The following is a 72,089-nucleotide window of genomic DNA, read 5'->3' as shown; positions in this document are numbered from 1 at the left end:
CTTAAAATAAATGCACTAACTAATTCTAAGTTGCTCTGGATAAGCGTGTCTGCTAAACCGGTGTTTCCCAACGCTCTTCCTAGAGTACCCCCAAGAGCACACATTTTTATTGTAACCCTGGATAATCAGACCTGATTCAACTTGTCAGCTAATCATCAAGCCCTTAATGAGTTGAATGAGGAGTGTTTATCAAGGACTACAAAGAAGCTGTGTAATGTTGGGGGTACTCGAGGACCAGGGTTGGGAAACACTGTGCTAAATTACTGAAATGTAAAAATTTGGGAGATAATTCTGAAAAGATTGTATGTCACGGAATGAAGGGTACCATACAAGTTTATCTTGGGTTGGGTTTATTTCAACCCTGCCCACAGCTGGCAGCACCCAAGTAGACATCAATTTGGAACGCAGCTGCACGCCACTCAATCATAATCCCCACTATACAATTTGGTTTTACAATCGATATCCCTATGGGACCATCAGTAAATTACAACATGTACATGGGACAATATTTTAAAATCTCTGTTTCTATTTCTTAACCTCAAACCAACTATAAATTGTAGAAATATTGAAAGCATTTAATGAGACAACTAAAATGTGTGCAACATGAACATATTGTTCCATTTACATTGTGTAATTTATTGACGTTCCATAACAAGCCCCAGACATAACTGTTTGTTCTGAATACAGTCTTAATTGCTTTGTCACATTTTTTGTTGCATCGTTTAGTCATATTTGCAAACAAGATGCACGTTTTGGAATATTTATATTGTGTACAGGGTTCCTTCTTTTAACTCAGTCAATTAAGTTAGCTTTGTGCAGTAACTACAATGTTGTTGATCCATCTGCAGTTTTCTCCTATCACAGCCACTAAACTGTTGTAAAGTCACCACTGGCCTCATGGTAAAATCCCTGAGTGGTTTCCTTCCTCTACGGCAACTGAGTTAGGAGGGCGCCTGTATCTTTGTAGTGACAGGGTGTGTTGATACACCAACCAAAGTGTAATTAATAACTTCACCATGCTCAAAGGGATATTCAATGTCTGTTTTTTTTACTTCCACCCATCTACCAATAGGTGCCCTTCTTTGCAAGGCAATGGAAAACCTACCTGGTCTTTGTGGTCGAATCTGTGTTTGAAATTCACTGCTTGACTGAGGAACTTTACAATTATCTGTATTTGTGGGGTACAGAGATGAGGTAGTCATTAAAAAATCTTGTTAAACACTTATTGCCACAGAGTGAGTCCATGCAACTTATGGCACTTGTTAAGCATATTTTTACTCCTGAACTTATTTAGGCTTGCTATAACAAAGGGGGTGAAACTTATTAATGTGAGACATGATCACATTTCTAAATAAATAATTCTGCTTTCACATTATGTGGTGCATTGTGTGCAGCTCATTGACAAAAACCCCTATTTAATCAATTTCAAATTCTGGCTGTAAAGCAACAAAATGTATAAAAAGTAAAGGGGTGTGTGTACCCTCTCAAGGTCAGATAATTACCTTGGTAATTCATATTTGAACACTAATCAATATAAAATTGGTGTATTGGCTTTGTAGTTTTGCTGTTGGCAGGTTCAAATTTGGAATTTGGCGATTAAGCAAGTTGAGGAGACTAAACTGCTTGGTGTAACCCTAGCTAACCGATCGCTGCAGCTGTACATAGTACATCTGTAGATAGCCCACCCAATCTATCTACCTCATCCCCATACTGTTTTTATTTTATTTACTTTTCTGCTCTTTTGCACACCAGTATCTCTACCTGCACATGTTCATCTGATCATTTATCACTTCAGTGTTAATCTGCTAAATTGTAACTATTCGCTCCTATGGCCTATTTATTGCCAACCTCCTCATGCCTTTTGCACACACTTTATATAGACTTTCTTTTTTTCTACTGTATCATTGATTTGTTTATTGTGTTATTGGTTTGTTTATTGTTTACTCCATGTGTAACTCTGTGTTGTTGTCTGTGTCACACTGCTTTGTTTTATCTTGGCCAGGTTGCAGTTGCAAATGAGAACTTGTTCTCAACTAGCCTACCTGGTTAAATAAAGGTGAAAAAACAAAAACAAAAAAAGATGGCAAGCTTGGTTTACGGTACGTGGAGGTGGGGGGTACAATATGAACAGAAAATCACTTCATTCACAACAGCTCTGCTCTGCGAAGTGCAAGAAGTATAAATGCCCTGACTTCTGCAGAGGCCAAATCACAGTAAATTCTGTACAGCCACTGCATACAAAGGCTTGACCGTGGAGCGCATTTAACATTAAAAGTGTGTATGTTAATCCTGTGTTACCATGTAGTTAGCTAGTAAATAAATAATTAAACCAATTTCTGTAGTACTGAATCATTATTAAGGCTCAGGTTTTTGCAGATGGAAGGAGAATACGACTGTTCAGAATGATGATATGATATGAGGTTATGATTTAATAAGTTGACTGTTTTATGGATGTAATTGTAACGTCTCTCGTTGGTGGTAAGAAGAGTGGACCAAAGCGCAGCGTGGAAAGTGTTCATGATTCTTTTATTTCAGAAAACACTCAAACAAAATAATAAATGTGAAAACGAAAGTGCACAGTTCTGTCAGGCAGAAACACTAAACAGAAAACAAGACCCCTCAAAACCCAAAAGGAAAATTACAACTTATATATGATCCCCAATCAGAGACAACGATAGACAGCTGCCTCTGATTGGGGAACACACAAAGAAATAGAAAACAGACTTTTCCACCCGAGTCACACCCTGACCTAACCAAACATAGAAAATAATAAAGAACTATAAGGTCAGGGTGTGACAATAATAGGCAAAGACCTTTTTAAAGAGTTTAATTCGGGAGATGGTAACTCTTTAAAGAACCGTGGTGCCCCAAATCGTAATGAGTTAATTGTTACATGATTCATTTATTCGGGTAACAATTTAGCTTAGTTAGTTGATTAGATAAATAACAGTCATCAGATTAATGAAAGTAAAGACAAAACAAAAGGTTTTCCTTTGCTTCAACTTCTCTATCCAGCGAGCTGTACTCCCCAGATTTGTCACGCCCTGACCGTAGAGATCTTTTTATTCTAAATGTATTCTATATTTGGTTGTTCAGGGTGTGACTCGGGTGGGAAACTTTATGTTCTTTGTTTTTATGTTTTGGCCGGTTATGGTTCTCAATCAGGGACAGCTGTCTATCGTTGTCTCTGATTGGGAATCATACTTAGGCAGCCTTTTTCCTTTTGTATTTGTGGGTAGTTGTCTTTGTTAGTGGCATTATAGCCTAAGTAAGCTTCACGGTCGTTTCCTTGTTCTTTGTTTTGTTGGCAACATTTATCAAATAAAAGAAATGTACGCTCACCATGCTGCACCTTGGTCCGGTCATTTCCACTACGACAGTGATCGTGAGAAGATTAGGCAAGGCCACAGGTTAATGTGTTAATCTCAATGGTTCACGGGCAGAGAGGAACTGAATAAGGGATGAGAATGCAGAATAATTAGATTAACTGTCCAGTGTTTCCAGATTTCTATTAAATAAGACCTATAATTACTTACAATATGAGTGAAATAGTTTTCCTTCAAAATATGTTTTATTAAGTATTTTGAAAAGCTGATTTTCTGTGTTGAAATTGTGTGGGCATACCCCAGCAACAGAATGGTGTGGGCGTATACCGGTCATTAAAAATGTTCATCCGAGTAGACCTGTCACGTTCTGACCTTGATTTTTCGTTGTTTTGTATTTATTTAGTATGGTCAGGGCGTGAGTTGGGTGGGCAGTCTATGTTTGTTTTTCTATGTTTTGGGGCATTTCTATGTTTTCGGCCTAGTATGGTTCTCAATCAGAGGCAGGTGTCATTAGTTGTCTCTGATTGAGAATCATACTTAGGTAGCCTGGGTTTCACTGTGTGTTTGTGGGTGATTGTTCCTGTCACTGTGTTTGTTGTCACAGGATAGGACTGTTTTGCGTTTTCACATTTCTTGTTTTTGTTAGTTTGTTCATGTGAAGTTATTTATTAAAAACATGAATCAAAACAACCACGCTGCGCTTTGGTCCGCCTCTCGTACAGACGAACGTCATTACAAGACCTCTGATTGGAATATTCTATGAGGAAATACAAAGTCTGTTTGAGGTGTGGTTTTTGCAGTGAGTATAGGATGAGTCAACAACATTTTTTGGGAATATATATCTGACCAGTTTCAAGAAACTAGGCATATATCACACATCACTATTTCACAGGAGTGGTATTTGAACGTTTAACTTTTTTTTTTAATCAAAATTAGTTTTTTTGGCAGAAATGCCTTCTGGAACATGTGAACTTTCATGTGCCTTAATAACAAACTTGTATGCTATCTTAAATACAAATAAAATGGGTAAATTGGTTTAGCCATGGAAAAATACAGGAACCTTCCCACTAGCCATCATTGGCTGAGATAATGAGGGGCTGGATATGCCGGGAGAGGATTTTCATTGAACCAGGCATTGTAGACTCTACAGGTAACAATGGTGGGGAAGAAATGGTGTCGTTGTTATGGAAGAAGTTGACCAAGTTTTGAAATCAGTGGAATGCCCGGTGGAAGCAGATAAATGGTAGCCAAATGTGGAGAGTACAAAAAGAGAACACAGAAAGAAGGCTGTTGTATAAAACACCTGTTTCCGGATTACATCTTCAAATTTAGGGCATACATGACAGAGAGGGAGAAGCGTTCAACCATGTATACGGGTAAGAGTCTAGCTACATTTTCAGATATAATATACATTCCAAATGTTGTCAAGTTATTTTCATTGAAAGCTAAAGCATACTGTTAGATAGCTAGCTGGCTGTCTCACTAGCTAATGTTACATGTATGATCTGTGTAGTAATGTTATTTGTATCTCAGAATGCCATTTGTGATGCTAGTTATAGCCTAATGTTAGATAGCTGTTATAGCTAGCTTAACAGCTATCTAACATTGCACCTAGTTGGTTAGCTTCAGCTACCAGCAGATTCATTCATGGTAGTATTGCCGCATTCAAAACAACTGAGAACTCTGAAAAATATGAGGTCAAATTATGACGTCAGTGATCTTCAGGTCAGATAGTCGGAGCTCTAGAAAGAGGACAGAGATTCCGAGTTGGATGACCGTTAAAATTTTAAAAAATCCAGTTGAAGCTTGTTTTTTCCCCCAGAGTTCCTAGTTCTTTTGAACGCTCGGAAGTCAGAGATTTCCGAGTTCCAAGTTCTTTTGAACGTGGCATTAGAGTTGGGATTATGGTTCATTGTTTAGCTAGATAGCTGGCTACATGTCTAAATAAAAGACTCCGCTATGCAAGTAACCATTTCACTGTACCGTTTACACCTTCTGTTTCCTGTGCATGTGACAAATACCAGTATATATTTTTTATATAGTGTGTGTTTACCAGAGATGTTAATGTGAAGAACAACATGACCTGCACCAAAGTCGGATTATGATATAGGCTGAGGTAAAGATAAAGTGTGTTTTTACTACCATTTTTTGCTACAACTTTCACCACTTTTATTCTTGAAATCTTGGGTTGTTTATTGCACTGTGAATCCTTAACGAGATGGGTGGGGCTAAGGCTTAAGAGGGTGTGAACGATGCTGAATGGGTGTAGACAAAGAAGAGCTCTCCAGTAGATGTACTAAAATATTCACGGGCCATTTTCTTAAAAGTGGGGTTACAAGTTTATCAACTTTCAAAGCAGAATTTTCCCATTGTTCCTCAACTGCAGAGTCTCTACTTGTATCCAATGTAAAAAAAAAAAAAATGTAAATGTTGCTACATAGGACTGAATCCAGGTGGTGGATCACATTAACTTTTAAAAGTGAGATTTTCACTGGACATTTACCTTAAAGAGAGAGGGAGAGAGAGAGCGCAAGATCAGACAATAAAATTAATGACTAGGTAAGTGTAAACCGAGATAGGAGAAGAGAGGTATTAGAGGGATCAGAGAACTATGGGAGCCTTGAATTCACAAAGGCATCCTTCAGGCTTGTCTTTCACAGGACTTTATCGCAAATTACGGGGCTTATCAAAGCCTCGGGGAACACTCCAAGGGAAGATTTAAATATTCCTCTAAAGGCAACCAGCATAATATGCTTTTCTCATTTTGCCAATAAACTACAATAATAAAAACATGGAGAGTCTTCAAGCAAGCAAACTCTCTCACTCACGCAGTCAGACATTGATGTAAAACCCAGTCAGAACTACACAGACAGGATAGAGTTGAGTGGATGTATTTTACATCTTCAAATGGAGTGGTAGTCTTTGGAGGTGTCAGTCATGGCTCTTCCAGTTGATGGCTTGGCATAAAGAGAACTACCTCACATCCCTCTCAAGACAGCTGTGACAGGCTTTTTAAGCCTTCTCTTCTCCTCTCTTTCCTCCTCAGAAATGGAAAGAGGGTAGTAGAAGGGCTTGACCCTCTCACGTGGGGATTCAGGCGCCCAGCTAACAGCTCCAGTAGCCTTATTTGAAGGGCTATCCGTTCAGCGCTTCATAGCTGCTGATGAGTGAGTGATCCCCTCCCAGCGAGGAGGGAATAAATCCCACCAGGCACCTGACCTCCTGAACCCAGGAACTCAGTCTGCATCTTTCAAGCACTTGAAAGCACATACCCACTGGGCAAAAACTGGTTAAATCAATCTTGTTTTAACGCAGTGTGTCAACGTATTGTGATGTGGATACGTATATACTGTACTCTATATCATCGACGGTATCCTTATGTAATACATGTATCACTAGCCACTTTATACTATGCCACTTTGTTTACATACTCATCTCATTTGTACATACTGTACTCGATACCATCTACTGTATCTTGCCTATGCTGCTCTGTACCATCACTCATTCATATATCCTTATGTACATATTCTTTATCCCCTTACACTGTGTACAAGACAGTAGTTTTGGAATTGTTAGTTAGATTACTTGTTATTACTGCATTGTTGGAACTAGAAGCACAAGCATTTCGCTACACTCGCATTAACATCTGCTAACCATGTGTATGTGACAAATAAAATTTGATTTGATTTGATTTGAATCTATGTGGAAAATACATTGGATTTGAAAAAACTTATTCGTGTCAACTGTTGTTTTAAGGGTAAAATGTCAACCACAGGATTATGTCATGATAACCAAATGTCAACATAGGCAAACCTTATATAAAATATGTTGAATTTGTACCTTTTTAAAACAATGTCAGATCTTCAACCTTAAATCCAGTATAAGAAAATGAAACAATAGGCTGGGCAGCGCCTCCTACTGGAGAATTGTTTTATATACAGCTGTCCTTTTAGGCTCACATCCAGGGTTTTATCCAAAACTTGGCCTGCTTAGCGATTACCAATGAGCTATCATGAGGATGATTGTTGAGCGATCTCCACTTGCAAATGAAATAGTTTCAGTGTTGCTATCGAAGTCATTCCAAAGGGTAGATTTAACAGAGATAATGAAATGTGACCATACTTTATCACTCATATCATTTAGGCCTATATATTCACTGAACAAAAATAGAAACGCAACATTGCAATAATTTCAAAGATTTTACTGAGTTACAGTTGATATGAGGAAATCTGTAAATGTAATACCTTCATTAGGCTTTAATCTATGGCCTTAATCTATGGATTTCACATGACTGGGAATACAGATATGCATTTGTTGGTCACAGATACCGTAAAATAAATAGGCTTCACACTGGGCCTCAGGATATCAAGTTGCCATCGATTTAATGCAATTGTGTTTGTTGTCCGTAGCCATGAGGCACACTGTTCACAACGTTGATATAAGCAAATCGCTCGACCACATGACGACATACACGTGCTCTGTGTTTGTGAGGCCGGTTGGACGTACCAAATTCTCTCAAACAATGTTGGAGGCGGCTTATGGTTGAGAAATGAACAAATGTGTGCACAAAATTTGAGCGATAAGCTTTTTGTGCATATGGAACATTTCTGGGATATTTTATTTCAGTTCATGAAACATGAGACCAACACTTTACACGATGCTTTTATATTTATGTTCAGCGTAGCATTTGCAAAGTCATCAACAGATATTGTTTCAATTCAACCCAGGATTTAACAAAAAATAGACAATACATAGAGGCCTAGGGATTCAAGCTCTGGTTGATTTCAAATGTAATGATATGGAGGGATATTGAATTGTGTTTGGTTGTCGACGCAACCATTTGAAGGAGATGTATATTCTGCTTGGATAGTTCCATCTGAGCAGACGGCTTGAGGGCCATCCACACAAAGGATGATAACTACAATGATAAACTATACATAACTATAGAAATTGGCGAGCATTCACACTAGAGGACAGTAGGCTACACCTGTCAATCAACTGATCAACTCATTCTACTGCACACTGTATACAATGTTTACAGACTATTCAGAGCTATCAGGGTATAATTAATGTGACCATCAATATACTCACACATGTCCAGTTATTCAAGCAAGCTAACCGTGCGCTCTGCCTGCTCTCTTCTCAGAGAAGCCTCGCACATCTAGACTCTAAAACGCGTTTTTGATTGGTTGTGAAAGTTTTTTTTGTCGGAGGGACAATAGAAAAAATATCTGACAGTGATCCAAAAGATTGCTCTCTTATTGTTCTCCACTCTTTTTGTAGTGTGAATGCTCCTGTTCACTTACATTTTTATTGTAATAGTTATCGTGCTTGATGTAGACGGTGCTTAAGTCTGGCTTTAATTTGTTTGTCAACAAATATATGCTGGATTCACGTCTCCGTCTCAACCACAAATCTAAGTTAAAGAATAGGACTAAATCAAATCACATTTTATTTCAATTGCATTCAAAGTCTGATTTGACTTGATTTATCCCTATTCTTTAACATATCAATTATTAATTCAAATTGGAATTAAAGCCATAATAAATCAGTGACTCAGATGGAACTCTCCAAGCAGAATATACATCTCCTTAAAATGTTGGTATTTGGTTGTGTTGACAACCAAACAATTCAATATCACTTTTAAAATGCAATAAATAACCTATTAACTTCTCAACAAGTTAACAAATTATATGTGATTAGGCCAGCTGCTCAGATGGAACTATCCAAGCAGTAGATACATCTCGTTTACATTGTGATATTTGGTTCCATTGTCAACAAACACAATATTACTTGTAATACAGTAAACAGCCTAAAGTTAAGGATATCTTACAAATGCATGCAACATTCAACCTTAAAATAAGTATGACATCAATGGTCACATTTTAAGGTTACTGTAACTATAAATGTATTTTTCTGTAATCATAGAAATGCATGTTCAAGATAGCATGCATAGGTCATCGCAGGTCTGTGGAGATCCTCACAATTGCTGTTGTAATCTGTCCAGAATCTCTAACGGCATTGATCACTTCAACATGTAGGCCTAATCTCAACTGCAATCGAGGTTATTTGGTTCTAGCATCAGATGAAGCACAGTGATAACACATTTATTTTCATATTCAAGTGTCGTGACTTTACTTTCATTCATCTGATGACTGTTATTTATTGAATCAACTAACTATGTTTAATTGTCACCCAATTTAAATTAATCATGTAACTATTAACTCATTAGGAATTTGAGCAACACGAGAGCGGTTGTTTAAAGAGTTACCATCTCCCGAATTAAACTCTAAAGGTCCTTACCTAATCACATCCATAAAACAGTCAACATATTAATCATAACCTCTTATCATATCATCACTATGAGCAGTCGTAACCTCCTTGGATCTGCAAAAACCCAAGCCTTATTTATGATTCAGTACTACACAAATTGGTTTAATTATTTACTAAATGATGACATAAAATAAATATACACACTTAATACATTAGGAGAAGGTCCCTAGCGGACTGACACAATATGGTGGCTTTTTACACAACGACATGGAATGGGAGAGAGAGAAACAGAGAAAGAGACACTTATCGTTGATACATTTGAGCAACTATTCTCACAGTAATCATATACGTGTACTTTGCACACAAACCACTGCCGTTTATCTATGTCGGAAGCAGGCTTTCTTAGGAAGGTTGTTGGGCCTTTCAGCAGCACGCTTGTAAGGCTCTGATTGTCCGAAAGGGTCCGGACCCGTCTCTTCTACTGTTATTCACTCTGGACGATGCTCCTTTTGAAGATAGGCTAGCCAGCTGTGTCGATGGTTCCCATTGGGTGATGAGAGTAGAGTACTACAGTGATTTGAGAAGAGTAGTACAGTGGTCCACTTGAATTCACTTTTCTAGATACTTTTCCTATGACAGCTAATCAGCTGTACCAGTGATTGTCTTAGAGGTGAGCTTCTCACCTCTTCTTCGTGTTGATATTCAGAGGTCAAAACACTTTAGACATGGGCTGCAGCTCCCCGTCTTTCCTGGTCTGGGAGGTGAGTTCCTTTTCTTCACCTCGTGTTGAGGTTCAAAGTTCCAAAGTTCCAACATTTCAAATGTGTAGCTACCGCTTCACACTTTTCTGGTCTAATGTTAATTTCTTTATCAAACCTTTTATGCACTCTGGTTTGAGAGGGACTGTTCCGTTAGGCTGACACGCTCTCTGACCTCACTCGGGCGTGGCTACTTACTATGCAGAATTTATAGGAGACAAATGCTCTCGTATGGCTCCTGAAATCACTCATATCTTAACAAAAATACTTTCATATTTCATATACAACCTAAAGGATGGCGACTGTGTACATGTGGTGTATATACTTTTCAAGTTACAGTATTTCCTTTATAACACTTAAAGACATCACAAAATAAAAACCAATATGACATTCATTTTCTATAGATCATCTCTGACCAATCCCCACAGACTTATGTGAGAAATATTGTTCCAGAATTCGCTTTAGAAACAGTTAGATTTTCAGCAGGAAGACTGCCTGTGTAGACAAAGGAACATTCCTGTGTGGATTTTGGAGAGGGATGCTCTCTGTCCTTTAATTTACGACAGCGTGTGAGCCGTCAACTCCCCAGCAGCTCCCTCCTCCCCTCTGTGGGTGAGAGAGGGTCTGGTTACTGTTATCCATTGCCAAGCTGATCTGACCCATTCGGATCCTCACAGGACAGTTTGTCATGGTGTAAAACATTGGCAGCTAAGAGCTGGATTTTAGTGTACAATCCATACCTAGATAAACAAATAACTAAATAAGCAAATCAAGTGATAAATACCCTTGTGAGGAGGGAGGAGGAAGGAAGCATCGCGGTCATACTCAGGGAAAAGCCTCGGGAGCTTTGTCAGGCTCAGACAAAATATATTTACAGGAGCAATTATGCGATGCTGCATTTACAGTGCCGTTGTAACCCACAGTATTGGTGGTTCCAAACAAGAATGACATAGACTGGAAATGTAGCATATGTCAAAACATGTTTAATTGCAGATTAGCCATATGCCTACATCGAGACTACTCTTCTGTGTAAATAACGTTTTTAAAGACCAACTTTTACACTGAACAAACTTGTAAAGTGTTGGTCCCATGTTTCATGAGCTGAAAGAAAATATCCCAGAAATGTTCCATAAACACAAAAAGCTTATTTCTCCAAAAATGTGTGTACAAATTTGTTTACATCCCTGTTAGTGAGCATTTCTCATTTGCCAAGATAATCCACCAACGTGACAGATGTGGCATATCAAGAAGCTGATTAAACAACATGATCATTACACAGGTGCAACTTGTGCAGTGGACAATAAAAGGCCACTCTAAAATGTGCAGTTTTGTCACACAACACAATGCCACAGATGTCTCAAGTTTTGAGGGAGTATGCAATTGGCATGCTGACTGCAGGAATGTCCACCAGTGCTGTTGGCTGAGAATCGGCCACGTGACACACACACACCATGTACCTGTGTTGTCTTTGACCTGAATATTGTCAGTTCGCAGTAAAGTCTGTAAATAATTAAATGTATGGTTATCTGTAGATGCAAAGGTCTTTCTCATTGAGGCATATTCTTAACCATCAGACTGTGCTATGGGGAGGGGGGAAATCGACACAGTAGAGTATCGCAATAAAATTTTATTAATTCTAAGACTAAGTCTTGGCCTCAAACTTATTTTTAAATGGTGAGCCAACATGTTTTCAGGACTTTTATTTCCATGACTGATCAAAACAAATGTTTATTATGGCTCTCTCTTGTTCCTTTGGAGCAGACATAGGGCCAATTGCAACCATCCCATTCTTCTCTGCAGATCCTCTAAAGCTCGGTCAGGTTGGATGGGAGCTTCGCTGCACAGCTATTTTCAGGTCTCTCGAGATGTTTGATCGGGTTCAAGTCCGGGCTCTGGCTGGGCCACTCAAGGACATTTGGAAACTTGTCCCAAAGCCACTCCTGCGTTGTCTTGGCTGTGTGATTAGGGTCGTTGTGCTGTTTTCTGAGTGTAGTTCAAAGCACGTGAATGCATCCAACTGATATTTATCAGTTCACAACTGGTAAATTCCCACCTCTGACTTGGTTACAAACGCAGCATTAGTGCTGTTTGTGAAGTTGAGCAATCACTGAAGGCACAACACCTGTTGTGTTCACTCAGTTGTGTGGGGGGAAGAAAACATGCTCTGGCCGCAGTGATGAGTCAATCTTGCCACGCCAGCTCCATTTCTTACTCTATCAAGCATCCACCTGACAAACAACTCAGCCTCACACCTCTTCAATTGCTTCATCCCTAAAAACACCCGTATAAACATTCCTTTCTCCCTCTATTTTTCCCTCTTTCTCCACAACTCCCACCACATCAATAATACTGTGGGGTACAACCGGGTTACCAGGTAGTGCTGTGTGAACATGTCCAACAGCAACACAAAGCGCAATGAACCCAGGAAAAAACATGTTGATTGACAAGAAGTCATGTGGGTACAGGCTACCACAAGAAGGGCCAGTGGTCATGAATATATGGTACAAAGAGGAGCTACTTTTACTCTGATAGTGATGAGCCTGTATCTGTGTGGGGTGTAGGACAAATTGACTTGACCAAGTTCTTGACTCACATATTTGTCATTGTTATTCTTCACCATTCTGCTGGCAAGGTCGATCCATTTATTGCATTTATTTTGTAAAGATAGGACATATTGCGCTCTCATTCTGTGTGTGTGTCTGCGTGAACTCACTTACTCACACACACACACACACACACACACACACACACACACACACACACACACACACACACACACAGTGAGAGACCAATATGTCTCACAATCCGCTGTGACAGGAGATGGCTTCTGCTCCTTCCCTGCTTACCCTTCCCTTTCAATAACGCTGCCATTCTGCCTTCACACAGCTGGAGAAACAGGAAATTAATGGAGCTGTATCGCAGAGTAATACTAATACCACACCGATGATGAGGATCAGCCCACTCACTGCACATCATGCAGGGAAAATGGACACATGCTGAGTAATATCCCCTTTCACACTGTGACGTATTTCATTACACCGTACGTCATTTTCAAGCAGCAGAACGCAAGACAAGCATTTCGTCAGAGATCGCATTTATTTTGAGAGAATGCAAAAGCGACTTTTTCATTCAAGACAGGAGAAACATATTGTTTCACGTGATAATAAAACATGTTGCGTTTAGTTACTTTTTCCTTCATTTGTTTCTCCAGCTTTTTTGCAAGTTAAGCTAGCTTACTTCAGACAAGCTAGCTAAAACCTAGGCTGAAGATGCTCTTGCTAGCGACCTCCACCTCATAATTATCATCAGAAAGTCGCATAAAACCACATATTTTCATCTTGTTCTGTGGTTTGTTAACTTTCCGTTCTATTGACGGATTCTGGTTGCACTAAAGACGACACAAAGTTTGATTTTTTTTTTATTATGTGGCATCCGTTTCTCAATGGGGACCGTCCACAACAGAGTGTAAAACATCATCGAGTTTACACAGGTATAGTTTACCTGTTTTTGGAATTAAGTACTGTTGTCGTAAAACAAGGAAAACATATTTGTCCGCTTTTTTAATTGTTTATTTAATCTTTATTTAACTAGGCAAGTCAGTTAAGAACAAATTCTTATTTACAATGACGGCCTACCCCGGCCAAACACTGGACGACGCTGGGCCAATTGTGCGCCGCCCTATGGAACTCCCAATCACAGCCAGATGTGATACAGCCTGGATTCGAACCAGGGACTGTAGTCACACCTCTTGCAGTGCCCTAGACTGCTTATCTTAGATGGAAGGGAAGTAGCTCCCCCTTTCTCTTCATTTCTGTGACCTTTACCTGCCTATCACAATTTTTATTTTATTTTTATTTATTCATTTATTTTTCTTCTTGGGCCTCTATAACTATATCTATTGTTTTTATTTTTGTTGTTGTTGTGTGATTTGGATTCATCCCCTCTACCACAAGGAAACCCACTAATCTACTGACGGAACGCAAGAGTTGGCTAATAACAAACCTCCATCTTATGCTAGCTTGCTCCTATGCTAGCTTGCTAACGATTTAGCTGTCTAAATCGCCGTGACCCCCAACCAACCTCTCCACTCACTGGACCCTTTTGATCACTCGACTGAGCATGCCTCTCCTTCATGTCAATATGCCTTGTCCATTGCTGTTCTGGTTAGTGTTTATTGGCTTATTTCACTGTAGAGCCTCTAGTCCTGCTCATTATACCTTATCCAACCTATTAGATCCACCACCCACACATGCAATGACATCTCCTGGTTTCAATGATGTTTCTAGAGACAATATCTCTCTCTTCATCACTCAATACCTAGGTTTACCTCCACTGTATTCACATCCTACCTTACCTTTGTCTGTACATTATACCTTGATGCTATTTTATCGCCCCCAGAAACCTCCTTTTACTCTCTGTTCCAGACGTTCTAAACGACCAATTCTTATTGCTTTTAGCCGCAACCTTATTCTACTCCTACTCTGTTCATCTGGCGATGTAGAGGTGAATCCAGGCCCTGCAGTGCCTAGCTCCACTCCTATTCCCCAGGCGCTCTCTTTTGACGACTTCTGTAACCGTAATAGCCTTGGTTTCATGCATGTTAACATTAGAAGCCTCCTCCCTAAGTTTGTTCTATTCACTGCTTTAGCACACTCTGCCAACCCGGATGTTCTAGCTGTGTCTGAATCCTGGCTTAGGAAGACCACCAAAAATTCAGACATTTTAATTCCAAACTACAACATTTTCAGACAAGATAGAACTGCCAAAGGGGGCGGTGTTGCAATCTGCTGCAAAGATAGCCTGCAGAGTTCTGTCCTACTATCCAGGTCTGTACCCAAACAATTTTAACTTCTACTTTTAAAAATCCACCTCTCTAAAAACAAGTCTCTCACCGTTGCCGCCTGCTATAGACCACCCTCTGCCCCCAGCTGTGCTCTGGACACCATATGTGAACTGATTGCCCCCCATCTATCTTCAGAGCTTGTGCTGCTAGGCGACCTAAATTGGAACATGCTTAACACCCCAGCCATCCTACAATCTAAACTTGATGCCCTCAACCTCACACAAATTATCAATGAACCTACCAGGTACCTCCCCAAAGCCTTAAACACGGGCACCCTCATAGATATCATCCTAACCAACTTGCCCTCTAAATACACCTCTGCTGTTTTCAACCAAGATCTCAGCGATCACTGCCTCATTGCCTGCATCCGTAATGGGTCAGCGGTCAAACGACCTCCACTCATCACTGTAAAACGCTCCCTGAAACACTTCAGCGAGCAGGCCTTTCTAATCGACCTGGCCGGTGTATCCTGGAAGGATATTGATCTCATCCCGTCAGTAGAGGATGCCTGGATATTTTTTTTAAATGCCTTCCTAACCATCTTAAATAAACATGCCCCATTCAAGAAATTTAGAACCAGGAATAGATATAGCCCTTGGTTCTCCCCAGACCTGACTGCCCTTAACCAACAAAAAAACATCCTATGGCGTTCTGCATTAGCATCGAACAGCCCCCGTGATATGCAGCTGTTCAGGGAAGCTGGAAACCATTATACACAGGCAGTTAGAAAAGCCAAGGCTAGCTTTTTCAAGCAGAAATTTGCTTCCTGCAACACTAATTCAAAAAAGTTCTGGGACACTGTAAAGTCCATGGAGAATAAGAACCCCTCCTCCCAGCTGCCCACTGCACTGAAGATAGGAAACACTGTCACCACTGATAAATCCACCATAATTGAGAATTTCAATAAGCATTTTTCTACGGCTGGCCATGCTTTCCACCTGGCTACTCCTACCCCGGTCAACAACACTGCACCCCCCACAACAACTCGCCCAAGCCTTCCCCATTTCTCCTTCTCCCAAATCTGCTCAGCTGATGTTCTGAATGAGCTGCAAAATCTGGACCCCTACAAATCAGCCGGGCTAGACAATCTGGACCCTTTCTTTCTAAAATTATCTGCCAAAATTGTTGCCACCCCTATTACTAGCCTGTTCAACCTCTCTTTCATGTCGTCTGAGATTCACAAAGATTGGAAAGCAGCTGCGGTCATCCCCCTCTTCAAAGGGGGTGACACTCTTGACCCAAACTGCTACAGACCTATATCTATCCTACCATGCCTTTCTAAGGTCTTCGAAAGCCAAGTCAACAAACAGATTACCGACCATTTCGAATCTCACCATACCTTCTCTGCTATGCAATCTGGTTTCAGAGCTGGTCATGGGTGCACCTCAAGGTCCTAAATTATATCTTATCCGCCATCGATAAGAAACATTACTGTGCAGCCGTATTCATTGATCTGGCCAAGGCTTTCGACTCTGTCAATCACCACATCCTCATCGGCAGACTCGACAGCCTTGGTTTCTCAAATGATTGCCTCGCCTGGTTCACCAACTACTTCTCTGATAGAGTTCAGTGTGTCAAATTGGAGGGTCTGCTGTCCGGACCTTTTGGCAGTCTCTATGGGGGTGCCACAGGGTTCAATTCTTGGACCGACTCTCTTCTCTGTATACATCAATGAGGTCGCTCTTGCTGCTGGTGAGTCTCTGATCCACCTCTACGCAGACGACACCATTCTGTATACTTCTGGCCCTTCTTTGGACACTGTGTTAATCAACCCTCCAGGCAAGCTTCAATGCCATACAACTCTCCTTCCGTGGCCTCCAATTGCTCTTAAATACAAGTAAAACTAAATGCATGCTCTTCAACCGATCGCTACCTGTACCTACCCGCCTGTCCAACATTACTACTCTGGACGGCTACGAATTAGAATACGTGGACAACTACAAATACTTAGGTGTCTGGTTAGACTGTAAACTCTCCTTCCAGACCCATATCAAACATCTCCAATCCAAAGTTAAATATAGAATTGGCTTCCTATTTCGCAACAAAGCATCCTTCACTCATGCTGCCAAACATACCCTTGTAAAACTGACCATCCTACCAATCCTCGACTTTGGCGATGTCATTTACAAAATAGCCTCCAATACCCTACTCAACAAATTGGATGCAGTCTATCACAGTGCAATCCGTTTTGTCACCAAAGCCCCATATACTACCCACCATTGTGACCTGTACGCTCTCGTTGGCTGGCCCTCGCTTCATACTCGTCGCCAAACCCACTGGCTCCATGTCATCTACAAGACCCTGCTAGGTAAAGTCCCCCCTTATCTCAGCTCGCTGGTCACCATAGCACGCGCTCCAGCAGGTATATCTCTCTGGTCACCCCCAAAACCAGTTCTTTCTTTGGCCGCCTCTCCTTCCAGTTCTCTGCTGCCAATGACTGGAACGAACTACAAAAATCTCTGAAACTGGAAACACTTATCTCCCTCACTAGCTTTAAGCACCAACTGTCAGAGCAGCTCACAGATTACTGCACCTGTACATAGCCCACCTATAATTTAGCCCAAATAACTACCTCTTTCCCTACTGTATTTAATTAATGTATTTATTTTGCTCCTTTGCACCCCCATTATTTTTATTTCTACTTTGCACATTCTCCCATTGCAAATCTACCATTCCAGTGTTTTAATTGCTATATTGTATCTACTTTGCCACCATGGCCTTTTTGCCTTTACCTCCCTTATCTCACCTCATTTGCTCACATCGTATATAGACTTGTTTATACTGTATTATTGACTGTATGTTTGTTTTACTCCATGTGTAACTCTGTGTCGTTGTATGTGTTGAACTGCTTTGCTTTATCTTGGCCAGGTCGCAATTGTAAATGAGAACTTGTTCTCAACTTGCCTACCTGGTTAAATAAAGGTGAAATAAAAATAAAAATAAATCACCAACCATATTTTCTGTGCATAGTGTTGCCACGGGTGAACTCAGTTTGACAGAATGGTGTGCAAAGTTGAAATCAAAGGAAACAGTACGCCTATTGTACTGAATGACCAGTTGAAGACTGGACCGGTGTGATCATGGTGACTAAGAGAGCAATTGTGTGTGTATGGTTTCAAATGGTCGCAACCATATTGATCACAGCCTCAGTTTTCCACATTCTTTATGCTGTCAAAAAGTCTACCAAGGACTTCATGTTTGTGTTTCCGCTCCAAACAGTATGTGCACTCGATGAAGCAGAGTTGCCTCTTTAGGGACTTATCTGATCGTTTTCCACGCAGACTCCAAACTTCCTTCTTGCAAGTCTGCCACTCCCTCTCGATATTCTGAGTGTGCAAAACCTATACTCTACATAATTCTGACTTTCATTGACCTTCACATGTCTCCACTCATCACTGACTACCATACTCTGACGCTCCACATGCTTCTTGATGATAGGAACCAGGGTCTCCTTGTTAGGTTGGGCTGTCAGCTGGGGACTCTCTCCATGGGGTAAGTCACAAGATGATATATTAGAAATGCATTTAAATTATATTAAACATTTCAGCAGTATTTTCCATGTCACCAGCACTCTGCTACAATTTTTCACTATGTGCTACTGCTCCTCACATTTAAAAGCGAAGCGGACAACTCATCGGCATGACTTGATGAAGATTGTTGTCTTCTTGGTAAACTATGTACTGACTAGGGCTGTCTCTGACAAAAAACATATTGGTCGACCAAAAGTCGTCTTCTGACCAATAGATTGGTTGAAATCTTAAAAAGTGTATTTTTCCCTATATAGGCTCACCCCATGTGTTAATAAAATCAACTATATGTAGGCTACTGAGCCTGTTTGATGTTTTAAGCACACTGTGATTAAACAATTAAGACACACAAATGACTTGAGGGAGCCACAGATCAAGATAGAAAAAAACCCTGTTCCCAACCCTCCTCATCCAGCTGCTGCTGCCCTTTGCCGATTCTACCATTAAATATTTTGTCTTGCCCATTCACCCTCTGAATGGTACACATGCACAATCCATGTCTCGATAATGACTCAAGGCTGTCAAGCAACTGTCTCCTCCCCTTCATTTACACCGATTGAAGTGGATTTGGGGCTCCCGAGTGGCACGGCAGTCTAAGGCACTGCATCTCAGTGATTGAAGTGTCACTACAGATACCCTGGTTCGAATCCAGGCTGTATCACAACCGGCCGTGATTGGGAGTCCCATAGGACAGTGCACAATTGGCCCAGCATTGTCTGGGTTTGGCCGGTGTAGGTTTTCAATGTAAATAAGAAATTTTCTTAACTGACTTGCCTAGTTAAATTGAGGTTAAATTAAAATGAAATAAAAACATTTAACTGGTGACATCAATAAGGCATCATAGTTTTCACCTGGATTCACCTGGTCAGTCTATGTTATGGAAAGAGCAGGTGTTCCTAATAGTACACTGAGTGTATGTCACTTAATTTGGAAATCATACTCTCTCACATCTTTGGGAAACACAGCCAAACTCAAACATTTCCTGTAAACCTCAGTATCATTAGGCCTATTTGATGTGAGTTATACATCTTTATTTACCTTATTTCCCATTTCTAAGGTTTTATATCAAGCGTTTCTCCTTGGTTTAGAAGCACAGTCTATGACCTCAAATAAAAGCTCAGCAATTGATGCAATTTCACACATTTTATTTTGAAACGCTTTTAAAATGCCTTTTCTTTTACCAAATGCACTAACGTGTCCATAAAATAGTGTCCATAGAACAGAAATCAAAAATCAGTAACCATTAAAGTGTCCATAAACCAGGTCTTCAGGTGTTGAGGTCAATCGGATATTAGTCGGAGCCATTGGAGAAGCCCAGGGCATCTGTGTTCTTGTCAGCAGCCTCCTGCGTGCCGTTGCCTCTGGAACTCCTCCTCCACATGGACCTGAGGAAACCTTCTAGGGCAGCAATGCGCTGTTCCATGCTGTCCATCTTGAGAAGGACCTGCTCCTGCAGCTCAAATCCGTGGCACAGCTTCTGCATGTCTTTGCACTGCAGAAATCCTTCTTTGCCCTGATAGAAATAGTGACAAACATACATGTTGAGTGTGTCCACCAAAACAATCAAACTTAAAAATACATAAAGCAGTAGGATTTTAGAACTATTCACCAACCTGCCCAGAGCTCTGCCAGCAATGTAAGCAATAAAGGATATGTAGATAATATGTCAAACTAGGGCAGAGATTTTATTACCACCAAAAATAATCTGATTCACAAATTGACTAACAGTAACTAGTATTCACCAACCTGACCAGGGCTCCTCTTCCTGCTGATCCACAGGCAAATCATGGAGATGACCAGAAAGGCCACGCTGAGGGCCATGATCATGCAGATGACATTGGGCAGGGACATGCCCAAGAAGGAGGTGTCAAACTCCTTGCTCTCAACCACCTTTCTCAATTCATCGGGTGTGATTTCCATCCCAATCCTTGACCAGGTTGGGTGTTTGCAGTGCTCCACACCAATATCAACGCAGACCATTTTCAGATAATGAAGTTCCTATGAGAAACAGCTCTGGGTCCTTCTCTTTGGCGGCCAGAGATGTGTATCCAATCGTAACTGAGTAACGAATGAGGGCCTGAGCCAGTGCAGCCTCAGACCAACTCAGAAGCCCCATTATTACATCATCTGTACCATGATTGCATCATGACTGCCAAATGACAGCTATACCAACTCTGAAATGTATCATTTGTGAAAATAGCACCCTTGTGTGGTGCATATTAAAACAAATGTAACAAGCAAACAAGTATCTTAAATAATGTTTTATTTTATTATTATTCTATTAATGAATTCAATAATTTTCTAATTCCCTTCTTAAAACAAGCACAGTACAGAGTAGCATCAAAAGACACAAGAAGGCTAAATGTAGTTTGGAACTAAGTCATATTTTACTGATTTTTGAAGCATTTATTTAAGGTTCAAGAATAGAACAGGCTCCAATTCCTGACTCAGATTTGTCTGTCAGCACTCCTGAGTGGTTGCCCTTATCTTCACTCTATGGATGAGTAGCAACACGAGGAAGACTCCACAGCTTCACAGTGGGTTAGTTCCTGGCCCCTGTGTTTTTCGAGTTACTTTTCCCACTCCCATCCGCTCCTCGTCGATCGCCTGAAGCTTCTTCTCCAGGGCCAGCAGCCTATCCTCCATACTCTTCAGATGTATGAACTGCTCTGACAGCATGGCGGATGCATTCAGCATGTCAGACTTCTTCTGCAGGAAAAACACATTTCAGAGATGGCCCTCTTACATTTTTTACCAACATTTTGACAACTGATAAATCCTATTAGTATTATTAACAATTTTCCTCAAAGTTTTTATGCCAGATATTCCTCTAAACCTGGATGTGAAAGCAGGTGCATAATGTTACTTACCAGTGATGCCTTGATCAGCTTCCTCTTGAATATTTTGTGGACATTAAAGGCAAAAAATGCCAAGAAGATCAATGGCAGGTATGGGAGTACAGGTTCTATTGCACTGAAAACTAGGCTAATCAGGCTGGCAGGTTCAGGTCTGAAAAATACAACAAGTTCCTCTGGAGTTATATCTATTCCCACCGTTGCCCATGTGGGTAGGCTGGGGAAAATTTGATTTTTGGGGGGTGGGGGCTTGGAAAAGGGCCATATAGAAAAGGCCATTTTACAAGATTAAACCATACCCAGTGAAGCTGAGACAGGTAATAGAAATTGAGCACAATTTAGAATGTCAATCTGAGCATAGAATCTTTGGCAACATTCCACTCAGAGCTGTAATTGTGACAGTATCATGGAACTGTGAGATCCTTCTCTTACAATCACTTATAATGCAAACTCATAATTCCATACCAACTCAAAGAGATGGCAGAGAGCATCGGTTAAATTCCTCAAGTTGTGGATTTATTTCAGAAAGAACTACTTACATTTTGAAAATTCACAATCAATGATAATTTTAAAATGCCATTAATAGAAACATACTGCAATAAATACAACATTATCAAAAATATTTTTTAAAAGTAATGCTTCATAGTCTATACAGCCCTGAGACATACACTGAGTGTACAAAACGTTAAGGACACCTCTTTCCATGACAGATTGACCAGGTGAATCCAGGTAAAACCTATAATTCCTTACCGATGTCGCTTGTTAAATCCATTTCAAAATCAGTGTAGATGAAGGGGAGGAGACGGGTTAAAGAATATTTTTTAAGCCTTGACACAATTGAGACGTAGCTTGTGTATGTGTGCCATTCAGAGTGTTAATGGACAAGATAAAATATTTAAGTTCTTTTGAACAGGGTATGGTACTAGGTGCTGGGCGCACCGGTTTGCGTTAAAAAAAAACGCTGCTGGGTTTTTCATGCTCAACATTTTCCCGTGTGCATCAAGAATGGTCCACTACCCAAAAGACATTGAGCCAACTTGACACAACTGTGGCAAGCATTGGAGTCAACATGGGACAGCATCCCTGTGAAAGGCTTTCGATACCTTGTAGTGTCCATGCCCCGACAAATTGAGGCTGTTATATCGAATAGCAATACAATTCTATGGCTTGCATGTCGTCTCAAAAAAAGCATGATCACTCCCATCCTCGAGTCTGAACAGATTACATTGTAATGGCCCATGATAAAAGTAATTGTTACCAATGTGATTTAACAAAATAACTTACTTTGAATGGCTTTTTCATGCAACTATGCAATAACTTACACCAGACATCTGCCAAATGTAGCATTTCCCAGAGTAACAGATTAGAATCAAATGGATAAATTACACAGCTTTTAAATGTCCAGCTTGACCTAAATCACCTCTTAAGAGTACCGTTTCTGACCTAACATTTTAGAGATCAGTCATTAGTTGGGTGAATTCATCACTTATACGACTTAATTATACTGCTGTGTCAGTCCAATAAAAAAATGAAATTACTGGGAAGAGTTTATAGAGGGCTCTTTGAATAGAGTTCATTAAGGATTTTGGGACCTTTGCTGTAGTTAAAACTTGTTAGGTCTAGGGTCCTTTTTTCTACATTTCCATCTGACTGACGTGCCCATAGTAAACTGCCTGTTGCTCAGGCCCTAAAGCCAGGATATGCATATAATTGGTTTTTAGGGCGGTGCTAAAATGATCTTCAGAAGTAAACAGCGGCTTTTGAGAGTCATGATAGCTTGCAGTGATGACGCAAGAAATGAAAGCTGAAAAAAGAAAGCTGGGACCCTTTGGATGACAAATAAGAGGAAGATTTTCAAAAAGTAAGTGAATATTTCATCGCTATTTGTGAATTTATGAAACCTGTGCCGGTGGAAAAATATTTTGATGTGTGGCGCCATCCTCAAACAATCGCATGGCATGCTTTCGCTGTAATAGTTCAAAGGGCTTTATTGGGATGGGAAACATATGTTTACATTGCCAAAGGAAGTGATTTTGACAAGAAACAAAAGGGAAATACAAATGTACTGTTAGCATTGCACTCAAGAAAGTTTTTAAATAATATAGATATTTTAAATGTTATTATTGGCTGTGCTGGGAAATCATAGTCACAAACCACAGTTGGATCACCTGCTACTGTCCTCCCTTCGACTTGTGACGACCCTCCCACTTTGTCTGACAGATTCTTTCTCTTTGCTTTTGTTTTCCTTTATAGGATGTCGGTGGGTGGAGCTGGGAGGGTCGTCAGTGAAATGGGACACACCTGGGCTCGGGTGTGTCCTGGGGATAAATACACTGAGGAGCCTCTCCATGCAGACTCACTGTTGGTGTTTGGGTGTGCCATTTTGTGGCTTGTTTGTTTTTGCACCTCGCAACAACCCTGATTATTACCATCTATGCACGCAACCACTCACTCACATTACTGATCACACACACACACCATTGTTAATTGTATATAGTTTACTTTAGTTAATAAATATATTTGTGTTATTCCTTGATCTCTGCATTGTCTCCCTTTTTGTTATGGGCTACTAGCTGATTTGTAACAAGTGGGGACCCCGACCGGGATAATAAAGTTGGTTCCTAGACATTTTGGTGTATAGTATTTTGTTGCATTATGATGGCATAATGCTAATTGGGATGTGCTTTGACGGGTATTCATTGCATAGTCTTATACGGGTTCGTATAGTGCCTTAGAGACGTATCAGTGATTTTGGTTGTCTGGTGATGTCATCAAACGATGCGTTGCCTGGAGAAGTATGCCAGTAGGCCTAATACTAGTGTCGTTGAACTAGTTGCGCTGTTTGGTAGGCCCGGTGTTGGTTGCCTTTTTGTTGTTGTAAACTTGCCACTGTGGTGGTTGGTTGTGTGCTGTGTAACATTGGTTAGTTTCCAGGCCCCTGCCCAACTCTTGCTCTACTCGCTGTTGGGACATCGGTCCTAGGAGGTGAGTACAATCTGATGTGTACCTCAGTGGGAGATAGGCTTGGCGACATGTTCCACATTGGAATACGTTGGCCATGGTTTTTTGTTATTTTTGTATGGTGTCTGTGGACTGAGCGGTTGTCTTGGGGGCACATCTGTGGCTTGGGGGGAATCCGCCAGCGTGCTGGGAGGTTTTTCCATGCTAGCGGGCTACAGTGCTTAATTACCCACTGCGAATCTGCACGGAGATTAGGGTTGGGTTATTGTAGGATTTGGGAAAGCTCTTTAATGTATCTCATCTCTCTCCTGTGGTGCCCAGTGTGATTGGTGTTTCTCTTGTTGTGTGTCTGGTGTGCTCAGCAGAGGGGAGTAGTTACTTGTGATGATGGAGTCTAACGTAGACGAGTTCATTCGCATTCCATCAGAGGAACGGTTAGAATTATGTACCAAAGCACGGCTGTTAAAGATCGCTGAACACCACAAGGTTGAAATTAGTGATAAACATCTAAAAAAATGATAGGTTGAAATTGAAGGCCAATCTGACGGAGTGGTATACTAGAAGTTACCCCTGGGGCAGCCTCACCTCCCCAGCTGTCTTCCCGTTTCGCTGCAATGGCCACTCAGTCTGTTGGCCCTACTAGTCTTCCATTCGAACAGCAGAAAGAACTGCTTCTGTTACAGCCAGAGCATGAACAAGCAAAACTTGAGCATGATCGTGTTAAGTATGAATGGGAATTGGAATTTAAACAGGATTTGGAGCGTGCGAACATCAAGCTGCGACAAAAGCGGCTAGAATTGGTTAGGGAAGGAAAGCTCTCGGGAGAGTTGCTTTGGGAAGGTGACCCTGATTTACCTAGGGGTCGCTACCTCACGCTCTTGACCCGGACACGTTTGATATTGTTGGAAACTTACGGCTGTTGGCAAAATATTATGAGAATGACCATGAGACGTTATTTTCGTTGTTTGAGCGTGTTGCTGATGCTAGGACTTGACCTGATTCTGATCGCACTATGATGTTGCAGTGTGTGTTGACTGGTAAAGCGCAGGAAGCATATTCAGCTCTTGGCGTAGCTGACAGTGTCAGCTATGATAAGGTTAAAATGGCTGTTACAGATTTACGAATAGGTTCCTGAGGCTTACTGCCAGCAATTTAGAATTTAAAAAAGGCTGATAGACTCATGTTGAGTTTGCGCAAGAGTTGTTTATCTTCACAGTTTATTCACTGGCTTTCCGCCTCTGCGGTCATGACTTTCCAGAGGCTGTGTGATCTGATTATGCTAGAGCAATTTAAGGACACAATCCTTGATTGTGTGGCCACGTACATTAACGAACGGTTTTGGCGGATGGGTATGTTTTGACTCTGGGTATGTTTTGATCCCCGTATTCAGAGTGAGTAGGGGGTGTTCAGTGAGATTTGGGCGTCGCCCACTGAGACACTCTGGTTTAGGGGCAGAGCTTCATTGTTCTAGGGTTGAGCCTGGCTCCCGTGGTAAAGCTTAGTTCAGTCAAGAGTGTCACTACTGTCATGGTTCAGGTAATTGGAAAAACAAATGTCCTGTTCTCAGGGCTAGGGGTAAATTCAGTACTCACGCTAACATTAACAGTGCCGGTTCTACATCCGTTCGATCCTGTCACTCCGTTTCATGCCCAGGGGCGTGTGAAAGTCCCAATTCACCCAGATTGTTTACCTTTCGTTACGGAGGGTTTTGTGTCTCTTAAGAAATAACGACCCAGTGCCAGTGAAGATCCTGAGGGACACAGGTGCCTCTGAGTCGTTTGTGTTAGTCTGTGTTACCCTTCTCTGCTGAGACTGAGTCTGGGAATAACTTGGTTGGTGAGTGTGTATGGCCTGTCGTGCTTCGTTCCCGATGAGAGCGTGCAGAGTTTCCCAGAGGTGTCCTCTGCGTGCGCAGTGATGCGTTCCATGAACCGTGGCGACCTGGCCACTGCGCCTGCTAATGATAATTTTAAAGAAATCTGTCAATACTTTCCCTGTTATCCCGTTACCTGTGCCCGGCTCTGATCTAATCAAGGAGCAGAGGACTGACAACAATTTAGAGTCACATGACTGGTCACTGTATATTTTGTGTTCTGTGTTGTCCTGTAGCTTCTGTTTTCTGTTCCCTGCTGTTCTCGTTTTTTACCCCTCTCTTAAAGGTTGCTCCTTGTGTGCAAAGGTTGCTGAGGTCTGGGGAGGACTAGGTTGGCTGGGGCAGTGGTATAGTGCTAACCAGTACAGTATGTTGTACTGAACTCTACCCTGTGTATTGTCTGCAACTGTGCTCTGCTGTGATGTCCAAAAACGTGAAACATGAGAATGACATTCATATCCATAGTTTTGCATCTGTGTAGTACAGATCAGGAACCCATGATTTTAATGCGGTTGCTGGGTGTAAATCCAATATACTGTAGTTCAATAACTCACGGTGCCATGTCATAGCTGACACCCCATTCTTTCTGCAGACATCTCTGAATCTTAATTCAGAGCAGATGTTTAACAGAGTTTTTGGAAACGTGGCATAAAAACCTTAGGGAGATTTTACAGTAATTCCACTGCGAAAGTTTGCATCTGCACATTTGTTCCACTAAATTCATTTTGGTACATTTTCTTGTGGAAATAGGTCAAATTAGTCCTTGTGCGTAGAGTTGTATGACTTGTTAAACTTTGAAATCAATGGGGTTTGTTTGGCATACATTTTAACATTTAAGAAATGTAGTCAAAGCGTAATTATGTTACCGGGGAATTGCCCAGCAGCTAAAGATGCATACATTATATCAGGCATAGTCATTGCGCGTCTCTAGGCAACTTGATTGGCAGCTCGCAGCAAAAATAAACAATTTGTTGCGTTTTTCTTAATTAGTTGAATGCACCGCTTAGTACATAGAACCGTGGTTATTTGTGAATAACCTTATTAGCTGTTGGGACAAATGGAGCGCGGAAAATGCATATCTTGAAATGTTTTTCTGCCTCCGAATTTGTCTCTAGACTGAACGTTGAGCTATTACCGACTACGACCCCATCCCTGAAAGCTAAGACTCCCAGGAACATGTACGCTTAATCTGTGTACACCTGCAACACGAACTATGCAGGACTCTGTAGATGGGAGAGTAATACATCTGCATAGAATAACTGAGGGAACTTAGTTGATTTTCCACAAACGATCATACATCAAATACGTTGTAGTTGTCACACGCGCCGAATACGTAGACCTTACAGTAAAATGCTTACTTACAAGCGCTTAACCAACAACGCGATCATGGCCCTGTATAGTACTGTGCATTGCCGTGAATTCGTTCTACTTGGACTGTGAAGAGACCCCTGGTGGCATGTATTGTGGGGTATGGATGGGCGTGAGCTGTAAGTCATTTGACATACAGACAATTTGGAATTTCACAACTATAAGAGAAGCAATCCTCAACCAGGCAAATCTGGCATGCATGTGATGTTAGCTCTGTATGTGCAGTCAAGGGTGAAGGCATTCTGCTCTGTTGAGCAAGCTGTAGCTTTGCTAGGTCTTAACTCTTGATCAAGACTAAGTTCCATTACACTTAGTGCAGTCAGAAAGTATTCAGACCCTTTGACTTTCCACATTAGCCTTATTCTAAAATGTATTAACCCCCCCCATAATGACAAAGCAAAATCAGGTTTAGAAATGTTCGCTAATTTATTGAAAAATCACATTTACATAAGTATTCAGACCCGTCACTCAGTACTTTGTTGAAGCACCTTTGGTAGCGATTACAACCTTGAGTATGACGCTACAAGCTTGGCACACCTGTATTTGTGGAGTTCCTCAAGTTCTGGCAGGTTGGATGGGGAGCTTTGCTGCATAGCGATTTTCAGGTCTCTCCAGAGATGTTTGATCGGGTTCAAGTCCAGGCTCTTGCTGTGTCAGTCAAGGACATTCAGAGACTTGTCGCAAAGCCACTCCTGTGTTGTCTTGGCTGTGTGCTTAGGGTCGTTGTCCTGTTTGAAGGCGTACGTTTTCACTAGTCAGGTTCTGAGCGCTCTTGAGCAGGTTTGTCAAGGAGCTCTGTACTTTGCTCCATTCATCATTCACGCAATCCTGACTTGTCTCCCAGTCCCTGCCACTGAAAAACATCCCCACAGCATGATGCTGCCAGCACCATGCTTCACCGTAGGGATGTTGCCAGGTTTCCTCCAGATGTGACACTTGGCATTCAGGCCAAAGAGTTTCATCTTGGTTTCATCAGACCAGAGTATCTTGTTTCTCATGGTCTGCGAGTCTTCAGCTGCCTTTTGGCAAACTCCAAGCAGGCTGTCATTTGCCTTTTGAGGACATTCAGAGGCTTGTCCGGAAGTCACTCCTGCGTTGTCTTGGCTGTGTGCATCAGGTCATTGTCCTGTTGGAAGGCGTAACCTTAAATTAAGAAAATAGTGGCTTCTGTCTGGCCACTCTACCACAAAGGCCTAATTGGTAGAGTGCTGCAGAGATGGTTGTACTTCTGGAAGGTTCTTCCATCCACACAGAAGAACCCTGAAGCTCCTTAAGAGTGACCATTGGGTTCTTGGTCCCCTCCCTGACCCTTCTCCCCTGATTGCGCAGTTTGGCTGGGCGGCCAGCTCTAGGAAGAGTCTTGGTGGTTCCAAACAGCTTCCATTTAAGAAAAATGGAAGCCACTGTGTTTTTGGGGACCTTCAATGTTGCAGAAATATTTTTGTACCCTTCCCCAAATCTGTGTCTACGGACAACTCCTTCAACCTCATGGCTTGGTTTATGCTCTGAGATGCACTGTCAACTGTGGGACTTTTATATAGACAGGTGTTTACCTTTCCAAATCATGTCCAATCAATTGAATTTACCACAGGTGGACTCCAAGTTGAAGAAACATTTCAAGGATGATCAATGGGAACAGGATGCACCTGAGATCAATTTTGAGTCTCATAGAAAAAGGTCTGAATACTTATGCAAATAAGGTATTCCTGTTTTTTGTTTCTCAAAACCAGTTTTCACTTTACCCAAAAGCGGTTCAACAGAAATCTGCACAGCTCGGCATCACTGTCAACAAAGCAGCATGATGAGTTGTTCAGAAACATACAACACCTTTTCCATAAAATATATTCGAATTTTAAAACTAGTTTTCATTGAGAAGGCAGTTAGTGTTTTTATCTAAATCAATAACTTTGGAATGTGAAAATACATAATACTATTATACGTGTTTAACCCCACGTCACTTTGGTTTTAGCCGAATTTGGCTCACGCCCGGGAGGCAGCCCGTTTCGAAAACTAATGCAATCAACGCTAACCAATCAAATGTAGAGCCGGGGCATTAATCGAATCCCCTCTTTGATGATTGACAATATCCATAACCAATCCTTGCGTTCACGAGCTGACAGATGTCCCAATAGCTGAATAGCATGACGGTGAGGGGCGGATCATATTATTCAACGAGAGGAAGGGATGGGATTTGTCTTTGTGTTGACATATTGATTGCGGCGATCTAGAGGTACAGTAATACTTGTATGCATGTTGTTATGTTTTACTCTTCAACTCACGGCCCCAATATTGGCTGTATAGTGAAATGCGATGTCATAGCGTAGCTACTAACGTGAGTGGAGTGCAATGTTTTCACTGGTAGTTGCTAGCCAACACACAGACACTTAGTTGCTGCTGAGTGAGACTCATTGTTAGCCTGCTAGCTAGTGTTAGCTACCGTAGTTAAATTGATGAGCTCGTGAACCCTATGTATGCAGTACAACAGGAATAATATACTAGTCAGACAACGCCCACGACGCCGATCGTTGACCTTGTTAAGTCATAGAAGCAATGTTGGCTAACTAGGTTTTAACGACGTCAGAGGGTTTTATAGTATAGATAGGTAGTTGGCAGTATGGTTTAGCCAGGCAGATGGCTAGCTTGTTTGCTCCAAGAACTGGCTGACTGTCCGACATGTTTTCTTACGAAACCATCGAAAAGGCTGTTAATACGAACCAAGTAGTTGGCCTATATACTAATGGTTATTCTCCACATATTTGAAATACAATAGCAAAAAATGAAGTAACTAGTTAGACGTCGCTAACTGATAGCTGTGTAGCTAGCTCATTATTCATTACTAACTCCTAGTCACCTACTCCTAGTTAGCCAATAAACCAGGCGTGTATTCGTTACGCCGATTATTTTGCAAAACTTGTCTCGAACGAAACGGGGAGCGACCTACCTGAATTTGTCCAATATAAACTCTCGTTTTAGTAGCAAAACATTTAGGTGTTCAATTGTTTCGACTGATTAACGTTACACCCCAGGACTGATTGTCTAGCTGCCTGGCTTGGTGGACTTTACTGTTGTTCATGACCGTATTTCTGATTCTGTCTTTTATTTCTTAGTGTTTGAATGGATAATACCAGGTCCACGGAGAAATGGGTAAAGCAAGACAAGGTTATTGTGGAGCCCTCTTACATTTGTCATCTGTCAACGCATCTAGTTGGTGCACTTCTAATGCATCCTCATCTTTAAGTATAGCTTGGTTCATGTATTTAGTTAGCTGTTATGGAGTTGTAAGAACTCATTTCCATATTTTGACATCATGATATATTATCCATATAGAAAGTGAGTGCATTAATTGTACAGAAGGTTATGAAACCTTGAATACATAAACATTCAGTTTTTCAGTTTTTCTAAATGGTAGTTAAGCTGATAAAAACTAGCTACAATATTTCTCTAAACTACAATATTCTCCCTGTACTATATAACTGGTGTTTCTTAGCTATGTTGATAATATTTTTTTCCTGGCTGTTGAAATTATTTTTTTCTCTTTATGAACAGCAATTCATTGTAATCTTATTTAATATTTGCCAAATACAGACTTTTTGCTAATATTCAATATCATAGCTTTTTATTGTTTGTGACCACAATGGATCAGCATTTTGAAAAAACTAACTCTGGTCATCCTAGATTATCATATCACAGACAACTCTAGAGCAGCAAATGGATTTGGCTGATGTCGGTTTTGGTTTTTCAAGGAGAGGCCTCTATCTTCCTCCATGATGCTGTCGAGTAAGAAGTCAGACGCAGGTTCATCTTCCTCTGCCGCTTCCACCTCCTTGGCGCCAGGGGGAGGTGAGCGGTCCCTTGAGGCCCAGGCTCCTGTCCAGATGGGGGCCCCTCCCTTGGCCCCAGGCGCCGTGGAGATCAAAAAGAAGGAGCGGGCCTCTCCGAGTGGGGAACCTGGTGGGCCCCCGCAGCCCCACCTCCCTGGCCCCGGGGGGGTGGACCTGGACACGGCTGAGGGTCGCAGGACAAGCCGCCGCAAGCGATCAAAAGTAACAACCTATAATACATGTCCACCCATCTTAGCGAAACATGACCATTTGCTTCATCTTAGGTGAGCCGGAACGTGGTTTTAATGGAGCGTTTATTGTGCCTCTTGTTGCAGGTGGAGTACCGCGAGATGGACGAGAGCCTGGCCAATCTGTCTGAGGACGAATACTACTCTGAGGAGGAGCGCAATGCCAAGGCGGAGAAGGAGCGCAAGCAGGTGATCCCGCCACCGGCGCCGCCCATGGAGGAGGAGGTGGACAGCGAGCCTGAGGAGCCCTCTGGTGAGTGTGAGTTGGACTGTGCGAAAGTGAGCGCAAATGTAACATTGGGCAGCGAAAGGTGTGTGTGTGTGTCAGGACGGGTGTTGAGGGTGGCGTGTTTTTGGTTTTCCAGGTGTGGAGGGAGCTGCGTTCCAGAGCCGCCTGCCCCATGATCGCATGACCTCCCAGGAGGCCGCCTGCTTCCCGGACATCATCAGCGGGCCCCAGCAGACGCAGAAAGTGTTCCTGTACATCCGCAACCGCACAGTGAGAACACACCTACTTCATTAACAAGACGTGCTTAGTTCTGGAGAAGATTGTACATTTGGATTTGGGTCTGAAATTGTGGCAAATTATTTGTTTCAGCTCCAACTTTGGCTTGATAACCCGAAAATCCAGCTAACCTTCGAAGCCACAACACAACAACTTGAAGCGCCATACAACAGTGATACAGTGCTGGTGCACAGGATACACAGTTACCTGGAGAGACACGGCCTCATCAACTTTGGCATCTACAAGAGAGTCAAGCCTTTACCAAGTGAGTACATTAGCCTTTTACTATCTGCCCGATATACTATAGTAACTGCATGTACAATGCTTATGCTCACATTTTAGATATGGGCATTTCCATGTAAAAAAAAAAGCCCAAAGAGCTGTTCATAGGAGCACATCAAATTTGGTGTCAAATTAAAGCGGAGTCTGTTTTTTTTACTTTTTATTACGGTGTATATACAGAGGAAAGAGGGTCTTACAAAACAACTAGCAGAAAAGGTCTTAAACGCTATTAGTAATACATCAAAACACTGTTGAAGTAAAGACCCCTGTGAACTAATATCAACGTTTCATTTTTGCTGAAATTATTATCCTTCTGTAAGTTTAAGAAATATTACCTATTGCCTTGTCATTGTTACCAAAACCCCACATATCTTTAAACCCCCCCTCCCCACGCAGTCTTTGTAATGCTACTTATAAAAACATTTTCAATGATCAATATGTCTAATAAATCACAGTTTATTTAATGAAAATAACTTCGAAATATATTTAATCATTTATTTCCTCCAATCTGATTGTGTGGGCGTTAGGGCATACGGTTGAATATTTTAACACACAGCCCTGATTGGCTGATTGGATGATCTAGAGCCCACCTCCTTTCCCATATGAACAGTCATTGGTCTATTATATTCGGGTCACATTGCGATGTCATGATGTGGGACAAAAGTTCCATCCCACCTGAACAGGCTGAAATTGCAGGCATTTGTTTTCAAACAATTTTTACACAAAGTGCGACCTTGTAGTGTCGAAATATCATGAGGGACTATAATGAAAGTTCACAGAAGTAACAAGTGAAGGTAGACCTACCAATTATTTATAGTATTTTTACTGATAAAGATGTGGTTTATGATTTATTAAGTGACCACAACCAAATTGGTAACATAATGAGTAGTAGAATGACTGCAACTCAATTGGCTACAATGGGAATTCATAGTAGTCACAAACCACAGTTGGATCACCTGCTACTGTCTTGCCTCCCACTGGCATACTGTTATGTTCAGCTAATAATTGTTTTATTTTTCTTTCTGTCGCATGCTCGCATGCTGGTCAAAGCAAGAGTCTCTCTCCCTGTCCCTCTCTCTCTCCAGTTAATGTCACCTCTCTCAACCCTTACTGACACTTACCCATGAGCCCCCTCTTTCCATTTACTGTAACCAACCATCTCCCCCACTGAGCACCGGACGTCCATGGACGCTGAAAAGTAGTTGGAATTTGGTCAGTCCAAATTGGAACCAATTGTAGATGTCTGTTTCACAAGTTTGGTCAGCACATTAAAGAAAAGTTTAGTAGAGTAATGGCCCTAGCCCTCACCCTCCGATCCAACAGGTCCCAGGCGTGCTCAATGGGATTTAGATCTGGGCTCTTCACTGGCCATGGCAGAACACTGACATTCCTGTCTTGCAGGAAATCACGCACAGAACAAGCTGTATGGTTGGTGGCATTGTCATGCTGGAGGGTCATGTCAGGTCGCTCCAGAGTACAGGCCTCGGTGTAACGCTCATTCCTTCGACGATAAACGCAAATCCGACCATCATCCCTGGTGAGACAAAACTGCGACTCGTAAGTGAAGAGCACTTTTTGCCAGTCCTGTCTGGTCCAGCGACGTTGGGTTTGTGCCCATAGGTGACGTTGTTGCCGGTGAGGACCTGCCTTACAACAGGCCTACAAGCCCTCAGTCCAGCCTATTGCGGACAGTCTGAGCACTGATGGAGGGATTGTGCGTTTCTGGTGTAACTCGGGCAGTTGTTGTTGCCATCCTGTACCTGTCCCGCAGTTGTGATGTTCGGTTGTATCGATCCTGTGCAGGTGTTACACGTGGTCTGCCACTGCGAGGGCGATCAGCTGTCCGTCCTGTCTCCCTGTAGCACTGTCTTAGGCGTCTCACAGTACGGACATTGCAATTTATTGCCCTGGCCACATCTGCAGTCCTCATGCCTCCTTGCAGCATGCCTAAGGCACTTTCACGCAGATGAGCAGGGACCCTGGGCATCTTTCTTTTAGTGTTTTTCAGAGTCAGTAGAAAGTCCTCTTTAGGGTCCTAAGTATTCATAACTGTCGCTGGATCGAGTCCCCGTGCTAACAAGGTAAAAATCTGTCGTTCTGCCCCTGAACAAGGCAGTTAACCCACAGTTCCCCGTTAAGCCGTCATTGTAAATAAGAACAAATTCTGAACTGACTTGCTTAGTTAAAGGTTCAATAACCTACATTCTTTATATCATTTTTTATCTTGCATTTTACCAGAGAAAAGTAGGCTAATCTTGAGAATTTCCAGAGGAAAAGTACATTCACATCAGTCGGAGCACTGACTCCTGATAGAATGCTCCTTTGTGAATTCTCATCTGAGTGGAGAAGTGCAACTGAAGAAAAAAAGCATCTAATCAACAGTGGCATTATTTTCAATTATAAAATGGGTTGTTTGGATCCTTGATGCTGATTGGTTAATAGCAAGGCGTTATAATAATTTGGGGGTTCAACCCTAAACCTTATGTGACTCAACATAATTCGTTTTTATCGATGTGTCAAAATAGCTGGTTATGTGATTGTTAATCACTCTAGTTCCCCTGTGTCAATGTAGCAAAGAAGACAGGCAAGGTGATCATCATCGGAGGGGGTGTGTCTGGGCTGGCGGCCGCGCGGCAGTTGCAGAGTTTCGGCATGGATGTGACAGTACTGGAGGCCAGGGTGGGTCAATAGCGCATCACACATCGATACGAGCCCAAGTTCATTGGGGCACGCTGTAGCAAAACACTTCGCAATTGAAAACCAACATTTTTCTTATTGGACAAGGTGAGAAATGACATCGGTGTTCTTCCATTTTGTGCCAATTGAACACGACCTACATCTAACCTTCAGCTAATACAGTGATACTGACCAGTAATGCAACATTTCGGCCTGGTGGAACAGCTAATGGTTAGGGTTTTCCTCTTTGTTGTGGTAATTTGGTTATTGTTTCCTCAGGACCGTGTTGGGGGGAGAGTGGCCACGTTCCGGAAGGGCAACTATGTGGCTGATCTGGGGGCCATGGTGGTGACAGGACTGGGTAAAGCATTCATTCATAGACACACACAATTACACACACGTACAGCCAGTGCCGGTGGTAATGAACATTACACGGCAGTGAAAATAAATTCCTGTGCCATCTTGTCAATCCCCCCCGCAACAGTTCTATAACCCTGATACCTTTCCTATCCTGTCCCAATAAAAATCACTTCCATCCCGTGCTCATTTTAACATGCCCAAATCAGAAGTAACTTCCTCCGTTAGCTGCTCGTCTGTCTCTCCCCCGCGCCTTCCCTACGCTCCATGTGCTCTCTCTGTGTGTGTGTGTGTCCATAGCAACGGCTCCACTTGGACGAGAGAGAGCAATTTTCCATTGCCTGCTCAGCTGAAGGGCCTATTTTATTTATATATTGTGATTGAAAACAGAAGAACATGTGTTCCTGTTGGAGGGGCAGGGGGGGTAAAATCATGTCTTTCTAAAACTGCTTATAACACACAACTCAGTTTAAAAGGATTCCTGTACTGCCCGTTCCTGTGGGCTGTTAATCCTCTCCCGAACTTGGCTCTAGAATTTCACTCCAGTTCCTGTAGGAATCTCGCTGGACCCACAAGACCCATGGGAGTCCTGTTCCTATGTCAACCTCTAATGTACATGATTTGAAAGCCACTTTGAACAGTAATTTCAAATGGGCCTGCTATGACAGCTTCTCACCAGCAGAGGGTGGTGTTGACCATGTAAATGTAGTCTGGGCCCATATGAGCCAAGTGTCTGAGTAGGAGTGCTGATCTAGGATCTGTCCATAAACATGTCTTCATTATGACCTAAAACGCTAAACTGATCCTATATCAGCACTCCTGCTAAGACGCCCTGATCAATGTAATCTGAAGAAATAGGACTGGACAGGCAAATTACGATTTGTCACTTTTCTTCTTTGTTTTATGGAAGACTGTAAAAACGACAATTTCAAATGATACCAAGTTTAGTCATATTCATATTTTTTATCACATTCAATATATGCAATAAAAAAATCTACGCTATCTATCCAGCCAGGCTGTTAGAACTACAACTAATGTCATAGTTTAACATTGCTACCTAATAGCTTATGTGATATTGTGGGCATAGAACTAGTCTATAGATTCTATGGCTGTATGCCTATATCCTGATGTTCTATCTGGTGTGTTCTAGGAGGAAATCCCATGGCGGTGGTCAGCAAGCAGGTTAACATGGAGCTAGCCAAGATCAAACAGAAGTGTCCTCTGTACGAAGCCAACGGTCAAGCTGTGAGTGTTGCATCGCTAGCTATTTGGGCCATTCACTTAGTTTGAGTTATGAGGTTTAGGCCACACACTCCATATAATGCCAATGCACTGCAGTAGAGTGAAATGCTTGTAGAACATTATAACAAAATGAATTGTCGTATTACTTTGGTGTCTCGTGCAAGCACGCTCGACTTTGAAGTGTCTGCTAACCACAAATGTAACCTACAACCATTGTACTGTATGTAGACATTTATTTCGTTTCCCCCAATGTTAACTCTCTGCGTTTTGTTATTTACCTCTTGTGCTGAAGATGTTTAGATTTCGTCCAGCACACCACTATGTGCTGTGTTAGCGGGGCCCTTACTTTGTCCGCAGGGCAGCTTGTTTCCGCGGAACGCGAGCAAAGTGCAGGGTGGATTCAGTTAACCACTTAGCAGGGTGGATTCAGTTAGCCGCTTAGCCTAGCGTGTCATCAACAGCAGCTCTGCCCTCTCTTTGTTGAGGCCAGACTCTCCCAATGTAATACCGTTAGACTGGAAATAACCAGCAGTGTTCTCTTCAAACTATTATTTTCTCCCTCTGTCATGCAGCGGTAGGATGTTTGGGGTTATTTTCAGGCCAGGGTCCTGTTCATTAGGGCCAAACATAGAGAAACGTTTTTCAACGCAAAACGGAAATTATCTCTTCTTATTGGACAAGTTGAGGTAGTCCCTACCTGTCTCAGTCCATTTTATTTTGTTTGGTGCCTAATGAAAATGACCCTGTTCAGAGGTGGTAGTCAGGGATAGGGCAGCTGGTCACTCTCCATACAGCGCGACTGATTTCCTTTTCTGCAGGGGAAGCTAAATAAGTGTCCTTTTTCAAAGTGTGGTTACATCTGTTTAACATTTTAAAGGAAAGAGTCACACATTTTGAATCAAATGACACAACATACCAGCGAAAAGCTCAAACACATGAACATATGAAATTACCCCGGGAATCGAGAGAACAACATTGCTCAGAGATGCACAAATACACCCATTTAAAAAAAAAAAAAAAAAAAAAAAAAGTTATATTGTAAGTTTGTTTATTTAATCTGTTAATTCTCTCCCCTCTCGACCCCCTCCCGTGGTTATCATCTGGTGGACTGCTAAAGGGTGAACGATGCACAAGCGTATGTATTGCTTTACTACATGATAACATTGTTCACCTATTGTTAATAATTCATGTTCAATACGATGTCGGTACACATTGAAGTAGACCGTAATAGAACTTGGGTCTGTCCTTGAGTGTCCTGAAAGGCACCTGTCTGTGTTAACTGTCTGTCGAAGCCTTGTAGTCAGCAATAGCTTTTTCCCCACTCCCCCCCCCCCCCCAGGTTTATTTCTCTTGATCACGTCTCTAATGGTCGAGGAAGCGATTCCTTTCTAAATTGGATTGCTCTTCCTTTATGACTGCATGTTCATGAATAACATGAAATGCTTTAATCACATTGTTCATTATTAATATTTCAATTCTATAATCCTAATGTTGACCTAATCATCAGGTGCCCAAGGAGAAGGACGAGATGGTGGAGCAGGAGTTCAACCGTCTGCTGGAGGCCACCTCCTACCTCAGCCACCAGCTGGACTTCAACTTCCTCAACAACAAGCCTGTGTCCTTGGGACAGGCCCTGGAGGTGGTCATTCAGTAAGTGTTTGGCCCTTTGTCCAGGCATATGCAGGTCTTGGCAACTTGCACAAATTCTGTGGCGATGGTTGTATTTAGTTTTTAATAAAAATAAAAAATATCCCTCTTTCTCAACGGCACATATCAATTCTTAGGTGTTCTTTTGACTGGTAACTTCCAATAGGTTGCAGGAGAAACATGTGAAAGATGAGCAGATAGAGCACTGGAAGAAGATCGTCAAGACCCAAGAGGATCTCAAGGAGCTGTTGAACAAGGTTGACCATGAGTACCACTGTATCTGAGGTCAAAAATGACAACAAAAGTAGCTTTAATGTAGATCCCTGTAGATGTACTCTTTTCCCTCCTTTAATCTGTTTTCTCCTCTTGTCTATCTACCTTTCTCTCTTCCCCCTCATTCTCTCAGATGGTGGGTACCAAGGAGAGGGTCAAGGAGCTTCATCAGCAGCACAAGGAGGCCAGTGAGGTCAAGCCCCCCAGAGACATCACTGCCGAGTTCCTGGTCAAGAGCAAGCACCGCGACCTCGCTGCACTCTGCAAGGTGAGGTTACTTGTGCTCTGTCACACCACCCTACTGTGGAGGCAGAGGATAGGTTTCTTCCATTTTTCCCCAGACCTCAAGTGGACTCCTGATGCGGTTTAAGCATGGTTGTGGCCTTAGAACATCTTAAAACAGATTTGATAGGGCCCTACTTGTTCCATACGAATAGCTTCAAGCTGCAAGCAGTTAATGGCACATTACTTTGATTACTTTCCCGTTTGCTTATTTGTTTTTCCAAAACAAACTTCATTCTTGTACCGCGTGGTACTTCCTCCAGACTCTCACACAATGTGGATAAGCCATGCATATAACAGCTGGAGTCATTAGCTGGAGCATCACCTATTTCTAGCCTCCAGACACAATTGGATTCAGTTAAAGGTGTTCTCAATGTATGTGCTTTCAATTCAACTATTTTTGGGCAATTATCAGAGCGTTTTCCAGGGCCTAAAACGAACACCTGCCAAATGTGGGTAAGATGTCTATTTCAGCTTCCCGGGTGGTTCAGTGGTTTAGGGCACTGCAGCGCTAGCTGTGCCACCAGAGAGACTGGGTTCGCGCCCAGGCTTGGCCTAGCGTCGTTCGGGTTAGGGAGGGTTTGGCCGGTAGGGATATCCTTGTCTCATCGCGCACCAGTGACTCCTGTGGCAGGCCGGGCGCAGTGCACACTGACCAGGTCGGTTTCCTCCGATACATTGGTGCTGCTGGCTTCCGGGTTGGATGCGCGCTGTGTTAAGAAGCAGTGCGGCTTGGTTGGGTTGTGTTTCGGAGGACGCATGCCTTCGTCTCTCCCGAGCCCGTACGGGAGTTGTAGTGATGAGACAAGATAGTAATTACTAACAATTGGATACCATGAAATTGGGGAGAAAAGGGGGTAAAAAAATGGCAGGTGGTCAGGGCTCCACGGTGTGTGCAATTCACTCGCATTTGTGAATAGAAATGGTCAAGTAGGATCTGTGTACTGCTGTTGATGGCATTTCAATCAACTAATGAAAAATGTTACTCAGATTTCCAAAATAATTGTGGTTGTTATATAGCAAGTATCTCTTCCATTCAAGTCTTAACTTCATTTGAGTAAACTTATTAGGGGGAAATACAGGGCTTAATGATTATAGCTGACTTTCTGCCACAGTATGAGCTTAGCGCAAACCATGTTAATATAGTAAATGGGTGGATTGGATTTGGGTCATTTAAAGGGATACTTCGGGATTTTCGCAATGAGACCCTTTGTCTATTTCCCCAAAGTCAGATGAACTCGTGGATGTGTTTTTAAATTATTATTATTTTTTATCTCTGCTTGCAGTTTGAAGGAAGTTGCTAACTAGTGCTAGTGCAATTGCTAACTAGCTGTCCACTAGCGTGCTAGTAGATACCCATAGACCTGATAACCGTAGTTAGCATCGGCTCCCAAAGTACCTCTAACTTCTTTCCTACTGGACACGGAGACCTAAAAATGTCTGACTCTGGGGAAGTAGATTGCCAACATCCCGAAGTGTCCCTTTAAGCCAAGGAGACAGAAGTGTACTTGAGACCATAGGGGCACATCCTAACTTTCACTTAAATCTAATTTTCACCAAATTTCCCATTGACGTCAATGCACGACTAAGTGAAAATTCGACATAAGTAGATCTAAGGATGTGCCTCGGAGACAAAAAAATGGTAAACATGAAGGTTTCTGCAGCATGTATTTGAGTGGTCTAATGCTTTGCCTGTGTGTATCATTAAAGGCAGTTCAGCATCACTTTCAGTGCAGATAAAGCTCCACCTCAAGTGTATTTTTGGGAAGCAAGTTTAAACACAGCTGCTGTCTGAACTCGACTCGTCTTTTGGTTGACTTCCTCCTGAAAAGGCACTTCTAAGGCTTGACTCAGCCTGGTCTGTCTGGCTGGAAATGGTTTACACACACACACACACACACACACACAGAGTGTGGCTAGAACAGGGTTGGGGAGGCCTTGGGAAGGTGGGTGTCAATGGCTGCAGGGGTAGGTGATGAAACCTGGACAGGGTGACTCAGTCCATTAAACTGAGTGGGCTGATGTCCTTCTTACTTTACTTTAAACCTTCTTGTGTGCACAAATAGATGTACTCCAGTGTTTCCCGTTCTATTGCTCAGGTTGGCCCCCATGTCTGAAACCAGTCGACTTCAAATGGTTTCCTGAATGCTCCATTGGCGGCCTTGGTGTCTTGCCAAGGAAAATAAATGGTCTCTCTCCTCGTTTTGTACCTTTACCACTTTTTTTCCGCAATTGGTAGTTAGTCTTGTCCCAATTGCTGCAACTCACGTACTGACTCGGGAGAGGCGAAGGTCGAGAGCCATGCATCCTCCAAAACACAACCCTGCCAAGCCGCACTGCTTCTTGACACACTACTCGCTTAACCCGGAAGCCAGCCGCACCAATGTGTTGGAGGAAACCCTCTACAACTGCCGACCGAAGTCAGCTTGCAGGGGCCCGGCCCGCCTACAAGGAGTCGCTAGAGCGCGATGAGACGACGACATCCCGGCCTTAGACCGCTATGCCACTCGGGGAGGCCCCATGTCTCAGTGTTAAACTCCTTTCTCTTCCCCTCTCCTGTAGGAGTATGATGAGCTGGTGGAGTCGCAGGTCAAACTGGAGGAGAAGCTTCAGGAACTGGAGGCCAACCCACCCAGGTAACACTTGAACACCTTCGCTCCACTGTAAAGGGCTGCTGTTGTGCTATTCTTTAAGCATGTGGGTGTGCTCTAGCCTGGGTGCCAGTCTGTCTCGGCTCTTTCTTATGGAATTGTCATGGTAATGTTTAGCTTGTCAATGACAATGGAGTAGACAAAAGTACAAACAGATCTGGGACCAGGCTAGATGTGCTCGCATTCGTCTGTTCTTCTCTTTTTTTTTCACCCTCTGCCGATCTCTCCACAGTGACGTGTACTTGTCGTCCCGGGACAGGCAGATCCTTGACTGGCACTTTGCCAACTTGGAATTTGCCAATGCCACGCCCCTCTCTACTCTCTCACTCAAGCACTGGGATCAGGTACACTCACACTCACTTAGGTCCAGTATGTAGCTTTGTAGTTGATCTGACCAAATTCACATAGAATGTGAGTTCTATATCTATCATCCTCAATGAAAGCCATTCTGATATGTGGTGGATCCATTCTATGTGTAATACTTCTGTTTCTCGTCCTTAAGTTTCGCTTTTGCGTCTTGCTTTCGGTTTTGTACACCAGCTTCAAATAGCTGAAAAATATTATTTTTGGTTATTGATAGTATTTAAACCCATTTGACTTTTTAGACATTTTGTTATGTTACAGCCTTGTTCTAAAATTGATTAAATTGTATTGTTTTCCTTTGTCAATCTACACAGAATACCCAATAATGACAAAGCAAAATCAGTTTGTAGAAATTATAGCAAATAAATAAAAAACATCACATTTGCATAAGTATTCAGACTATTTACTCAGTACTTTGTTGAACGTTTGGCAGTGATTACAGCCTTGAGTCTTCTTGGGTATGACGCTACACTCTTGGCACACCTGTATCAACGTGTCCGTGGTCCTGAGCGTTCTGGAGCAGGTTTTCATCAACGACCGCTCTGTAATTTGCTCTGTTCATCTTTCCCTCGATCCTGACTAGTCTCCCAGTCCCTGCCGCTGAAAAACATCCCCACAGCATGATGCTGCCACGCTTCACCGTAGGGATGGTGCCAGGTTTCCCCAAGACAGGAAGCTGGTCATTCAGGTCAAAAAGTTCAGTCTTCGTTTCATCAGACCAGGGAATATTGTTTCTCATGGTCTGAGAGTCCTTTACGTGCCTTTTGGCAAACCCCAAGTGGCCTGTCAAATGCCTTTTACTGAGGATTGGCTTCCGCCTGGTCACTCTACCATAAAGGCCTGATTGGTGGAGTGCTGCTGACATGGTTGTCCTTCTGGAAGGTTCTCTGATCTCCACAGAGGAACTCTGGAGCTCTGTCAGAGTGACCATTGGGTTCTTGGTCACCTCCCTGACCAAGGCCCTTCTCCCCTGATTGCTCAGTTTGGCTGGGCAGCCAGCTCTAAGAAAAGTTGTTTGGTGGTTCCAAACTTCTTCCATTTAAGAATGACGGAGGCCACTGTGTTCTTGAAGACCTTCAATGGTGCAGAAATGTTTTGGTACCCTTCCCCAGATCTGCGCCTAGGCACAATCCTGTCTCGAAGCTCTACGGACAATTCCTTCGACCTCATGGCTTGGTTTTTGCTTAAACGTGCACTTTCAACTGTGGAACCGTATATAGACTGTATCCAGGCTGTATCACAACCGTTTGTGATTGGGAGTCCCATAGGGCACAATTTGGCCCAGTGTCGTCCGGGTTTGGCTGGTTTAGGCCATCATTGTGAATAAGAATTTGTTCTTAACTGACTTGCCTAGTTAAATATGATTCTTAGCAACCAGGTAATGGTAGATTGATTTGTATATATTGCTGTGATGGTCATGGAATTTTGGATAATGGTTGTTTTGTCAGCCAAATGACCATGGTTACCCTAAGAACCATTAAAATAGCAAAAAAAAAATGTAGATTTTCTCCTCCGCTCCTGACTGCATGTGCAGAAACGTGATGATCGATGTTTACTATTGTAGCCAAGCTGACAGCTAGCAGAGGGAATAGCTATATCAAGTCAGTGTTCCCTGCTTTTGGAAAGTGATTTGGGTGCATGCAATTCATGATACTTGTTTGCCACAACACATTGCTGAAACCAGGGGCAACAAAGTTTCATCACGTTGTGAGGAGTCCATGTTACCGCTGAAACTGACTCATGTGCACTTGACTGAAGCCATCCAGGCATTCAAAAAGACATCTGTTTGTTCTACAACACACAATTCTTCAACTGTCTAGTTTTGTCTCTCCTTATATCGATTGTTAGATGATAACCAGGCTTACTTTTGACTGTTTATCAAATGAAAATTGATTTGTCACATGGGCCGAATACAACCGGATTTAACCTTACTATGAAATGGTTACGTAGATGTTCTTAAACAACAGCAGAATTGAAGAAATAGAGTTCATAAAATATTTACTCAATCAACTATAGGAAGACACTTAAATGTTGTAAGTAACACAATATAATAACAATAACGAGGCTATATACAGGGGGTACTGGTACTGAGTCAATGTGCAGGGGTAGAGGTTAGTCGAGGTAATTTGTACATTTAGGTAGGGGTAAAGTGACTGCATTCAAAATCATATCTTTTACAATTATTTCTTACAAAAAACACAAGGAAGGGGTAACATTAAAGTATTAGAACATGAAGGACAAACAATACAGCATCAAGACACTAATAATAGACAGCGCGCAGCAGTGTAAAAACAAAGGGGGTGGGGGTCAATGTAAATTGTTCAGCAGTTTTATGGCTTGGGGGTAGAAGCAAGTTAAGGAGCCTTTTGGACCTAGACTTGGTGCTCCGGTACCACTTGCCGTGCAGTAGCGGAGAGAAAAGTGACTTGGGTGACTGGAATTTTTGGGGTCCTCGATGACCGGAAGCTTGGCCCCAGTGATGTACTGGGCTGTACACACTACCCTCTGTAGTGCCTTACGGTCGGATGCTGAGCAGTTGTCATACCAGGTGGTGATGAAACCGCGCCAGCCCTACCACTATTTTGTCGTCAGCAAACTTAATGATGGTGTTGGAGTCGTGCTTGGCCATGCAGTCGTGGGTGAACAGGGAGTACAGGAAGGGACTAGGCACGCACCCTTGAAGGGCCCCAGTCTTGAGGATCAGCATGGCTGATGTGTTGTTGCCTACCCTTACCACCTGTAGGCGGCCCGTCAGGAAGTCCAGGATCCAGTTGCAGAGGGAGGTGTTTAGTTCCAGGGTCCTTAGTTTAGTGATGTGATTTGTGGGCACTATGGTGTTGAACACTGAGCTGTAGTCAATGTATAGCATTCTCACATAGGTGTTCCTTCTGTCCAGGTGGAAAAGGGCAGTGTGGAGTGTGGTTGTGTCATCGGTGGATCTGTTGGGGCAGTGTGCAAATTTGAGTGGATCTAGGTTTTCCGGTACGATGGTGTTGATGTGAGCCGTGACCAGCCTTTTCAAAGCACTTCATGGCAATAGACGTGAGTGCCATGGGGCAGTAGTCATTTAGGCAGGTTACCTTCGCTTGGGACTATGGTAGTCTGCTTGAAACATGTTATTACGGACTCTGTCAGGGAGAGGTTGAAAATGTCACTTGCCAGTTGGTCTGGTAAACTTGCCACGTCCTGGTAATCTGTCTGGCCCCGCGGCCTTGTTAATGTTGGTTTGGTTTCCCTTTGTAGTCTGTAATATTTTGCAAGCCCTACCACATCCGATGAGCCGGTGTAGTAGGATTCAAACCTAGTCCTTTATTGATACTTTGACTGTTCGTCTGAGGGCATAGCGGGATTTCTTATTAGTGTCCCGCTCCTTGAATGCGGCAGCTTTAGCCTTTAGCTCGGTGCGGATGTTGCCTGTAATCCATGGCTTCTGGTTGGGAAATGTACGTGTGGTCATTGTGGGGACGACGTTGTTGATACACTTATTGTTTTAGTTGGTGACTGAGGTGGTATACTCCTCAATGCCATTGGATGAATCCCGGGACATATTCCAGTCTGTGCGAGCAAGACGGTCCTGTAGTGTACATTCCACGTCATCTGACCACTTCTGTAATGTGTGAGTCACTGGTACTTCCTGCTTTCATAAGAATCATGGTCAGATTTTCCAAATGGAAGCTGGGGGAGAGCTTTGTATCCATCTCTATGTGTGGACTAAAGGTGGTCTAGAGTTTATTTTCCTCTGGTTGCACATGTGACATGCTGGTCGATATAATGCACGGATATAAATTGCATTAAAGTCCCCGGCCACTAGGAGTGCCGCCTCTGGATTAGTATTTTCTTGTTTGCTTATTGCCTTATACAGCTTGTTGAGTGTAGTCTTAGTGTCAGCATCGGTTTGTGGTGGTAAATAGACAGCTACGAAAAATATAGTCGACTCTCTGGGTTAATAGTGTATAGCGCGAGACTTCTTTAATATTAGACATCGCGTACCAGCTGTTATTGACAAATATACACACATCCCTCGTCTTACCAGACATCGCTGCTCTGTCCTGCCGATGCATAGAAAACCCAGCCAGCTTTATAATATCCGTGTCGTCGTTCAGCCACGACTCTGTGAAACATAAGATATTACATAATGTCCTGTTTGGTAGGACGGTCTCGATCGTAGATCATCCAGTGATAACCATCTGTTCTGTTGGCCAACGTGCAAAGGCGGATTAATTCTCACAAGGCACTCCGGCCTCCGCCACACCTTTCTTTCAGTCTTTTCTTCATGCAAAGGATGGGGATGTCTTTTACGCCAGACTCATTATATAAAAAAAATCTTTGTCCAGTTCGAGGTGAGTAATCGCTGTTCTGATGTCCAGAAGCTCTTTTCGAGTAAAGTTTGTCGCCTTAAAATGTATTTTCATCAACTTCATTTATCTATTATTTTATTTTCATGGGCTTCATCCATAATCGTCGGTTACACGATTTATACAATTGCCGTTCTAGCCCCATATATTGCGCCTTTATGATTTCTTCCTGCAGTACATGGACTTTCCCTTCCCTAAACCAATCCATCTTGGCCTGGCAATTCTCTCTCCTAGTATGCACATCCATACTAGATCCGATTTCAAACACGTACTATTCACGGCTATTAGACACCAGATCTTGTTGAATTCATTCCTTTCAAACCACCAGGCTATAGTCCCCCGTAAACTGCAAGTACCCTTCTAAGCTCTTGTAAACCAATCAATCAAATGTCTTTTTATGAACCCCCTTTTTTTCACCAGCAGTTGTCACAAAGTGTTTTACAGATACCTAGCCTAAAATAATTTTAAAAATGCAGAGGCAGAAACCACAAATAATAAGCCAGACATAATTCACTTTGAGTGTTTAAAATGTATAGATTTGTTGTGCTGTTTTCTCCTTGTCTCCTGTAAACCATATATAACCCACATTTTGTGTTCTCCCTCCCTTTTTTTTCTCCTGTTCAGGACGACGACTTTGAGTTCACAGGCAGCCACCTGACAGTGAGGAATGGCTACTCCTGTGTCCCCGTTGGCTCTGGCCGAGGGCCTGGACATCAAACTGAACACGGCGGTGCGTCAGGTCCGATACACCGCCTCTGGTAAGTTTACAGGATATTTGTGGGTAGCTGCGCTTATGCTCGTTTGTCAATCTGTCTTTTCTTTTGTGTTGTCTGTCTGGGTGTGTCAGTCTGTGTATTCCTTTGTTCATGTGTTACCTGTTAGTGTGTGTTAAACGTGTGTGCGGTGGGAAACCTGTGTGTGCAGGGCCAAATGAATGCAGGGACTTACCAGGGCTGAAGCCCCTGGGCCAAGGTCTGTGGGAGGCCCAAGAGGCAAGCAATTATAACATTGAGGAAATACAGTGCATTCGGAAAGTATTCAGACCCCTTCACTTTTTACACATTTTGTTACATAACAGCCTTATTCTAAAATGTATTAAGTAGTTGTTTCCCTGATCAATCTACACACAATACCCCATAAATGACAAGTCAAAGGTTTTTTTTCCAATGTTTTTTTATTTTCAAGTTGTTAAAAAAATGTTTAGAAAAAACTGATTTACATTTAAGTAAATATTCAGACCCTTTACTCGGGACTATGTTGAAGCACCTTTTTGGCAGCGATTACAGCTTCATGTCTTCTTGGGTATGACACTACAAGCTCAGCACACCTGTATTTTGGGAGTTTCTCCCATCCTCCGCCGATCCGCTCAGGCACTGTCATGTTTCATCAAACCAAGAATCTTGTTTCTAATGGTCTGAGTCCTTTAGGTGCCTTTTGGCAAACTCCAAGTGGGCTGTCATGTCTTACTGAGTGAGCTCTGTCTGGCCACTCTACCATAAAGGCCTGTTTGGTGGAGTGCTGCAGAGATGCTTGTCCTTCTGGAAGGTTCTCCCATCTCCACAGGGGAACTCTGGAGCTCTGTCAGAGTGACCATTGGGTTCTTGGTCACCTCCCTCAGTTTGGCCTGGCGGCCAGCTCTAGGAAGAGTCTTGGTGGTTCTAAACTTCTTTAATTTAAAAATGGAGGCCACAGTGTTCTTGGACCTTTTTTTTAATGCGCTGAAACTTCTTGGTACCCTCCGTCAGATCTGTTTCTCGACACTCCTGTGTCCGAGCTCTACGGACAATTCCTTCGACCTCATTGCTTGATTATTTATTTTTTGCTCTGACATGTACTGTCAACTGTGGGACCTTTTTTTTTTTATATAGACCGGTGTTTGGACAGGCAATCAATTGAATTTACCACAGGCGGACTTCAAGTTGTAGAAACATCTCAAACATGGTCAATGGGATCAGGATGCACCTGAACTCAATTTTGAGTCTCATAACAAAGGGTCTGAATACTTAAGGTATTTCTGCTTTTTATATGTTTTTATAATAATGCACACACTGAACAAAAATATATAAATACAACATGTTAAGTGTTGGTCCCATGTTTCATGAGCTGAAATAACAGATTGCAGAAATTTAACATCCCTGTTATTGAGTATTTCTCCTTTGCCAAGATAATCCACTGACCTGACAGGTGTGGCATATCAAGAAACTCATTAAACGGCATGATCATTACTCAGGTCCACCTTGTGCTCGGGACAATAAAATGCCACTCTAAAATGTGCAGTTTTGACACAACACACACAAATGTCTCGGGTTGAGGGAGCATGCAACTGGACGACGAACACATTTTATCGATGACAGTTTGAATACACAGAGATACCGTGACGAAGTCCATTGTTGGCCATTCATACACTGCCATCACCTCATGTTTCATTGGGATAATGCACGGCCCCATGTCACAAGGACCTGTACACAATTCCTGGAAGCTGAAAATGTCTGTTCTTCCATGGCCTGCATACTCACCAGACATGTCACCCATTGAGCCTCGTATTGAGCCTCTTTGGGATGCTTTGGGATACTTGTAGGACAGCGTTTTCCAGTTCCCGCCAATATCCAGCAACTTCCCACCGTCATTGAGTGGGACAACATTCCACAGGCCACAATCAGCATCCTGATCAACTCTATGCGAAGGAGATGTCTCATTGCATGAGGCAATATGGTCCCACCAGATACTGACTGGTTTTCGAGTCTACACCCTACCTTTTTTCTTTTTAAGGGTATCTGTGACCAACAGATGCATATGTGAAATCCGTAGGTTAGTGCCTAATGATTTCTTTATTTTTTTTTATTGACTCATTTCCTTTGAAATTGTTGCATTTTTATATTGCCCCCTAATATTGTACAATCTGTTGCTTCTTTGCCCTTGGCTATTTTGTTTGAATTCAATTTGTGTTGTATTACAAATTATTCAGCTTATGTCTTTTGTCATGTAAATGACATAGTATTGCATGAAATGCGTTTTTAAAAGGCAGCTTTTTATTTGGACCCTTCAACAACAACAATCCCATGTGTGGTAACCCTAAAATGCCTCTGCTGAACTGTAGCCTATGGCACATGGCAAATATTATGGCTTTATTATAAAGGGCCTTCTTCAACAGGAAATGTACCAATCATCGAATTGCATCTGGTGCACAGATTTGTTTTGTGGGGGGGGTGTTGTTGTTTGACTAATTGCGTGTATGTCTCTCGGATCTCCAGGCTGTGAGGTGATTGCGGTGAACACACGCTCCACCACTCAGACATTCATTTACAAGTGCGACGCGGTTCTATGCACCCTACCCCTGGGTGTCATGAAGCAACAGCCCCCTGCCGTACAGTTTGTTCCCCCCCTGCCCGAGTGGAAGACCTCTGCTATCCAGAGGATGGGCTTTGGCAACCTCAACAAGGTACGGAACACCCCTCCACTTGGCTTTGCCACACTTATTTGAGGTGTTTATCCATGTGGATTGAGATGAATGTAAGACTTGAGACTTGCTGCTGTACAAATCTATGTCTAAAAAAAAAAAGCCTCTTTGCTCACTTGTTAGGAAGCAAAGTAAAATCATAGATATTTCCTGCTGTCAAGACATGTATTTCCCTCATTCACTCACCCTGTTAATTCCTTAGCATCCTGAGGCACCACTTTGCGTCCAGCATGAATCAGCCCAGGTGTTTTGTACATAATACACAGTGCAAAAAAACAATGTTACCCCTCTCTCCAAAATAGCATTTTATCCTAGTTTATGTCAGCCCTGGGAGGGAGAGTTGGGGAGTGTGAGTGAGGGTTTTGTCAATCTGTTAGTAATCAGATCAGAATCCAATCTCCACTTTCTCCCTCCCTCTTTTCTCACTAAGCCCCAATGTGCATCATTCTACTGCAGAGTTTCTATCTCCTAATTCGGCTGCAGCAGAAAATGCTGCATCATTATGCAATGTGGGACCTGTTTGTGGTGCCTCGTGGCCACCAGAGGGAGCGCTGCCTCTGGATCCAATTGAATAGAGCCTAAACTCCACAACCTTTTTATCAGCAAAACACCCTAATGACAGCATTTTGTAATCTGAATTATTTTTTGTGTGAAGTGGGTCTTAAACAAATTAGACAAATATAGAACAGTCGGTTGGAACCATAGAACCGCTATCTAATTCTGTGTTTAGTGCAATGATGAAATGCAGTCGCTCAGGCTTCTCACATTTGGTGAAGTTCCATCTTTCCCTCGGGTGTCTCTTATGAAACCGTTCTCTTCTGATTCGTCCGACTCTTCAGGGTTCTTTCCATATAGTGAGCTGTGCCAGATCACTAGCATCATCAGAAAGGCCCAGAGCTCAGAATTCCTCCCAGTCTCCATGCTCCGACCTGTTTTTGTTACCTCGCCACAGGCCACCAAACCAGACTTATTGCCCCAACTCCAAACTTTGCCTGGGAAACTGCCCTGACTAGATTAGTATGTGTTTTTGGTGTGTGTTGAATCACTCATGCTGATATTGTGTGTCCCTCCCGTCACTAGGTGGTGCTGTGCTTTGACCGTGTCTTCTGGGACCCTAGTGTGAACCTGTTTGGCCATGTGGGCAGCACGACAGCCAGCAGGGGAGAACTCTTCCTCTTCTGGAACCTCTACAAAGGTGAGCACAGTGAACCAGGCGATTCTCTCAACACTGTGGCAATTGGGATCTTTCTCAATCAAATGTAGTTTAAAAAGCCCTTTTTACATCAGCAGTTGTTTTAAGTGCTTTACAGATACCCAGCCTGAAACTCCAAAGAGTAAGCAAGGAAGAAGCACAGTGGCTTGGGGGAAAAACTCCTGTTTTCTTAGATTTAAATGTTTGTCCTTTCATCTCCTTCATTGCACTGATCTGAAATAACTGACCAGGTGAAAGGCGGCCTAATGATGATCTTCTTCCACCATGTAGTTTTCAATTTTCAAGTTGTCCACAGTGCAGATAAAAGGGAGGACGCAAGGAGAGGCTGGATTTGTAAGCAATTGAGATCGAGACGTGGTGGCATTTTGGATGAAGTCACCCATTTTGACTTGGGCAGTATTTCATTCACCTATGCCTCTGAAGTTCATCAATGTGTTCCCCCCCAGCCCCCATACTGCTGGCACTGATGGCAGGAGAGGCGGCTGGCATCATGGAGAACATCAGTGATGATGTCATCGTCGGACGCTGCCTCGCCATCCTCAAAGGCATCTTTGGAAGCAGTGCAGTACCGCAGGCATGTGCGAATTGGCTTTCTTTGGACATAGAAATAGAATTACATTCAATATGGCTGCTGGTCCACCCATCACGGAATGTTGACTTGAATCAGAATTTTTGTTCTAGTTATGTTTGTATGAGTCCTCTCAAACCACCAGTCAAATACGTCATGAAAAAAGGTGTCATGTAATCTAATCATATGTAGTTATTCATGTTGATTAGCTTTGGAACTGTTTAGTATTTATCAACCATATTTACTGGAATCTGATATCGGCATGGAAACTCACCGCTGTTTGTTGTCACGGCAGCCCAAGGAAACAGTGGTGACGCGTTGGCGTGCCGACCCCTGGGCGCGGGGCTCCTACTCGTACGTGGCGGCCGGTTCCTCTGGCAACGACTATGACCTCATGGCCCAGCCCATCACCCCTGGCCCCGCCATACCCGGAGCGTCACAGGTAACACATCTGACCACTGTGATACATTACGAGACAGTTTCCCGGATAGACATTAAACTCCTGGGTCAATAAGCATGCTGTGGAGAATCTCCTTTAAAAGTGCTTTCTGGTCCAGGACTAGTCTAAGTCTGTGCCCGGGAAACGGTACTCTATACACCAGGATCCTGCGACCACAAAAAATGTTATGACAAGACCTGGGGGGGAATTCCCCCAATGTCGCTCTAATGCAATTCCACAATATACACAACATGCGCAGCAGCAAATTGGCCAAAAATGTAATAGCACCTTATCCCGAACAGGTTATCCCATGGAAGCCTTTAGCCTAACGTAGTTATTTCACACACAGTTGTCATAAATTCAAAGCACACTGAAAATTCTATCCTTTTCCAACCCAATCCCAGTGAGCTGAAGACTGAGCCATAGTCCGACATCACAAAAATTAAATGAACCTGAACATTTTGAGAAAACCGTAGGGTATACGGTGCCTTCAATGTATTCACACCCCTTTTTCAACATTTTGCTGTGTTACAGCTTGAATTTAAAATGGATTAAACTGATATGTTTTGTGGCCTACACACAATACCCCATAATGTCAGTGGAATTTGAACTTTTTTTAATTGTATTTTTTTTACCAATTTATTAATGAAATGCTGAAATGTCTGGAGGCAACTATTTAACCCCCAAAGTTCAAGACAACACATTTGCTTAACAAACCAGATAAGTTGAATAGGCTCTGTGTGCAATAGATATGTTTAACATGATTTTTGAATGACTACCTCATCTCTGTACCCCACACATAAAATGATTTATGTAGGTCCCTCAGTCGAGCAGTGAATTTCAAACACAGATTCAACCACAAAGACCAGGGAGGTTTTCCATTGCCTTGCAAAGGGCAGACATTGAATATCCCTTTGAGCATGGTGAAGTTATTAACTACACTTTGGATGGTGTATCAATACACCCAGTCACTACAAAGATACAGGCGTCCTTCCTAACTCAGTTGCCGGAGAGGAAAGAAACCGTTCAGGGATTTCACTCTGAAGCCAGTGGTGACTTTAAAACAGTTGCAGAGTTTAATGGCTGTGATAGGAAACAACTAAGGATGGATCAACATTGTAGTTACTTCACAATACTAACCCATTTGACGGAGTGAAAAAAAGGAACACGAATATTCTGAAACATGCATCCTGTTTGCCACAAGGCACTAAAGTAATACTGCAAAAAATGTGGTAAAGCAATTCACTTTATTTCCTGAATGCAAAGTGTTATGTTTGGGGCAAATCCAATACAACACATTACTCAGTACCACTCTCTCCATCATGTTGTGGGTATGCTTGTAATTGTTAAGGACTGAGGAGTTATTCAGGTTGAAAAAAAAATGTAATGGTGCTAAGCACAGGCAAAATCCAAGAGAAACTTGGTTGTGTCTGTTTTCCACCAGACACTGAGAGATGAATTAATGTGTCAGCAGGACAATAACCTAAAACACAAGGCCAAATCTACACTGGAGTTGCTTACCAAGAAGACATTGAATGATCCTGAGTGGCCTAGTTAGTCTGCTTGAAAAGCTATGGCAAGACTTGTAAATGGTTGTCTAGCAACGATCAACAACCAATTTGACAGAGCTTGAAGAATTTTGAAAATATTATGTGCAAAGCTCTTAGACTTTACCCAGAAAGACTGTAATCGCTGCCGAAGGGGATTCTAACATGTATTGACTCAGAAGTGTGAATACTTACTTTAAATGATTTATTTCTGTATTTCATTTTCAATACATTTTCTAATATTTCTAAAAGCATGTTTTCACTTTGTCATTATCGGGTGTTGCGTGAGAAATTGAGTGGAGAAAGTCGAGGGCTATGAATGCTTTCTGAAGGCACTGTATTAATTTAAACTAGAGTGGAGGACAACGTGGCGGATGTGGGCGGCAGCAGAGTGAGGAGACGAAACAGCCTTTGGGCATAGAAAAAGTGCAGAGAGAAACTATTTAGTTATGAACTGAAGGCTGAAAATTTTGGAGTAAAGTAGGCTAATGCAATTGAAGGCATGTATCAAATTCTTCCTTTTACTGAAATTCCCAAAGTCCTATCCAAATATTTAAAGCAATATGTGTGTGTGTGTGTGATCTCCTAGATTATCATTCAGGCACCGTTTTGATTGGGACAGTGCGCTGCTTTGAGACAATCGTGGGGGACTCTAGATAACTAAACTGACATGGATTGATTTTTCACTGCATCTCTGTTTGGATATTCGGTAACAATTAGGTTGGGGAGGTGAGCACTAATGATCACATTTTCTAGTTTGATCATATGTTAACTGATCAGAACATTTTGCTATCATGTTATACAAGTGGATTTTGTTCTTCAGCGTGTCCTACTCATGACCAAAAAGCCTGTGACTTCTCTGATAATCAATCAATGTTTATATATATATTTTTTTGTTTCACTGAATCGGTCTGTAGATGTGGTTAATTGATCTCTGGCTGGACGGGTGGAAGTGGTAGCTTATTTGTTTGCTCATCTATCGTCCCAATCTGACTGAAACCCAAAATCTTGAAAAAAAGGACCCAAAAAAAGTCCTTACTTTGCTCTGTATTATCAAAGCACGTCTCGCCTGTGTATGTCAAAATACTGCTGTAACATTTCACCCGCTTCTCTGCTCTGTCTCATGCTGCTGCCCATAATATGAGCGCTTCGGTAGGGAAGGTTTGATCAACAAATATCAGAACAGAGTTGGTCACCGTTAAGATATGGTATTTAAACAACCCCCCCCCCCCCCCCCATCTGAATCATTAAACGGCCCGTTGCTCTAAGCCAATGAGAATGTTGAATATTACCACACGCTAGAAAGTCGCTCTGCACATTTCATGCATTTTTTGGGCCAATCCCATTCACTAAACCACCAGAGCATGTGTGCAAATCTCATCCTCCTTAGCCAACCCACAATTATTTGACCAAACCGAGTGGTTCCCGACAGATGTTTTAGGGTCGTTCTGATGTTGACACACTAATTGACGGGAACACTCAAATTTATGTTTGGGATGATGAGTTTGTCGTTTTGATGGTTTTGTTTTTTTTCTCTCCCCATTTTTTTTTCGCAGCCTGTCCCTCGTCTGTTCTTCGCTGGGGAGCACACTATCCGGAATTACCCGGCCACGGTGCATGGTGCCCTGCTCAGCGGCCTGCGAGAGGCGGGACGCATCGCAGACCAGTTCCTGGGCGCCATGTACACCCTCCCCCGACAGGCCACTCCCACCACCGCCCTTCAGCCCTCCCCCAGCGTTTAGACCCCTTTCCCTTTACAATGTCCTTCCATGTTCAAGTGATGTCAGTGACTCCTGTTAACAAAGACTCTTTAGATGTAAAGAATGTGTTTTTGTTTTAACCCCACCAATGCTAATATATGGACAGAACAGTGAAACCCCAATGTACATTCCCAAAGGACAAGCCAGCACCAGCACATTACTTAGCCTGTTCTTGTCCCCTTAATGACTACATCCACCACCACCTCACTAAGTCAATGCTGTGAGTCCTCATAGCTGATGCAGCTGGGTGGAACCTTCAATGGAAGTCTCAGATGGTTCAGTCTCCCTTCCGGTTCTGCTAGCTAACCTCCGTGCTGATAGAGGGTGATCAGTCATGGATGAGGGTAGGAATTGGCCTATTTGGATGGACCAGGGTCTACTATGAGCAGGGTAGCCAGATCCTACCCCAGTAGGATGACACTAGTGTCATAGCTGACCTTGTTCCAGCGATAAAGATGGATGGGCTGAAGAGGAGGAACATCAGAGGGCAGCCGATCAAACGCTGCTCCCTACCTACTGTACTTGTAAAGGGCAGGTGTGCTGCGCTATCTAGCAACACAATTGCACTCACTCCCATTGAAACGCTAGTTGCTGCAATGTTGTAGCCTACAGGTGCATTGTATTGATTATTTTAAGGCTACTGTCGTTAATGTTAGTTGTATGCCTCCTGCTGAAGAGGACCTGTACCATGTAGGGTTGGAGTAAAGAAAAGTTTGTATTGAAATGCAAAAATATGATTTGAGTGAGAAATTCCAGTTGTGAATGTTTTTTAATTATTTTAACAGCTAGTTTTGATATTTTGTTGTCATTGCATACTTAAAAAAAACTTTTGTCGTTTGGGTATAAAAATAAATGCGTCTTGCCATCTTGTGTGTCAAGAGAACTAGTTTCTTATTGAACAAGTTCAGATGGTATCTGCAGTGTTTCATTCAGGTTTCATCCCTAGTTAACACAATCCAGGTAGTTATGAGTGGAGGAGACAACTTCTCCTGAAGTGTACACTCGTTCACTACCCACAAATCTAAAAGCATTGGATTGTAGGCATGGGCTAGTGAGAGTTTCTGCCATATTTATACCAGTAAGTTCCTTTTAAAATCAATATAGGGATGTGAACACGTGCAGACTTTGGGAGGAAGGAGAGATAATTGGGACTCCCCACTAGCCACACATCTCTGACCTGGGTGGCCACAGTGTTTTATGTAGTGTTGACTCCCTGTCCTCTTCCTGACCATTGGCCTGCTCCCTGGAGCGTGTGGTGGCTGTGACAGGCTTTGCCAGCTTACGCCATTGTAGGGGTCTGATGGACCAATGGAAAAATTGCACTGGGAAGTTTGGGAACATAGCTCAATGCCAATATCTCTATATTAGAGGGATTTTTCCTGTGCAAAGAACTGTGGACCACAGCGGTTTGACTTAACTATAGTAACTTTGGTTGGAAATGTATTGAAATAGCTCTCAAGGTTGGCACTGGGTTATTTCCATGTGTGGTTTACCATGGGGCTCAGGGTGGCTGGTGGGCTTTGTATTATCTATACACACACAGTTTCCATTGGAGTTCAGAACGTTCTTCTCCTATGGGCAGGTGTATGTCTCCCTACTTGCGAGATATGTTACACAAAGCTTTGAAGGAGGCTGCCTTCAGCGTGTCTGAACAAATCTCCAACAGCCATGTGACTCACACAGCAGCCTGTACAGAGGTAGGGTGGAAATGTACCCAGACTCTTGTCACGTGACAGTTCCAAGAATCAGCTAGAGGTATCAAACTCATTCCATGGGGGGCCTAGTTTTTTTTTTCTTCATTTTAATTAAGACCGACAACCATGTGAGGGTGGTTCCTTGCTAATTCAGTGACCGTAATTCCAAGTACATAGGAGTGAAAACCCGCAGACATTCGGCCCTCCCTGGAATGAGTTTGACACGTGGCCTACACTTGATACTCAAACCCAAGTCAGGATGATAGTAGAATTGATGGAAAAGCCTTAGGAGATCACATTGTAGTAGATGCCAAAAGGCAGGTACTAACATGTTGCAAGAGTCATGTAAGCTTACATTCATTTTAGTTCTGGAACCACTTGAAACACCTGCAGTCACATCCGCATAACATAACCTGTTTTGACAATTTAGCGATATTTACTAAATTAAACTGCTAAGGTTTTCATGTTGAAATGGAGTTCTCTTTCTCCGTACCAACTTGCATAATTACCATTTTGCATAATGATTTATTTGCATGCTTGACTTCACACATACTATTTAGGTCACCCAACTTATAAGAAATATCCATGCTATCACAACTTGTGTCAAATGCACTCATTTGGATAGCCCAGATTGCGCATGCTTATCAACAAATGTGATAGTAACTGCTGGTTAGGGTTAAGTTAATGGTTAGGACACGATTAAAGGTGAGTAGAGAGTTGAAATGTTACTGACAGTCCATCTGTAGATGCGCTACAGACCATTCAAATAAAGTGCCACCCATTAGTCTGAGCTAGGCCAACCCATCAAGTTTGCAGCCGACGTGACTGAGCCAAGCCACCAGCCCCACTATAACCCTGTCACTAGACCTGCTTGATGCAAGACTGTCGGGGAACAATCCTAGCCTTCTCACAGCCAGGCAGTGCTGTTTAATAGCAAGGTGAGTGTGCTGACTGGGCATTCCACAAGGGTTTGTGGTTTCCACGTCGTCAAAAGCCTCTCTTTAGCCAAGTCTCAATTGCAGGTGATATAAAAGCAATGGAATTGTTGCTCTCGCCCAAAACACACTCGCGTGCAGTGCACTCGCACGTGCTAGGGAGTGGCGCTGTCAAATCCAAGCATGCAGAGGCCTCGAAACAAAAATTCAAAAACCTAAAAACACTGTCGAGCGGACTGTTACACTTTCCCGTAACACAGAGGCATACACAGTACAGGTGCAAAGTATAGTCGACACGGACACAAAAACAAGGTTACAAACAAGTTGCTTTTTTTATTTGATTGGAATACATAGTCCGCTGTACAGCTGGCAGCTTTGAGAGACCTACATGCAGGACTGCGGGAAGGTTAAACATGCACAAATGTATTATTACTCGAGGACAGAAAAGCATCCCGCACCGTTTTGCTGTGTATTACCGACACAGAAAAGCTTGGCGCAGCGACGCCCAGAATAACATTTTTGATCTGATTTCATAACGTACATTTCTCTCTTCGTTACAACGGTCAGTCCACCCCCCCATTTCAGAAGCATTTCTATCCATCTATAAACACACTGCAATATAAAAACATGACTTCCAACCCCCCCTAGTTGATTGTACAGGCCAAATTCCCCTGTGTGTGGGAGTGGGAGTGGGTGTGTGTTGGAGAATCTCCAGTTCTTTATAAGTATGTGTGTGTGTGTCTTGAGGCCTAAACATATTTTTCTTTGGCAGCATTTGCAAACAGCGCACAAGATGAACAAACCCTGAATTTATGGGGGGGGGGGGGGACAGAGTAGCAAAAAACCTGGACCGACTGACTGATTCCTGAACCGCTAATAAAACAGGACGCCACATGGCAAATGACTTAAGACTGTTGACTCCTAGCAGACCCACTCCTGATCAAATGTACATTACTCTCATTCTTCAATGACTATGACACAAGGCTGGCTTCTGACATGTCTCTCTCCTCTTGCCATCTCATAGCTCAAGGTCATGAGACATCTCTCGCACTAAAACAAAAAAAGGGGAAAGTACTCTCCAGGAATGCATTAATGAGAAAGATGCATACAGTATCTAGCAAAAAATGAAATCCTTACAATCAAAGAGGACAAACACTAAATATATTTCAATAAGGCCCACTTTACAAAATTACAAGATTTTCTTAAATAAAATCTATCTGATACAGCTTCCAAAATAAGACATCTTTTGTTTTACAAAACTGACACAAAAATACGTGGGCGGGAAACAAAAGAAAAACCCTCAAATTGAATATTTCCCCTTATTTCAGCACAAATAGTCGAAGAGACAGGGTATCCATCTTGGAAAACACTGGCGCTGTCTCACGGACTGTAAAATGGAAACACTGTGGAATGATTTTGGCACAATGTTAGAAGGCAAAGACACAGATGTGATCGAGTGCCATGCTTCACGAAATCATCACAATTGTTAAAAAAAAAAAAAATGAAGGACTCCATAATAATTTGTACAATAACAGTCCACAACTCCTCACGCTAATCGGACGAGTTGTTGCTTTCAATCAATTTAAATTTGGCCGGTGCAAAAAACCACACACACACACACACACACACACACACACACACACACACACACACACACACACACACACACACACACACACACACACACACTTTGATGACCATACATTCAGCAAAGAAAAATAATCACAAAGAGTGGAATAAAATTGTCAGGGACACACGCAAAAGTGACTTTTGACAAAAGGGGGCTTACTTATGTAGGGTCTTAAGTTAAGTGCTGGTTAAGTGCAGATTACCATTTCTGAAGTCCATTGACACCATGAACCCTCCAATTACAAAGGAGGCCTTTGAGGACCAATGCCAACTCATTCCAAAGAGCCATTTCCGGTCTCTGGCCTCCTTCCGTTAAGTACATTCTCCGCTACTTTGTAAGAGAGGAAAAAACAATGACGTGTAAAATAAGATGTTTATACACCAGAAGTTACAGAATGAGGAGAGTTAACCGTTCTGTTCTCATCTCAAAATGGTGGGAGGTTCTTCCTGTCTAAACCTAGTCTTTCTCCTATCATACCTAAATCGGACAATCTCCATTCAGCAGTAATCTGAGCAGACAAAATATCTGTGATACTCACTATACCCAAACAGAGACATTTGGAGACTTCAGAACCATTGCCCTTTTGAAATCCTGCAATGCCTTATTTTCAATTCCAGCTGCGTGTGGAGCCTGGAAAGACTCCAAAACATCATTTGTTAATAACCAGTTTACACTTGAGGACGTTCTGTGGTAAGGGGTCCTGATGACACATCCTCTTCCCCAAATCAGAGCTCCTCAACGCACATCCACTCCTCTTGCTAACCCTTAGATGGGCATAGCGAGGCCATTCAGCAGTGGAAGTTATGGTAACGTTACAGTGAAGTGTTCATGTACACATGGGCCATGTAGGGGAGAAGTGGACGTGCATTTCTGCTGGGGGGGGGGGGGGGGGGGGGTGGAGTTTCAGCCTTGCCCTTTAAAAAACTTATTTCTTTGAAGCCCATCTCCGGGACGACCCTTGGAGAGCACATTAAACCTATGGTTTCCGACAGCTGCTGTCATCCTGGGACCCCCCCCCCCGACTCCCCTCTGAGTGTAGGGGGGCAGGGGAGACTGTATGGCGGGGGAAGGGGTGCTGGCCTTGCATCATAGGATTAATGATATGATGATACCCGACCCATGGCGACGTACGTCTATGACCGTTGATGTGCACGTGTTCTGGGCTCTACTTTGACACGGAGCTCCGAAATCCGTACCTTCTTAAAAAGGAGCTCAAGCTCAATTTACCTACTATCAAAATATCCCCAGTGAGTGATTCGCATCGAGAGTCTGCACAGACACTTGAATATGAGCATTATACATAAATCCCTTGGCTATGATGGACAACAACCACTAGCATGTGGATTTTGGCACATCAGAGCGGGCCAGTTTTGACTGGACACCCATCGACTGCCTCTGTTTCGGGGCTAGTGCTGGACGCTGCCAAATCGTCTCGATTTCCCCCCCAGTATTTATAACCCTCCAAAGTCAAAGGGAAAGACGCGATTAGCTCCAGCCTTGACCTTCGACCTTTCGGTTACCCGGGAGCTGTATATCAGTGTCTGCTGGCAAGCTTTGGCAGCCTGTAAAATGGCTCTCAGAACTAGCATTGCTTATCACGGGCGTTAAGAATCAAGGCATTCTTGAGGTAGGGGAAGGAGGAGAGAAAGGGGGGAAACTGGAACCACTGTACTCTTCCCTTCTCAGAACCACTGTGCAGGACAAAAGTGACAAGGTCGGAAATACAGATTTGGAACGAGTGGCCGGCTGGCGGTCGTCATGCTGGTAACCGAGGAGGACTGGTCGCGGGGCCAAGTCGTCACGTAGCCCTTGGCACATCAGCCCAGGGCTTCTGAACAGCATCAAGCGGTGTGTGTTTGCACTAAACACATGTTCGCAGACGGGCCAGTAGCCGTGTAAGGGACCACATGGCAACACTAATGCTTTATGATGCTGAGCTCAGCTGAGCTGAGCCGGAGCCCTTCTAACAGGCGAATCGAAAGGGCAGAACATTTTGGGCAGCGAACATATGTTTATGGGTCCCAAAACAAAACTTTTCAATTCAAAAGATTGGAAGTTCTTGGTATTTTCTGGAAAATGTTCTTCTATAAAATATTCTCTCCAAATGTAAAAATCTTTGCAAATGTGTAATGAGCATTCCTTATACTTGTCCACACAATAACCAGTAGACAAACCTTGACTAAAACTTCCTCTCATAATTCTAGACCAGGATTATCACACACAGCATTGACAGTAAGTGGAGGAACAATTATTTAAAAAGGTAAACACGTAAATTGCTAGCTAGCAGGAGGAGGGTAATTGCACCTCCAATTTCCACAGGGTTAGGGGAATACAAGGTGGTGATTTCAGGGTCGGGGGTCATTATTTTTGTATTCTGTGTGATGACTTCTTCCATTTCCCATTCTCAATACGCTATGAAATCTAAAAAAGGCCTGTAAATGATAGGTCCCCATCACCAAACTGCAAAGTTCACAATGAAAAATAGGTATATGCATTTTGTAGTAAATAATTAATAAATATGAAAGCTACAGTGAAAATGCTGGTTGGCTGGTACTATACAGGTAAAGCTAAACTACAACAACTGACCGGTATCATGGGGAAACGCCTACCTCTCTGGTCAATCTCGCATAGGAAACTTGAGATCTGACTGGCGAGACCTCTAAGAGAACTAGTGAACAAGCTGGCCGTAGAACGATACGAACCGTATTAACACCTGTATTATTCTGGATCCCAACGTCCTAGTCATCGCATGGCGTAATAATACAGTGACTCTCCAATTGGATCTGAGGGGGAGGCTAATTAGCTCTTTTGCTTTACAATGACAGCCAAGCCAACAAGCAAAGGTCATTCTCAGGTTCAGCTGCCATTCCTGAAGCGATATGGTACCCCTCCTACCAGAGTTTGTAGTTAGGAGTTTAGAGTTCACAGAGTATTGCCTGTATGAGTATTGCAGTGTGTATATGTAAGAGTATATCAGACCTCAAAACTAGGCTGGTGGTGTTTATATGGCACCCCCATGATTTCTAGGTTTCTGGCCAGAGTGACACCAAACCCTCCCTTATCCAACAACAAAAAGTCCAGTTTTAATATTAAAACAAAATACATTTCTATTGAAAAAAAACAAAAAAACAAGTTGAGACGATTCGCACTGCGAACCCAGTCGCGTACATTTGGACTGATTGTTCCTTGTGGATATTGGACAACACGAGCCCAATGCCTTGCTTCCTGTGCTGGATTGGCTGTTCACAGCAGTGCTGCAGAGTTTACAGCTAGATCCAGGTCAGCAGTTCCAGTCGGAGCCTCCATTCTGTGTCCAGTCCAGGGAGGGAGGTGTGCTGAAGCAAAGCACCCTAGGAATAGTAGTCCTCTTCCAGATGACTAATATTCAGTATATGACCCCCCCCAAGCTAAAATACATGCATTCAATTATTAATTGAGTGCAGACAAAAGGGGTGGACCTTCTTTTCTGCCATTTGTCCAAACAGACAAATGGGGGGGGGGGGGGGGGGGGGGGGTGATGGTGAGCAACAGGGAGTGAATGACTGAGAAACAAAATGAAGCACAATTTGAAGGTTTGATCAAAGTCCTTGGCTATCAACGTCCGTAATGCTTAGGTACTGGTGTTGAAGACGATATGTTGTATGCAGCCTATAAGTAAATAAGAATGTGCATCTACGACAGGGTCCTTATCTTTGTTGTTCTTAAAGCAGAGGGCATGCAGGAGGCACACAACTTAAAAAATGCTCCTCTTATACAGTACGTAGAAACATGCAAACTTCCGCAAAACCCTACATTCAAACCTCTTTTAGGCCGACATTATGCATTCTCTGGGACGATAGTCATGTTTTGTGGGTTTAAAATGGCTTTAGGTGTGCGCGTGTGTGTGCGCAATGTGCAAAATAAAACACTGCAAAAATGCTATGGTTGTCGGTAAAGAACGACCAATAGTCGGTCGGGACAATATTTTGTGCCGATATTAGCCTTTCCTATTCTATCGGCGCAGCCGGTTTCCCCTTTAAAGCCTCACCGCACTTGCCTCTCGTGTGAAACTCCTGCCCATTGCTAGTTAGCCTCTGGGATGCTTGCTAGCTACCCACTCATGCTGCATATACATTTAGCACACTTGAATAGTGCCACATGGAATGTAGAAATGTTTAGTGTTAATTTACTGTTCGGCAAAACAATGTCCATACAGATTGCAGCACTTTACAAAGCAACATACCAATAGCTAGTGTTCATAAAGACAACTTTGCTAACGTCAGTTCACTACCCTAGAACTTTATTTGTGGTAGCTACCATAAAGCAAAACATGCTCATTTCAAAGCTGATTGTCACCAAAAAGTAGGGTTAATAATTCACTGCTAAATGACTATGCGAGTGGCCAGTGGTTTCTTCTCTCGAACTGCCTGGCTACATGAGTCCTGAGTGGTGAATTTTCTCTTAAAAAGGTGCTACACCTCAAATTTCTCCCAAGTTGGAAGCTAGTTGAATTGTAACAGCACTCGGCCGCATTCAAAACAAATCTCCCCCTCCCCAGCATCCCATTTCCCCATAACAAGGCGGAGGCTCACACTTTACCTCTCACACCTTTAACTTTTGGTTTTCGTCCACCAGCTTCAAACAACTGGAAAAAAGATATTTTTTGTTTTTGAAAAGATATTTCACAGCGATTTAGATGCTACAATGATTCCCTACACCAGTGGTCACCAACCGGTCGATTGCGAGCGACTGGTTGATCTCCAAGCATTTCTAGTCAATCACCAAACATTTCTGTAAAAAAACAATGATAAAGCCTTGCGTTCCTATTTGTATTTTTTGATTGGTTTCTCGCTGTTGACGGTAAGTTTACCTGTTTCAGCAGCCCTAGCGATGGGAAGGCAAATGAATCCCATTTTGAACCACTTCATGTGTCTGAAAGTAGAACGCCGACCTACCCGGCAGGCCCAGAAAGCAATTCAAGTGCACCTATAGGCCTACCGATGTCTAATCAGATCACTGCTCAGATCACTGCACTGTTTCCCCGAGCAATAGACTGTAAAAAGACGCAAAGTTGATACTGTGAGATTTCAAAAAAAACATTTAAAACCATGGACTAGAAAGACTCAACAAATACATCAAAGAGTTTCTGTTTTTATGAGTAAGTTCATGTCGAAGTTGCTATTCAGCACTGTCAACACACTGTTCAACACCTTTTATAAGCCATAAAATGCACTTTCTCCCTACTTCCACTCACACTACAACCAGCACTGCTGCTGCAATAAATGAGTACAGCAATGCTTGCGTTGTTATTATTAGTGGCTTGTCTTTTTTAATATCAAGGAATATTTAACTTTCTCTGTCAACATGGAATATTGCATGAAGCAGAAATAATGCAGTGCGACTTGAGTTTCGCCATCAGATGGAAGACTGTGTCCCATTTTCACAGCAGAGGGAGGGAGAGCGAAGGGACGGTGAGTCGGGCGAGGGTCAACCTCACCGCTGCTCGCTCCCTCCTCAGACTGACCAATAGATCCAGGCAATCAGTCCAGTAAAAAAAAAAAAAGTATGCTCACTCAGCCTCTCAAATAATACGACAAATTATGTATTACCGGTGTGATCATATACCTATAATTCCAAAATGAGAAGAACAACATTGGCGCGGCAATTCAAGCATAGTCCATTTGCAGTGATAATGTATTGGGCCTATAGCCTACTGCACAAACCTCATTGCTACATAACCATTTTTTATTGGTTAATGTTGCATAGGCGTAATTTTTTTTTAAAAGTAATGTTAAAAAAAAGAGCGGTAGATCTCGGCTTGCATTTTTTACTCAAGGTGATCTCGACTCAGAAAAGGTTGGTGACCACTGCCCTACACTGTTAAGTGCTTGTTTTCTCACAAACTGAAATTGAGCGAACAGTGTAGAATTTTAACAACCAGTAAATGACGGAGTGACTTCTACATTGTCCGATTGACCCCTTTTCCACTAGATAACACAGCCACAAAGTCAAAACAGCTTTCCCATTTTGACAACAGATGCAGCTCTGGCGGGAGAAATCACTAGGCGAATATCACAGCCAATCACAACACTGGCGGATAAGTAATACTGTGAAACACTATCATTCCACTCTATTATGAACATTTTCTGTAATTACAATGCAACAATTCAGAAAAATCCTATGTGTAGCACCTTTAAAGAGACGTCTTTATAAAAGAAGACAATAGGCTACTTCTATTAACATTTTGTTGATCACTAGGCCTAACAGGGTTTGGTAGACTACTTTCTAAATGGAATGTGTTACAGTTACCTGTCCAAAATTGTAATCAGTAACAATATGATTACTTTCAGTTACTTTTGGATTACTTTCCTCTTAAGAGGTATTCGAAGAAGACAAAAAGGATCCATCAAACACATTTGGTGTGTCATCATAGTGGTCTCTGACTTCTGGTCAGACTCCCTCAAGTGGAACAAACTTAACAATTGCACCTTTTTTCAATGATTCATTGAATGTCATTGAAAAAACATAGCGGTATCACAATGTATGTTTTTCCCACAAACATCATTTCTGAATTTAAAAGTAATCAAGTTTACTCCCCAACCCTGAGGCTAACATGGTCCCAAATGGAAGGGAAACATATTGTCATCTGTAGACCCATAGATCATTGAAATGAGCCCAAATTAGTTCAAAAGTTGAATCCATGCAGTCTTATTGGGTATGATTTGACCTATATTGTGAGTATGCAAGCCTATGCCATCTTGATTTACCCAGTTTATCAAGAGATTAAGCATTCAAAACAATGATTACCATTATGTTATGTAGATAGATTTTTTTTTTTAAGTACAATTGATTGTATAATTGATTTATGGCTCTCTCTGGGAATTTATCAAAATGCTAAAATTGAATTATATTCATTATCGGCATAAAATATTGTCCATCGGCCTCCTTGACCTCCAAAAATCAGTATAGGCCCTTAATCCCATATTGGTCGTTCTCTAGTTGTCAGTATAAAGCAAATGCATGGTCTAAGCGCTCACCAAATTAAGTTTGAATAAATCAAAGATCAGAGTAGATTTATTTTTAATCCCAAGTAATTCGCTCTCCGTTTCTGGTCACATGGGTACATCCTTTGTGCAGCTCCGCTGGGAAGTTCCAAAGTGAGGTCTTGTAACGGTCCACTCCGAAAGACAACAAACCCTTCCTTCCTGTGTCTCTCCTCTTCTCTCTCCCCCCCCCCCCCCCCCCCCACACACACACACGCACACCTCTAGGCCCAGTCACCCAAGTGATCATCTCTCCCTTGTCGAGTCTGAGGAATACATTATAATACATCTGGTAGGAGAAGATGCGGAAGAGGATACATTCACTGGTGGTGAGGTCCACACCAGAGCGATACTGTATATGGGCATATTATAATACAACTGATGTTGTGTCTGTGCAAATGGAAGGGGGTGGTTGAAGGTTTCAGAGGGCGGCCATCTTGTTTTTGCACTCCGAGAAGCATGGGTAGGTGCTGGACAGGGACTTGAGAGTTGTTATTCTTCTGTATGGCTGTGACTGCTGTTGCTCGGGGATTTAGATATGCTTGATACAGTACATTTCTCCTTGTTGAGGGGCTCCAAGCAGTTTGGGGGCATGGAGAGCTCTGGGAAAAAAAGAGTGCACAAGTCGTATACTAAGAGAGGGCTGGGCGGCGTCATTCGAGTAGGAGTAAAAGTTATACTTCCTTTGATTAAAGTAAGAAGTGCAGTCAAGCAGTCACTAGTGGCTCAGTCTGGAGTCACATTTTTATCCTCTGACGGAGTTCTAAAAAGATTCCCACCATAAAAATACAGTAGTTGTAATAGTCATGGCTATTACACAGTTTCAGTGAGATGAGAAGATAATCTTTCATGTTATTGTCAGGTGATAACACTATACAGTATCAACCTGTATACACTTTATCAGAAACTATACAAAAATTAAAAGATACTCTTGTTAATTAGAAAGCAGGCTCCTCTGACATGTCGCTCTGGATAAATGACAAAAATGTCAAATGTAATATCCTACCTGGACATTATGAAGCGGAGCTACTAAGACGGTTGGCCGGTTTAGTTGTCGGTCTGACGGTTGCTCCATGGTCGATTGCCGCGCCCGGTCATCCTCTCCGCATGGCCAGCCTGACCCCTACTGGACCACAGCTCTGGTCTGGAAGCCGTGGTTCCCGTTCCTCTGCTGGCCCCTAGGTCAGGTCTGGAGCTCCTCACTCTCTCCCTCTCGTAGGTACCCAGGTCACCAGGCGCCGGCCTCGTCCTCCGTGACCAAGAGCTGGGGTTAGTGTTGTCAGCAGCCTAGTCACAGTGAAACAGAAACAACAAACACTTATAGGTCATTAACTCAAACGGTCTGTGAGAAGAAGTGAAATCTTGGCAAGCCGCTGCGACTGTGGATTTTGCCACAAAACAAGAGGGAGAAAAAAAAAAAAAAAACTTAGACCGAAAACAAGACACCCCAGTGAGGAATTTATAATTTATATGGGTCTCGACTAGCAAATGAGCACCCTATAAAACTTGCTTGCATACCTTCACGCAACCTCAATGACCTTGTTCTAGGAAAGTGAGAGATGACAGTGCAGTTAGTAAACGTCTGAAAGCCAAGGCCTATGATTTCAGTTTTAAAAAGGCTGTAGTACTGTAATTAATGACAGGCCGCTGGAATCCCATCCTGCCTACCGCAGCAGAACGTTGCTAATTGCCCTTAAATGGCCGCTCTGCGTCTCCTGGGGAAGACGGGCAGGCAGACAAGAAGCCTGTTACAATGCGAAGGGCTGCCAAACGGGCAGGGCAGACCCAAGATGGCAACTTCCTGTTCTATTCATCCCAGAGGGAAGAAATGACCAGAGCACATTCTGCATTCACTACAGCATTACAGCTGAAGAGTTGGGTTATACTGTGTTTTGAGTGTAACCATATGTATATTATGCTTCATGAACACCAAATGTACAATGGTCATGTTCTTTTTGGGGGAATTGTTTTCATCACCAAACCACAGGATTATTTTCTGAGCCATTGAAGCTGCAACTCTTGACATTTTCCTGTGGATAGTGGAGATGACTCCTTATTCTAGAAAAAGTTTATTAAAAAGGTTCCGGGTTGGATGGGCCTACAAATATAGGTTATTTAAGTCTTTCAGCGGAGTGGCTTAAATAAGGCAATGAGTGCAAAAACCCCAGAAGCTACTAGGGACATTTTCCCATAACTACATTTTAATTTCAGAAAATATTTCTGCTTGTGGAATGTCGGAACGTTATAAATGTTGGTTAGGCAATTTGATCTGCCACATGAGCAGAGGAAATGTACTGGGAACGCCAAGTGCTGAAGCCCTCATCACAAACCTGCTTTGTTCCTGCTTCACTCAAATACCTTATGATTGGGGGCTGATATGTTTTTTTTAGTAACAAAACAAAAAAACTAGACATCAAATCTGGCCCCACTTTTTGTTTTGAGATAAAAGGAAAAAGTTTGGGTGGGGTGTATTTCTGGAGTTAAGACAATAGACTTTTGACAAAGCCTCAGAAAATCACTCAGTTCTGAAAACACCCCTTCAGGCAGAAGTCATGAAAACGTTTTGGCTTATATTACAGCACAGAATCATGGCCAACTACCCAGGTTACCTCGAGGCCAACACACATGGAGTGTTACATGCATTACATGCCTTGCAAAACATGCCATTGCTTTGACATGAAAGCTGTCTAATTTTGGTTGCGTTTCAGAAGTACATCACTTACGTTCCATGTTAGAAGCGAAGTGCGCCAAAAGCTAGTCTCCAAGCAGACAATGCTCATTACACCCAAGGTAATACATTTCAGAGAAGCCTTAATTCAATCCGCTTATTAAAATTTATGTTTTGAGGTCTTTGTCCAGGGAAGACTTTAATAGCTCTAACATACCTTGTGGAACCCATTTCTCAATCACTTTTCTTACAGGCCATTGGGATCTCCTCTGATGTTTAAACCACCAACCAGCTCTCCTCCGTGGAATCGTCCAAGTTTAAACTCCAGCGCAGATTGTTTTTCCAGGCTTTTTAGGTCAAGTCGGGCAAAAACCAACCAGAATGACAGCATGGGCCATGCATTTCACCTTGTTGCCACTGAGTTTGACTGACTCACACAAAGGATGTTTTCGTATCGCAATCAGACAGATCGAGCTATGGTCCACAGCCAACCATAAGTTCACAGCCCATTCACATACCATCTGAGGTTTCTTAGTTTTACAGTGGGCTGCAAAAAACAACACTGACGTTCTGTGCTGTACTTGGAGGTGAGAATGGAGAGTTAGTGAGGCCGTATGCAGTCAGTCGCCATATTCCCCACTGGCCATTAAAACCACACAGAGACCCTGATAATCTGATGCTATAATGCTGTCACGAATGTGACCTTTCAATGGAATAAGAGATGTCCCCTAGGATCTCTATGATGAGGGGTCAAACAAATGACAACCAAATAAATGATATGAGATAAATAGCCATCTACTGACAGATAGTCACCCTCTGTACTGAAGGACATCAAATTGCTGGGTCTTCTCTTCAGTGGCTATTGATTATGTGGGGTTAGCCTGACAGAGGTCATAACAGGCAGAGGTTAAAACATCTGGCTTAAGATACATTTCTATAAAAACAACTGATAGAAAAATGGACGCTAAAACTATGGCTGATCAATGATCAGAGAAAGAGGCCTCATGATAGGCAGAGCTACTGTGCATTGTTGTTAAACACTCACTGATATAGCAAACCTTATAAATTAAACATCACCCTGGGACAGCAGAGCTGTGTGTAGACTAGGGCCGACTATTTTGTCAATGGTTTGGTCGATAGGCTGTTGGTCGACCGAGATTTCGTTAGTCGAGCAGTCGCAAGACACCAGGTGCACAAGACACCGGTCTGATTCGCGCCCGTCTCAGTTGACTGATCCAGGCTACGGGGATGGCACAGTCCACCACTCGAAGACATATGATAAATTGTATATGGTTATATTATGTAGGTAAAAATAATTGTGCAACACTAATAAATCTAATATTTTATAACAAATGTGTTTTCTCCCGCATTGGATGCGGTCGCTGTCCGCGCTTCTCAATCATAATCTTCAGCGCGCCGTAGAATTGGCACCCCTCCCTATGTTGCTACAGTGCCTTGCGAAAGTATTCGGCCCCCTTGAACTTTGCAACCTTTTGCCACATTTCAGGCTTCAAACATAAAGATATAAAACTGTATTTTTTTGTGAAGAATCAACAACAAGTGGGACACAATCATGAAGTGGAACGACATTTATTGGATATTTCAAACTTTTTTAACAAATCAAAAACTGAATAATTGGGTGTTAAGTTAAGTTAATACTTTGTAGCGCCACCTTTTGCTGCGATTACAGCTGTAAGTCGCTTGGGGTATGTCTCTATCAGTTTTGCACATCGAGAGACTGACATTTTTTCCCATTCCTCATTGCAAAACAGCTCGAGCTCAGTAAGGTTGGATGGAGAGCATTTGTGAACAGCAGTTTTCAGTTCTTTCCACAGATTCTCGATTGGATTCAGGTCTGGACTTTGACTTGGCCATTCTAACACCTGGATATGTTTATTTTTGAACCATTCCATTGTAGATTTTGCTTTATGTTTTGGATCATTGTCTTGTTGGAAGACAAATCTCCGTCGCAGTCTCAGGTCTTTTGCAGACTCCATCAGGTTTTCTTCCAGAATGGTCCTGTATTTGGCTCCATCCATCTTCCCATCAATTTTAACCATCTTCCCTGTCCCTGCTGAAGAAAAGCAGGCCCAAACCATGATGCTGCCACCACCATGTTTGACAGTGGGGATGGTGTGTTCAGGGTGATGAGCTGTGTTGCTTTTACGCCAAACATAACGTTTTGCATTGTTACCAAAAAGTTCAATTTTGGTTTCGTCTGACCAGAGCACCTTCTTCCACATGTTTGGTGTGTCTCCCAGGTGGCTTGTGGCAAACTTTAAACGACACTTTTTATGGATATCTTTAAGAAATGGCTTTCTTCTTGCCACTCTTCCATAAAGGCCAGATTTGTGCAATATACGACTGATTGTTGTCCTATGGACAGAGTCTCCCACCTCAGCTGTAGATCTCTGCAGTTCACCCAGAGTGATCATGGGCCTCTTGGCTGCATCTCTGATCAGTCTTCTCCTTGTATGAGCTGAAAGTTTAGAGGGACGGCCAGGTCTTGGTAGATTTGCAGTGGTCTGATACTCCTTCCATTTCAATATTATCGCTTGCACAGTGCTCCTTGGGATGTTTAAAGCTTGGGAAATCTTTTTGTATCCAAATCCGGCTTTAAACTTCTTCACAACAGTATCTCGGACCTGCCTGGTGTGTTCCTTGTTCTTC

The 72,089-nt window shown here is 42.6% G+C and overlaps 2 protein-coding genes across 3 annotated transcripts in view; one reads left to right on the top strand and one right to left on the bottom strand.

The window, feature by feature from the left end:
• The first annotated feature begins 29,940 nt into the window (after positions 1–29,940).
• LOC110505285 (lysine-specific histone demethylase 1A) lies at positions 29,941–56,335 on the top strand. Its single transcript, XM_090220494.1, is given in 22 exon segments — positions 29,941–30,014; positions 30,892–30,928; positions 31,528–31,827; positions 31,941–32,112; positions 32,219–32,352; positions 32,452–32,623; positions 35,213–35,319; positions 35,596–35,677; positions 36,824–36,918; positions 38,033–38,050; positions 38,423–38,565; positions 38,729–38,819; positions 38,969–39,103; positions 41,680–41,753; positions 42,001–42,112; positions 47,111–47,176; positions 47,178–47,244; positions 49,738–49,925; positions 51,024–51,138; positions 51,603–51,730; positions 52,020–52,166; positions 55,267–56,335. Coding segments are annotated over 21 exon segments (2,562 nt in total). The 5' UTR covers positions 29,941–30,014; positions 30,892–30,898; the 3' UTR covers positions 55,453–56,335.
• Positions 56,336–66,773: 10,438 nt separating this feature from the next.
• luzp1 (leucine zipper protein 1) overlaps positions 66,774–72,089 on the bottom strand; it is a 75,425-nt gene continuing 70,109 nt past the window's right edge. For both annotated transcript variants that reach the window (XM_021584418.3, XM_021584419.3), the window contains exons 4-5: positions 67,758–68,038; positions 66,774–67,353 (exon numbers count right to left, since the gene is read on the bottom strand). In XM_021584418.3, the coding sequence (XP_021440093.3) occupies positions 67,799–68,038 (240 nt within the window). In that variant the 3' untranslated portion in view covers positions 66,774–67,353; positions 67,758–67,798. The remainder of the gene's footprint in view (positions 67,354–67,757; positions 68,039–72,089) is intronic.

This window comes from Oncorhynchus mykiss, chromosome 25 (assembly GCF_057628025.1).
Source record: "Oncorhynchus mykiss isolate SJ-2025 chromosome 25, ASM5762802v1, whole genome shotgun sequence".
NCBI lineage: Eukaryota > Metazoa > Chordata > Actinopteri > Salmoniformes > Salmonidae > Oncorhynchus > Oncorhynchus mykiss.
This window is presented reverse-complemented; position numbering and strand designations above follow the sequence as displayed.